Source organism: Myodes glareolus, chromosome 26 (genome assembly GCF_982192425.1).
Source record: "Myodes glareolus chromosome 26, mMyoGla1.1, whole genome shotgun sequence".
NCBI classification, from domain to species: domain Eukaryota; kingdom Metazoa; phylum Chordata; class Mammalia; order Rodentia; family Cricetidae; genus Myodes; species Myodes glareolus.
In genome coordinates, this window is record NC_142051.1 from 20,105,776 (window position 1) to 20,177,864 (window position 72,089).

The window sequence follows — 72,089 nt, forward strand, 5'->3', positions numbered from 1 at the left end:
GAAAGGGTCATTCAGCCCCCAAAGGGGTCATGACCCACAGGTTGAGAACTGCTGCTCTAATGGAAATAAAAGTTGCATACACACAAGGGGCTGGAGAGATGGCTCAATGATTACGAGGACCGAATATTCTTCCAGAGGACCCAGGTTCAATTCTCAGCACCCACATGGCAGCTCACACATGTCTATAACTCCAGTTCCAGTTGATCTGATGACACCTTCATACCAGTACACATAAAAAATAAAGTTAAGGCAGACAGGGAGATTTCTGACCAGCAAGTGGCACTGATCCTGTAGCAGAAGATACAATGGAGGGGTAAGTGTGTTCCTGACCCACCACACAAGCCTGGTAAGGGAACACACAATTTTCCTGCCATCCTTATCTCCCTGGGTATTCCGAAGGGGTGGCTTCCCCCAGCTAAACCCTCTCTTTTCCTACCCCATCCCCTCTTTCAGCCAGGAACCCCTTCCCTTCCTCTCTCCCTTTTTCAGGGCATGACATCCTCCAACCCAGTCTGTGTGGGCGCCACCGGGATGGGGCGGTGAGTGCAAATGGGCAGGAGGGAGTTCTTTTGTTTTAATAGCCTGCCTGCAGCAAGGTAGGACTACAGGCAAGGAGATTCCTGGCCAGCAAGGGGCACTGATCCTGTAGCAGAAGATCCAGCGGAGGGAAGAGCCATTGGAGAGCATCTGAAGGAAGAGATGGGCAGGTGCCAAGGCAAGAATTTCTCCAACAATCTGAAAAACAACATGAAAACACCAGATCCTACCGATCTTATGACAGAAGGACTTGAACACCCTATTCCGGAAGAAGTGGAAAACAGTGTCATTATGAAAGCAATAGAGTCTCTTAAACAGTGTATGAATAACTCACTTAAAGAAAGAGAAGAGAAATATAACAAAAGATGGAAGAAATGAGTAAAGAAATGGAAGAGAAATATAACAAAAAGTTTGAAGAAATGAGTAAATTCGTAAACGATACCCTGGGAAACCAAGAAAAAACAATCAAACAGGTAATGGAATCAGTTCAAGAATTGAAAACTGAAATGGAGACAATGAAGAAAACACAAAGCGAGGGCTGGCTGGATATGGAAAATCTAGGTAAACAAACAGAGACTTCAGGAACAAGCATAACCAATAGAATACAAGAGATAGAAGAACAAATCTCAGATTATGAAGACACCATAGAGAAAATAAACGCTCTGACCAAAGAAAACAGCAAATCCAACAAATTCTCATGACAAAACATTCAGGAAATCTGGGACATAATAAAAAAACCAAATCTATGTTCATAGCTGCAACATTTGTAATAGCTAGAACATGGAAACAACCTAGGTGCCCCTCAATAGAAGAATGGTTAAAAAAAGGTGTGGAACATATACACATTAGAGTTTTACTCAGCGGTAAAAAACAATGACATCTTGAATTTTGCATGCAAATGGATGGAAATAGAAAACGCTTTACTGAGTGAGGTAACCCAGACCCAAAAAGAGGAATATGGTATGTACTCACTCATAAGTGGATTCTAGCCATAGTTAAAGGTCTTTGAGTCTATAATTCGTGATCCTAGAGAAGCTAAATAAGAGGGTGAACCTGAAGAAAATAATATAGTTATCCTCCTGATATTAGAAGTAGACAAGATTGCCAGGCAAACTTGGGTGCAGGGGGGGTGGGGGGGTGGAAGTAAGGGGAGATGGTTAGGGAGAGGGGAGAGGGGGAGGATTGGAGATGGCTTGGGGGAATGGGAGGGGGAGGGAGGAAGGATGGTTAATGGGAGCAGGGAAGTATATATCTCAACTAAGGGAGCTGTTTTAGGGTTTGCAAGAGACTTGATTCTGAGGGGTTCCCAAGCCCAAGGAGAGGTCCCCAGATTGTTCCCTGGGCAGCAGAGGAGAGGGTACCTGAACTGGCCTTGGCCCATAACCATACTGATGAATATTTTGCATGTCACCACAGAACCTGCATCTGGCGAAGGATGGAGATAGAGACAGAGACACATATTGGAACACTGGACTTAACTCCCTAGGTCCAAATGAGAAGCAGAGGGAGGGAGAACGTGAGCAAGGAAGGCAGAACCGGAGAGAACCCTCATCCGACGATGGATGGAGATAGAGACAGAGACCCATATTGGAGCACTGGACTGAGCCCCCAAGGTCCAAATGAAGAGCAGAAGGAGGGAGAACATGAAAAAGGAAGTCAGGACTGCAAAGGGTGCGTTCACCCACTGATACAAGGGGACTGATCGAGTGAGAGCTCACCAAGGCCAGCTGGACTGGGACTGAACGAGCACGTGATCAAACCGGATTCTCTGAATGTGGCTGACATGGGGGCTGACTGAAAGCCATTGACAATGGCACTGGGTCTTGTTTTGTCTGCATTTACTGGCTTTTTGGGATCCTGGTCTGTTTGGATACTCACCTTCCTGGACCTGGAGGGAGGGGGGAGGAACTTGGACTTCCCACAGGGCAGGAAACCCTGACTGCTCTTGGGATTGGAGAGGGAGGAGGAGAGGGAGTGGGGGGAGCGGGAGGGTATTGGGAGGAGGGGAGGAAGTGGAAAATCTTATAAATAAATAAATAAATAAATAAGGAAAAAAAAGAATATATTTGAGGTTTTGGGAGGTCAGCGTATAGCTATGTGGTAGAAAGCTTGTCTAGCATGCATGAAGCCCTGGGTTCAAACAGGTTATAGTAATTCAGACTAAAATCACCTTTAAAAGAAACATTTTAAAGAAAATCAAGATGACAAATCGGCTTTGTCACAAGTCAGTTTGCTAGAAGGACAATGTAGTGTTAGTCTGTGACTGTGTCTTTTCTCCTGTCCTTGGTCGTTGTGGATAAAGGTTTGGGTTGATGTCTCTTCAAAGAATCTACTTTTGGTATTATTTACTTTCATCTATTGCTTCTCTGTTCTCAGTACAGTTGGTTGCTGCCATTGATGCTATTGTTTTTGCTTGCTTTAGTTTGATATTTCCTCTGCCTCTAAAGTAAGTAGTGACATCAGTTAGGGGAACCTTTGTATTTATGAATGAAAGAGTTTAATATGCTGATTTAGTTGCCTCCCACAAACTGGTGCCATATGCTTTTCTTATTCAAATAAAATGTTTTCTCATTGTTAAAAAAATAAAGTTAAATATGTTATTTTTTAAAGTTGCATACGCACAAATCCTATATATCTGTACTTGATTATGGAAACTGCACACTTCAATTTGGTCACGGGAATAATTCCACCTCTGATATCTCACTCTTGGAGACCTGTCTTTCACAAACATCTTAAGGGAAGCCCCCCCAGCCCTGCAAGCTGGAAATCTAGACTATAAGAAGCAGCTCTGCTGAATCAGAGTGCAGACCTCTCTTTAATATGAACATCTTCTTCGCATACGGCCATTTAGAGCTAAAATGGGAGACAGAAGAGAGAGCGTAGCAAGGATTCGTTTTGCTTCTTAGAGGAGAGAAAACAACAACAAATCTTGTTATTCTGGAAAATAACACATCTGAAATGGGAAACTGCAGGCTCAAAAACCTTGTTTAGCCATCAAGACTCCAAGAACAGAGTGACTCTATTGTGAATTCTTTCTCCCTCCCCAGCCAGATCTATAAATTAGGAATAATATTATGTGTTCTGGCTAGTCTCACTACAGCTGAATGAGATTATTTCTAGGAAATGCTTTGACTTCAAAACCCTGAGAAAAACACAAAGAACTTTTATTACAAAAGGTTCCAATCGGATTTTAAAATGCTCCATGACTTCTTTGTGATCCATGCAAATTTCCCCCTGACTTTCTGTGTCTCTCTATTATCATCATTAAATATTTATTTAAAAATCTATTGAAGTAAAAAAAATTATTCTCTCAGCTCTCAGCCCAAGGTGATTTCTAATGACTATTTAGTTTTATAATGACTTTTAAAATGCACATTAATAATAGAAGAATCTAATGTTAAATTGAAGGTTATTAACATTGGCCTCCTTTCAAGGTTTCTGAACGTTGAAAAGATCATTTTTTTCTTTTCTTTTATCACATCTTTCCTTTAATTGCCTGAGAATGAAATTACACTTAATTATTATTTAGAATTTCTACAGTACGTCTGTAAGGCAAGACTCGAAGTTGCAGCTTCATTGAAGTAGCTGATTCACTGTCATCTCCATGTCCTTCTGCTTGATGTCTAATAGGATCTCCAGTTCCACAAATCCAAAAGAACATGGGAGTTTGAATGCAGTTGGCTCCATAAGATCATAGGGAATAGCACTATTGGGAGGTGTGGCCTTATTGAAGTGGGGGTGCCTTTGTTGAAGGAAGTGTGTCCCTGTGGTGGCAGGATTTTGAGGTTTCTTTTGCTCAAGCTCCCGTCCCACCCTGGGACACTCGGTCCATTTCCTGTAGTCTTCTGATCAAGATATAACCAGCACCATGTCTGCCTGTACACCGCCATGCTCCCCACCATGATGACAATGGACTTAACCTCTGAAACTGTGACTGAGTCACCCCAATTAAATGTTTCCCTTTGTAAGAGTTGCTGTGGTCATGGTGTCTCTTCACAGCAATAGAAACCCTAACCAAGACATAGAACAACTGAAGTTTCTTCCCAACCTACAATCCCATCATCCTCACCTCAGGGAAAAGTGGTCACCTTTCTGTAGAAGGAGCGGTGGGCCGCTTCCCGCCGCCCGCCTCCCAGCTAGCTTTACCCCTGAATAATTACGCGGAAACTGTATTCATTTACTGCCTGGCCCATTATCTGTAGCCTCTTATTAGCTAACTCTTACATATTGATCTAACCCATTTTTAATAGTCTGTGTAGCACCACGAGGTGGTGGCTTACCGGGAGGATTCTAACCTGCAGAATGTCTCAAAGAGGAGAGTCATGGCGACTACCTCATTGTCTTCTTTTTCCCAGCATTCTGTTCTGTCTACTCCACCTATCTAAGCTGCTGTCCTGTCAAAAGCCAAGGCAGTTTCTTTATTAACCAATGGAAGTAACACATAGACAGTTAACCCTCCTCCATCACCTTTCGATGGTTTGTGTCAAAACCTTGGGGGGTCATCCTTCTTCCCCCTTTCTTTTCACACGTCACCTCAAATCTCTCAGTTGTACTCTGCAAATACATTAGAAAACATGCCCTCAGCCTAATGCCATTTGCGGTCATCCTTCACCTGATTCAGCTCAATGGTAGAGTCGATTTCCCTTCCTCCGCCTTTCGGTTCCTTCTCAGCATGACAGCAAAAATGGGTTCAAATCACTTAACTTACAAGATGCCTCCCTCCACTTCACCACCCCTGCCCCCAGGAAGATGCTAGAACACACAGGCCAAAAGTCTAAAGGCCAGACATGAGTACAAGAGCCGTCACAAATTCCTAGTCCGCCAGCCGCCAAACCTGCTCAGTTTTGGAGACTTGATACTCTTCTGCTCTGCGTGGCAGGTGTCCTCACTTCCCTACAGTTTTACTCAAATGCAACTGTCCAGTGTGGCCTTACTGTCACAAAACCCGGGTTTATCCCCAGCACCATACACACTGGGTGTGCTGGCACATGCCTGTAACCACGGCACTCTGGAGGGATCACTAGGATCCTAAGTTCCAGGTCATCCTCAGCTGCATATCAAGTTCAAGGTCAGTCTTCAAGACAAGAAACACGGCCTCAAGAAAATACATAAATGATTGATAGGTAGATGATACATACATACACATACATACATACATAAAAATAACAACACCCCACTCTTTACATGTCTTTTCCCCTTCCTATCTTCCAACCTTCCTTCAACATTCTACACAATCCCCTTGTATGCTTAAGGTCAACGAAAAAAATATTTATTGTCAGTCTTCTTTCCCAGAATATGAAGTATAGGGACACAGCGATATTTTTCCTCTTTTTTATTTACTGTTTTATCTTCGAGGTCCTGGGTAAAGGAAGAATTCAAATGGATAAATTGCCCAGAATAAGCATGAAAAGTTCTTTCATCCCCTCACAATAAAACATTCTTCTCAAATTCCCATGTGACCAGGCACAGCGCTTTTCTGCTAGGAGACATTTCAGACTATGAAAGCAAAGCAAATATAACCAAGGGGAGTGGGGTGGGGAAGTGGATGGTACTTTGGCTTCCTCATGATGCCTCTCATAGCTGTGTGTTACCCAAAGCTCACTATATCAGTTGTATGTAGAATTAGAACCATAGATCCCTAAACCAATAAAACTTTCCAGCAGTATCAATTTCAGAAGCAACTTAATTTTCTCATTGATTACTAACCCACCCCAGCCCACAAAGGATGAATCTACCAGAGTTTCAGCAACGGCACTGGTATTTCAGAGCAACAAGGCCCTAGTGGCATTGAGAAAGAAACATACAGCAGTAACATAGACAATGCATGATTTTGGCCATGGCTGACAACCAGATTGATTGCCCCCCCACACACCTAGCTTAGAAGCTAGATTGCTAAACCTGGCTTAGTAGTGTATGCCTTTAATCCTCACACTTGGAAGGCAGAGGCAGGAGGACCTCTATGAGTTTGAGGCCAGCCTGGTCTACATAGTGAGCTCTAGAACAGCGAAAGGTATACAATGAGAGCCTGTCTTGTGGGAGGAGGAGCGGGATCCAATGCCATCCCCACCTTCCCAGCTACATAGTGAATTCAAGGCCAGCCTGGAAGATGAGATACTATGTCAAGAAATAAGGTAATAAATAAGTGAGCTAAATGAAAGAAAAAGGAAGAGATGACATTAAAATCTAGTCTCCATAGTTTTTGAATCTCAAGAAGCAAGGGAAAGTATCCAGTCCCATGAACTGTCAATAAAACCAAGAGGATGATTAAATTTCTTTATAGCATTGTCTCACCTAGACATATATATATTTTTTAATCCAGCAATTTTGAGACAGGGTCTCTGTCTTAGTTAGGATTTCTATTCCTGTAAAGAGACACCATGACCATCACAACTCTTATAAAGGAAAACATTTCACTGGCGCTGGCCTGGCTTACAGTTCAGAGGTTTAGTCCATTATCACCATGGCAGGAAGCATGGCGGGACACAGGCGGACATGTTGTCTGGAGAGGTAGCTGAGAGTTCTACAGCCACATAGGCAGCAGGAAGAGAGTGAGCCACTGGGCCTGGCTTGAGCTCCTGAGACCTCAAAGCCCACCCCCAGTGACACACTTCCTCCAACAAGGCCACACCTCCTAATAGTGTCCCTCCCTGAGCTCCTCTGGGGCCATTTTCATTCAAACTACCACAGTCTCATTATGTAACTCTGGTTGGCCTGGAACTTGCTCTGTAGACCAGGCCATGCCTGCCTCAGCTTCACTGAGAACCTCCTGCCTCTGCCATCCACATGAGTGCTAGGACTCATGTGCCACCACTCCTGGCTTACCCAGTGATTTTACTGAGACTTTGAAAACTGTTGCTTGTTACATGAAAACTATGTAATTAAACGAACCATTTTCAAAAGAAATTTGAGGGTATTTATTTTTAATGTTTTGTGGCTAGGTTGGTAATATTTTCCTGCCTCACACCAACTCAAAAACCCAAGAGATTTGCCTGGGCTATAAGACATGAATATAATTACAGTATGGCTCTGTGGTGCAAAGCACATTCACAGCATACAAAATTTTGATTTGTGTGTAAATCAGAACACGCATAATCTTCTCTACTCCGGGAGTTTTTAAAATGCATTAGCAGACTCGGGTTTCATGTTTTGGATTTAGTGGGGTTATTGCTTGCTTGCTTTGTAATTTTTTTCTCTCTGCTTTTTGTCTCCTCCTTTTCCTCCCAAGGACTAAGATAAGTCCTTCCTGAGTCAGAAAGCACCATAGATGTGTTCCCACATAATCCTGGTCAATTTCACAGCGGGTCATAATCAAAAGAAAGGTAACCATAGCTCCCAGGGAACCGGAAGCTCACTGTGTGGACTGCATTATCAGGCTGGCCCTTGCCTTGTTTTTACAGCCCACATTCTTCACTTTCATCAGCCAGATAACGTCTTGGCACAAGTATATCGAAGAGGAAGAAAGAAGGCAAATGATCCAGGGATAGAATTGGCTCTTCCAAGATCCCGGGGGAGCCATACACCTTCTCCGGGTGTGCTGTGCAACACAGGGTTTCCAGTGTACATATGGAGATGACCAGGTCTCTAAGACACCATTCCACCCACCCCACGTTAATCACCACAGGACCATTCTTACATTTACAGCCAGATTTCCAGCTATTTTTTCATGGATACCGGGTTTCATAGCTTTATAATTCTGAAGAAAAATCTCTGTCCTTCCAAATTCTTGGTTTCTATGATTTTCTGTGACATCAGCCATGGCAACAGACTCAATGTCCTACAGCACATGTGTTCACTATTGCAGACCACTGTACAACACAGGAAAAGTTGCCCATAATGGTTTAATATAACTGCTTCCACCATCAAAAACGTGATTTTAGTAAAAATCTATTCATGGACAGTACTATAAGGATTGTTTTTAGCACAAGGGAATCACCCAAGTTTTTTTTTAAAGATTGAGTTCAAGAGTTTGCAAAAGTAAAATTCTAGCAATTCTTCCAATATAATATAACCATTAAACAGCATGGATATAGACAGGTTTGTTTTTCTTAATGCAAACTGAAGTCAATAAGTAATTAGACAACTCCACCTCTGACAACTGACACCAGAAGGCAATAACAGTTCCATCTAGAGCCAAGTAGGAAAGTATCCAGCTCTGTGGGAAATGGCTCTTCCTACGAAAAGGGAGGATCGTATCTAAACACCTACTATCTGTTATCCCTGACACAGGAAGAAACAGCAATTCCCCGGAACACAGAAAATAAACTCCAAAGAACAAGCAGTTGCCACAGTGAAGGTGAAATCTGAGTTCAGACTGGAATACAGACCTGCAGGGCTTCCCAGCCAGGCAGAACTCTCATTGGAGTGGGGAAGATACCAGGAAAAAGCTGGGCGGTGGTGGCACACACTTATAATCTCAGCACTCAGGAGGTAGAGGCAGGCGGATCTCTGTGAGTTCAAGACCAGCCTGGTCTACAGAACGAGTTCTAGGACAGCCAGAGATACACAGAGAAATCCTGTCTCAGGGGAGGGGGGAGATGCATTTAAAGAAATTCTTAAGTGGGTCAGAGAGATGGCTCAGTAGGTAAGGGGACTTGCTACCAAGTCTAATGACCTGAGTTCCATCCCTGGAACCCACAGGATAGAAGGAAAAGGACCAACTCTGATAGACTGCCCTATGACCTAAACACACACACACTCAAACTCTCTCTCTCTCTCTCTCTCTCTCTCTCTCTCTCTCTCTCTCTCCCTGTCTGTCTGTCTCTCTGTCTCTCACACACAAACACACACACAGTTTACATTTTTTTCTTAATTAAAAAAATATAAGCAAAAACTGAGAATAGCAAAGAAGTCCATCTAATCAGAAACTGACTTCCTGGTCTGGATAAAAAGGAATAATGAATAACAAGGAAGAAGTCTTCTGAGACAGAGACAGCCATGCAGGCAGGTGCTACCACGGCATCCTCTGTGGAGAGACACTGCAGACAGGTATTAGAACGAGAGCATTCTCCTTTCACGCTATTATCTGGCTGCCTGATGGCCAAGGCGGGGACACACTGTTAGAATCCAAGATGCCATCCATCACCCCCTTTTTTTCTCCTGTTCATATACTTGATGAGTCAGTCTGTCTTTCCGAGTCTGTCCATCTGTCTGACAAAGTGAGCAACTGAAGTCTCTCGAGTCTTTAGACTGAGTTTCTTCCTACGGGCATTTTCCAAAACAAAACTCCTAGATGCTTAAAAACCAGGATAAACTGGGAAAAGGTGCCAAAGAAAAACAACCCAAATATTCCAAAGGAGGGTGTGGTTTTGAATGTATTAACAGGCAAGTGGGTAATAATTCTGATAATTTTATATACAATTCAAAGTACAGGTGAATTTTTACTCAAATATCAAAGAAATTCCTTAAAAGGTCATCCTAGCTGACAATGGGACGTCAAGCATACTTATTCCAAGCACTCAGGCACTGATATTTTGTTTGTGATCTAACAAATAAAGCTTGCCTGAAGATCAGAGTGAAGAGCTAAGCCGCTAGTTAACTGTAGAGGCAGGCAGTGGTGGGACACACCTTTAATCCTAGAGGCAAATTGATCACTGTGAGTTCAAGGCCACTGTGGGCTCCCACCAGATTAAATCTGTCTAAAAGAGAAACAGAGTTCACAAAGGTGAGCCCAGCACTTGGAAGTCACACTTTTAATCCCAGCACTAGGGAGCTGGAAATGGGAGTGGCGTGGCTGGGTGGAGAGAGGAATAGAAAACCAGAGGAGACGGGAGCTCAGATGCAGTCTGAGGCTTTGTAGAGAGAGATGCAGTCTGAGGATTCAGTTTGAGGTGCAATCTGGGGATTCCTAAGGACAGGATCACCCCTTTGGTGTGAGCACTGGTAGAGGTATGAGCACTCTAGTGGCTGGCTGCTCTGCTTCTCTGATCCTTCAGCTTTCATCCTGATAGCTGACTCTGAGTTTTTATTGTTGAAATCAATTAGAATTCATGCTACACACTCAACGGGCAGAGGCGGATGTCTGAGTTCAAGGCCTGCCTGATTTACAAAGTGAGTTCCAGGACAGCCAGAGCTACACAAATAAACCCTGTCTCCGGAACAGAAACAAGTACAAAATGTACTAAATGTTCTATCTGACTTAGGAGTTAACTTTTTAATTTAAAAAAAAATTATTCATTGTGGTGGAGTTTAGGGAGAGTACGAAGGTTAGGGAACAACACACAGGAATACGCTCCCTCCTTTCACCATATAGGTGGCAGGATGGAACTCATCAGACATGGGAACAAGCATCTTTACCTAAGGAGTCACTTCCTCAGTTCCAAAGAGACCTGTTACGTGAGTTCCAAGGAGTCAATCTCACAATGCAGTGCTACCAAAGAAGACTGTGGGCTGCAGAGCCACGGCGTCAGACCACAGTCCGACTAGCCCACGACGGTTCTGCAGTTCCTGGAACCAATGGGGAACTAGCATAAATCCAGTCACATGTGATATGTATTAGTGCCATCTGCCAAATATTTCTACCGCTTGGTACTTCCAGGCAAAGGATAGAATTGTATTTTTCTGACCCCTTAACCGTTGTATAGAACCTGATGACTGGCTGGACAACAACTTTGAGCTGAAAGGAAATAGGTCACTTTCAAGATGAGATTCATGACAACTTTTACATTTTGTTCTGGTGGTTAAATATGGTGTCCAAAACAGCTTGTGCATGATTTTTAAGGTAGCTGCAAGATGTTTGAGATCATTCTTAGCTACTGTGGCACAGAGACCGTAGGTGTCAGTAATGAAGAGCGTTCCATCCTACCGATGTCCTAGAATGCATGTGCAAACAGAACCCATACCCCAGCTGTGGGCACGTGCAAAACGACACACAGCACACAAAAACAGTACAACTTTGTTCTTTAAGCTGCTAAAGGCCTTGGGTAGCTTGTTATTGTAGCTAACCTATCCTGACTAAAGGAATACAGAACTACCACAATAGACTCCAAGTGCTGACCTTCACTGGAAATCTCCTAAAAGTCAATTCTAGAACAGGCTCTCTGATACTTTTGGTCTAGCTGCCCTGGTTCTGAAGGCAAAGACCTTCAAAAGCTATGCCCTTTCAAGCGATGGCTCTCCTGACAACGATGCTTCCATATTACAGGTTCCTCCAGAATTTCCTTGTCCAAAATGTTTTGAACATCGTATTTAACTTCCAGGGCAAAATATAAAAACCATGGACGGGTGCCAGAGCCCCATGGTTAAGATCCCCTCTTGCTCTTTTGCATAGAAATGCTGCTGAATTCCCAAAACCCACAACCATCTGTACTTCAGTTCTAGGGAGATCCCATGCTCTCTTCCGACCTTCACAAACTCCGGACATGAAGGTGGGTACACGTTAACACATCCAGGCAGGCAAAGCACTCAGCCCCATAAAACAGAATAAAAGATCTAAAAATTTCTAATTTGAAAAGCATGCAAAGTACCTGGGCCTTTAACCTCAGTGTTCAGGTGGTGAAGGCAGGTGGATCTCTGGGTTGGAGACCACCTTGGTCTACAAGCAAATCCCAGGATAGCCCAGGCTACAGAAAAGCCCTGTCTTGAAAAGCCATAAATAACTAAATATCATGCAAAGTACACTGGGAATTTAATATCGCCTCACTTCTCTGTGAAGGAGGTTCCACAGACAGATGCATCCCCTATTCAATCTGAAGTACTAACTTACACAACACAGGGTGCTTTTCCTTGCAAAGCATCCATTTGGGGCTGTCTACAATTAGTCCATAATCACTTTGAACAGAAAGATTCCTTCAAGCCAGTTTCCTCTTCCTCCCAAGGAGATAGCTCCCTGTCCCTTTCCGCTCACCGCCACTGCTGGCTTAGCACAACTCTGGGTTGTCACGATCGTCACCTCTAAAAACGGCCTCCTCCTCATTTCACCACAGCCTCGAGGGCAGGACATTTTTTTTTTTAATCCAGTTTTCCAGTCTATGGTTTCAAATTATTTCACAAAGAACTGAAAGTTAAACAAATCTTTCAGGTGGGGGGAAATAAAAGGGAAGAAGTAAAACTCGAAACTGTTTTCAAAAACCGCCATTACCAAAGCAACAAGAAGAACAAAATAAAGACACCCCAGTTTCAATTTTTTTAAGTGCTGTCTCCCTTGTCATTCTTGTTTTGAGCTGACAGGGTCCACAGAAACGATTTGAGCAAGATAATGAAGTGAACTGTATCTTCAACAACCAAAAGCTCAGAAAACATCCCTGGGTAGCGTTTGGAATAAGCTTTTCTATTTTGCCATGATTTCCCTCTGGCCTCCTCCTCAGGCAAGGATGTGTCCGCAGATGCTTAAAACCTTTCCTTGTGCCTAAGAATTCCCCAGGATTTTTTTTGAATTCTTGCAAACAGGTCGTCATAAGTGCCACGAGGAATCGGTGACTCAAGAACCCATCTGTGCATGCAATTAGCTCCCTTAAACAAGTAATTGCCTGTTTTTTCAAGAGCCTGCTTGGAAACTCAATTTAAGCATGTATTTATTATTATCAACATCATCATCATCATCTAAGTAATTCTACATTAACACAGAGCAAAAAAAAAAAACTGACTAGTGTCCTGCTGGAGTACCTACAGATTTCTGAGCTTTATATGATTGTTTTAATTTGTTCATTTAACAAATATTATGTTTATTGAATGCAATATTTGCTGAAGACCTAGCAAATACAAAGGGTTTCTGTTCTCAGCCTCTTGAACAGTATAAAGTAAAACCTGGGGACGTAGCTCAGTGGTAAAAGATTTGCCTAGGATAGACAAGGTTCCAGGTTTGAGCCCCAGTCAAAGGAAAGAGAGAAAGAGGGGGAAGAAAGATGGAACAGATGGGAATGTAAGGGGAGGAGGAAGAAGGGAAAGAGAGAAAAAAATCTAATGTGGATTTTCTCTTAATACGATTGTAATATGAGACTAGAGAGATGGCTCAGTGGTTAAGAATATTGGCTATTCCTCAAGAGGACCCAGGTTCGATTCCCAGCATTCACACGGCAACTTAATGACTGTCTGTAACTCCAGTTCCAGGGATCCAACACCCAAAATACATACAGTTAAATACCAATGCACATAAAATAAATTAATTTTTTTTTTTTTTACAAAATGAGATGAAGAAGCTTGCAATAAGCCTGGTGTGGTGGCACATACCTTTAATCCCAGCAAGACAGAGACAGACAGACCTCTAAACTCTAAACCAGCCTGTAGAGAGCAAGTTCCAGGACAGCCAGGGCTGTACAGAGAAACTCTGTCTTGAAAAAAAAACAAAAAGGAAGGAAGGAAGGAAGGGGAAGGGAAGGAGGGAGGGAGTGAAAAGGAGAGAAAGAGAGAGGGGAGAGGGAGGGAGAAAGAGAAAAACAATCTTTGCAATAGTCTGAAAGCAGTGGTTCACACCTATAATCTCAGAACTCAGGGGGCTGAGACAGAATGGTTGCCCAGAATCAAGATCAGCTTATGTGTGTAGTGAGTTTGAGGCCATCCAAAGCTAACAAGACCTTGTCTCAAAAACTAAAAGAAGATGAAGCAGCCTGTGATGGATATAGCTGGAGCTGACCGCACAAACCACAAGAAGCTTGGTAGCTCAGAGCGGTGAAATTCACACCCTAATTATCCCCTAATCACTCCACGCCCACCTCCAAAAGCAGGCACATGTTTTGGAGAAAAATCAAGGTCTGAGCCTTCACAGGCTGTCCCAGATCACCTGATCCCCATATATGGGCCTGATTGACCCTCCTCATCTGTACTCTTTAGTCAGCAACTGCTGTTGACTTTGCTCCCCAACCGCAGATAGAAGCTTTAATCTACAGATACCAATCGACTGCTTCCTTGTGTTGTGAGGATTCCTTCCCTGAAGAGACTTAAACAGTGTCTGCCCGCTCCTTTCAAAGGCTCGGCAACAGCCAAGAGTATAATTCTATCCTGAGGAACCAATACGTTTATTAGGCTTACAACCTATGGCACACACGTGCGGAGATACTTACAGAAGCACAGTGGGCCCCAAAGCAGGGAAGCTTTCTTCCAGCGCGGACAATGAGGCCACCACAGCCACAGAGTTGGCGTTCCCTCCCTACGGTTAACCTAGCCCAGCTTATAAACCCTCCAGCTCCCGAGACCCTAGGGTCGTGTGCAATTAGAGCAGAATTGCTTGCAGATGGCTTGGAGGAGCAAGCAGGAAGAACTAGAATCTCAGCTGGGAGAAAGAACCTCCCCACCATCTTCTTCTCTGGAGGAACACCGATAGCCAACAGGCTGCCTCTCCATCGGCGGTTCTCAGCCTTCTTAATGCTGCGACCCTTTAATACAGTTCCTCACGTTGTGCTGACCCCAAACATAAGATTATTTCACTGCCACTTTGTTAACTGTAATTTTGCTACTACTGTGAATCGTAGTGGAAATATCTAACACGCAGGATATCTGATACCCACAAGTTGAGAATCGCTGCTCTGGGTGATCATTTATTAGCAGTCACAGGTGAAGCAATAAGATGGCTTCTTCAATCCCACCTTGCTATCGCAATGTGCCCTGGTCTCTCACCTCCACCCCTTAAACTATGCCCTACCCACTCCTTCCAAGGACCCAGCATTAGCCAAGAGTATAATTCCTGAGGAACCAATGAGTTTATTAGGTTGACAGCCTATAACCCATGTGTGTGGAAAGACTTACAGAAGCATAGGAGACCCCAAAGCAGCCAGACTGGAAATCGATTACCTAAGTGTGGCGACGATTTAACACAGCTCTCAAGTGAAGCTTGCCAGCCCCAGCATCTCCCCTGAAGTCCACACCGCTCTAGGCCTTATGAACACTGAATGGAAAATGAGGACATAGCTTTTCTTTACCTGCTGTTGACTTTGCTCCCCAACCGCAGACAGAACCTTTAATCTACAGGTACCAATCTACTGCTTCCTTGTGTTGAGAGAATTCCTTCCCTAAAGAGACTCAAACAGTGTTTGCCCCCTCCTTTCAAGGACCCGGCTCCTGGGAATGGTTGATGAAAAGGGTCTTATTGTAGCTAGGAGGTAGAGCACAGATAGATGGATCTGGAAGGGTCCAGACTGAACCAGGACAGCAGAGGGAAAGAGAGGAGGAGGCCAAGAGAGGAACCAGGAGTCAAGAGGTTGTATGGGAACCAAGAGGGCACATAGGCAAAATGGCTGAGGTTACAGAGGAAAGAACGTTTGGGGAGGGAAAGCTCAGGACTGTTTAGGGTAGGGGACAGGGCGGGCCAGTCAGGATGACTCTAGGAGGCACTCCTAAGTAGGGAGAGACTGGCAGCTAGTGTCTGCTTTGCTATGTTGAATAGTCACCTCAGTTAGCCGTTGGTCTGGATGTCTTTGAGGCCCAACAAGCGCCTGGTCTTCTGCTTGCTCCAAGTTATCACGTCAGACTTGTGTCCAAAGTTCAACCCAAATCTGCTCCTCTGAGCCTCTGGCCATCTCAGTGAGAGGCCATCTCAAACCCCATGGTCACCGTTATCCTTTCCTTCTCTCTCTCTCTCTCTCTCTCTCTCTCTCTCTCTCTCTCTCTCTTCTCCAGACATCTTAGTTCATCTGCCACTCTTCCGTTGTGTGTTCAGATGGAGGCAGACTTCCAGAACGTCTTCCATCTCTCCCATGACCACCCTGGTACAAGACTTTGTCACCCCTGGTCACATCAATGTGGTTGCCTCCCCACTGGGTACCCCTTCTCCCCGCCCCCAGCTTCTCCAAAGCTGTTCTCCCACTTAGTCATCAGAGGTGAGCCTTTCAAATGCCAAATTATGTCACTTGCTTTCGGATCAAAAGCCACAAATGGCTTTCTTTCTTACTCAGAGTCAACCAGAATTCCTTACAAGACTCTGCAAGACCCTTCCTGCTCCACCCCAGGGCTCTGTCATTCTTTCATCTTCCACTACACCATACCCTCCAGTCATTATGACTCAGCATAACCAGCGTTCTTCGGCTCCCCGGTAGAGCAAGCACACTCCCAGTCTCGTTCACGCAGATCCTCTCCCTGGTATCCATGCTGCACACCCATACTTCCTCGGGGTCATCTCTCCACAAAGAGCTGGCTAAGGGGCCTTTTGGCTGCATTTGTGAAGAAATCGCCAAGAGGCGAGGTACAGCTGTCTCGGGCTTGTCAGTTCTTGAACAACAAAGGCTCTGGGCTTGAGTGTTAAATCCAATCGCTAATAGCTCTCGGCCCTGAGAATTGATTGACGCCTGTGGCTCCAGGTTTTAAAAGCCAAAGACCTATAGCTCTGTAGGTGTTCAGCCCAGAGCATACTTTGGGTTTTCAAAATCAGAGGCTTATGGATTCTGGGCCCTGAGAACTGGAGGCGTATTGCTCAGAGTTTTAAAAGCAAAAGACCTAGCTCCAGAGGCTTCTGACCCAGGGCTTTGAGAGCCTGCAGCCCATCAGCCGTCAATCTTCCAGCAGGCAGGACTGCGGCTCCCAAGTTTCAGGTGTTAGAACCCGTTGCTACAAAACACAGCTCTCATAGTAAAGAGAATAAGAGATGGTTTATTCTGGAGTCATTCTGGGTGACCATGGCGCAAGAGCACAGACTTGGGTTACCCCAAATTCCATGCTCCAATGCGGAAGCGGTTTCATGAAGTGTTACAGTTTTACGGAGCAAAGGGAATCGAGGCAAGTCTAGAACACACTGATGGGTACATCAGAGAGGGGGTGACAGCAGGATGGGGGAAGCTTTTGCGAGGCCCACGATGCTATCTGATGATGCTATCTGATGATGCTATTGTGGGAACAAAGGGGTAATAGATTCCAAAAGCTTTTTACCTATTAGTCACAAGATGTTAGTTCTGACACAGAGATGAGCAAGAAATGGCCCTTTCGGAAGGCTAGAACTAGCCCCATATAAGGTCATTAGCCCCCGTACCTGAACTATGCTGCAGTTCTAGCCAGTCAATCCATCTCTGCAGGCACAGCTTCTTTGCGGGATTTCTCATCCACAGACCCACGGTTCTGAACCCACGGAAGCTCTGTGGGCCTCTTCCAGGGGCCAGGGGCTCCAGTTGCCGCCTCCAGCTGCTCCCTGGATCTCTTTGGTCGCCTTTGCTCTGTTGCTAGGTGAGTCTGGAGCTGGGGGAAAAAAAAGAAGAAGAAGAATGCTTAGGAGTAGGCTTTATTGGCTGGAGCACAAAGTGTAGGGTAGACTACCAGAGAGGCACCTTCAGCTGTTCCCAAGATAACCCTTCAAACACAGAAACGTAATCTACATATGTAACCAGCAGAGGGATGTATATTTACATAGTCTCCACTTCCATTCACCCACCAAGCATAGCCTCAACAGCCCAAGAAAGGAACTGCTTGACAGAAAGCTTCGTGTGTGTGTGTGTGTGTGTGTGTGTGTGTGTGTGTGTGAGAGAGAGAGAGAGAGAGAGAGAGAGAGAGAGAGAGAGAGAGAAAGAGAGAGAGAGAGAGAGAGAGACTGACAGCTGTTGATCAAAAGGCTTGGCCTGGCATTCAAAATCTTGGTGGATTCGGAGGAAAACTAAACCTGAAAGGGCTCAAACACTAAAGATCTCGATAATGTTAACATTCATACAGTTATTTATCAATGCTTGCATCCTAGCCTCAATCCAAAGAGAGAGCAGGGACCCTCTGCTATGTCTCACGCTTCTCTCGGCGTCTCTTTGTACAGCGTTATTGCCGTGCATACCCAGTAGCACCATTCTCCGCTTCTATTACGATTTTATCTCCAACCGTTCTTACCATGAGATCTGCTTGCTTTCTCCTTCCCTTACTAGGATGCAGGCTTTGGAAAGGCTGAAATTTCAGCCCACTGTTTCTCACATCTCAGACAATGCTCTGCATATCAATGAGCAAATGAATAAATGAATAAATAAATGGCCACTCCTGAGGTTAGCATATTTAATTCCTTTTTTGTTTATGAATTCGGAGTTCTAAGGAGGCTTACAATAGCCTCTTTTGCAAAAAAAAAAAAAAAAAAAAAAAAAACGAACTGGAATAACTTAAAAACTTACTATCACAGACAATAAATCAACCCCCTGAAGTACAGGCTGAGTCCCTCAAAGCCCCTATTCCAGCATGAGTCCCTCGCTTTCGAAGAATACTTCAGGAGGAGCTGAGGGAGCGCATTGCTTGCCTTAACCCCACTATTCAACTGCCCAACTTCCAGCCAGCATTCTCTTTCTGTTCTCTGCAAACCAACCATCAGCCCTGCGAGGTGATGAGCCCCCGCTGGCCAGATCTCCTATCTTTGGCCTCTCTGCAAGGAAAACTCATTGCACGGAGAAAACAAAGTGACAAAGAGGAACTTTGGCATCCTGACCTCACACTTGCCAATACATTCAAAATAACAGGACCGTGGTTAACTCTAAACTCAGAGTTTCAAGGCTCCCTTCTTCCTCACTAGAGAACAGAGCGACTAGGCTGGTGATTTGATTCAATCATCGCGACGCTTACAACACACACAAATCAGGGCACTGCCTAAAACCGTAAATGGTAGTACCTGTCCTGTGTCCCAAGTATTCAGGAGGTGGAGGCAGAAGGATCAGAAGTTCAAGGTCATTCTCAATGACAAAGTAAGAAAGTAAGATCAAGAATAGCCTGAGCTACAGGAGATCATTTCTAAAAAAAACAAACAAACAAAAAAAAAAACAGACTGGGAGAGGAGGAAGCAAGAGAGGAGCAGAAAGATCCTTTCCCAAATAATTAAAGAAGTTCTTGTGGAAGCTAGGGTGGTGGCGGTGCACACCTTTAATCCTAGTTCTCGGGAAAGAGAGACAGGCAGATTTTTGTGAGTTCAAGGCCAACGAGGTCTACAGAGTGAGTTCCAAGACAGGACGGGCAGGGTTACCCAAAGAAACGCTGTCTCAAAAAACAAAGAAAAAAAAAAAAAGCAAGCCATGATGGTAGATGGTACAGTGTTTGTCTAGGGTGTGCAAGGAATGAAGTTCCGTTCCAGCACCAACACAAACATAAAAAAGGAGTAAAACCATCAAACTCCAGCCACTTTATAAAAAGCACAATGAAAAGAAAACTCAAGCCAGGCAGCCAGTGGTGGCGCACGCCTTTAATTCCAGCACTCGGGAGGCAGAGGCAGGCGGATCTCTAAGTTTGAGGACAGTCTGGTCTGTAGAATGAGTTTCAGGACAGCCAGAACTACACAGAAAAACAACAACAATAACCAAAGAGAAGAAGAAGGAGGAGAAGAAAGAGGAGGAGAAGGGAAGGAAGAGAGAGAGAGAGCGCTCAGATGCTAAGAGGGATTTTAAAACATACTATGAAGGAACAGATGGAACAGATGCCCTGTGAAGGGTTAAGTTTTGCCAAAGCCAGAAAACTATTTTTAAGGCTCTGGTTTTTATTCTATCATTTTTAAAGTGGGAAAGTTGGGGATTGTCAGACCTCAGCAAATACTATCTGAGTATATGCCTTCAAAAAAAATACCTCTTACATCTAAATTAATCATCTTACTTATTGCATTATAGCTCAAAAATAAGATTATATAAGCATGCTACTGTATATTCCATACCTAGAGAGTAGATTTCATATCTATAGAATAGCCCTCTATATTTTGACATGCAACAGCTCACAGAGTACATTGTCCAACACTAAGATTTGAGAGGGATGGGAAGATAAGTAATTATTGAAACGGACAACAGTCCATGGCACAAAAGCTTTCTTTCTGCAGCTTAAATTCTGGTTGATTTTTTTTCATGATATTTTTCTTGTCATAAGATGTCCTCCAAATGGTAAAAGAAAACTAAATGCCCATCACGGAAACAATAGAAGGCACTCTTGCAATCAATAAAAACCCAATGGTTTCATGCTAGACAATCGGGTAGGTGCCATAAGAAAGGAACTGCATGGGCTTCCCTGAGCAGTTGAATCATAGTGGGTTTTTTTTTCCCTTCGAACATTTCTATCAAGAGGACAGTGAATCAATTGGCACATACTCATAGCTTTGTTTTTATTACCATTTTTTAAAACGCTTAGACTTTTAAGCCATGTGGGACTCATGTACACTTTTAATTACATACAGGTCAGTATTTTAAGTCATTAGGTTCAAATTACACCTTCCTGTAGTTCATATACTACTCCAGTTATATTTTATGTTACATATTTAAATAACCTTCCTAAAGCCATCTTACAAGTCACTAAAAGAAGAGAAAGGATGCTTGAGACGGCATTGCTTCCTATAGCAAAGCGCCCCTGGTTTGGACTCTAAACCCCAGGGCATCGACAAATTGAAAGTTGGAGCAGAGGAGGACAGCAGTTGCGGTCCTCCAGGCTCAGTCGATGGTCCCCTGCTCGTGACTTTGGGCTTGAGCCTTTATCTCTGTGCTGGGCTTGAAAGTAAGACTCAAAGTCCACCATTAGCTTTTCTGGTCTTCTGGACCAATGCAGATGTTTCTGTTATACCTGCCAGTCAAACGCCTTCAAGAGCTAAAATGGAGACTATTACACAGTTACAAAGAAAAGGCCTGAACTCTCAGACCCTTAGTCAAGGAACGGATCCACTTCTCTGGGTTCCAACATCCAAAGAAACCTTTGCTAGTCATAAAAAAAAAATAGTTCCCTCTATGTTCAAATTATCGGACAAGCAATAGTCCAGCGCTGGTCCCCATTCCGTATCTCAGCCATCTTCTTTTACCTCTCAGCTGTCACTGAACTAAGGGATGCTGAGTCTACTTGACTTTTCTTATTTACTTCTCTCTATTTTTTTTCTAAATTACCCATCTCTTAACAATTACAGCAACAGGATAGCCTGACCAGGATAGTATGATTTCTACATACAGTCTTACTCTTGCGTGTGAGAATGCTTTTTCTTAACCACAGTGTAAGAAACCATGGTTGTTCTGTCTGAAGCAGCTACACTAAGCCCTGTTACATCAGCTTCCTAGCGAAATACCCCCAACACCTCTGGTCGTTTTTCTCTATCGATTGTATCTATCTATAATCTATCTCATACCTCCATCCTCCTTGAAACACAAAATAACTGAAAGCCAATAAGGACCTTGTCGTCTTACGGGCTGAGTGACGGCCTCTTTAAGTTCGGATGCTGAAGCTGTGACAGTGTGTGAAGGGAAGACCTCTACTGAGGTAGCAAAAGTTAGATAAGGAACTAAAGTAGGTCCTAGCCAATAGGACCTGTATCTGTCACGAAGGAAGACCATGCAAAGACATTGTGGGAGAAAAAAAAAAGCCATCTCCAAGCTGGTCACAGATTTCTAAGCTTCCAGGACTGTGTGAAAATCAATTCCCATTGCCGTGAACACCTGGCTTTATGTACTTTCTTTTATAGCAACCCTGAAAAGCTAACACAAGTCTCTCTCCTCATTATGGGACTAGAGGAGGAACGACATTGCTGCACTCAGAGGCACTTGGAGAGCAAAATAGTGGCCACTGTACACACACAGTGTGCACATACACAGCTCGTGGATAACAGTGCTCTCCCCACACTCATCATGCATGCACACGCATGCACACACACTTGTGGGATATTTGTACACTGTGGAAAGGTATATTGATTTGACTTGTGTAATAAAAATGAATGTCCAATTGTTAGGCAGGAGGTACAGGCGGGATTTCCAAGGAAAGAAAGGAAGAAGAATCTAGGCACACAAGAGACACCAGCAGACACAGAGAGAAAACCCGAGGTGCAAGACGGAAGAAAGGTAACGCCACATGATAAAACATAGCTTAATATAAATGGGTTGATTTAAGTTATAAGAGCTAGTTAGGAACAAGTCTAAACTATAGGCCAAGCTTTCATAATTAATAAGAAGTCTCAGTGTCATTATTTGGGAGCTGGCTGGAGGGACAGAGAAAGGCTCATTACATACACTGCCACAATCACCATGCCCAAGTACACTGGCATGGAAGGACTCAGGGCTCTCAGAGAAAGCACTTTCAGTAGCGGCTAAAACTAGACCTTAGGTTTCCCTTTACTTTCTTCTTTATGCTCAAATAACTATTACCACAGGTAAGGAATCCTAGGAAGGTATCTAAAAAGCTGAACATTTGTACCCAAGAAAGAGCTGAATCAAATTTACTCTGGCTGTCTTCCCCCTACCCTTATTCCATGGGACTACCATCTTCCCAAAACTTATGGTTCCAGGTAGGGGTCCAGCTCCATTGTAGCCTAAGGAAAATCAGCCCACTTAGGAAAAAAAAAAAAGCCAAATCTGCTAGGCCCTCATCTCTGAGGGTTTTTCATCTACGAACGTAGCCAAGCATAAATTGAAAGTGAAAATAGAATCGCATCTGTAGTGAGCATGGCAGTTTTGCTTGTCATTGCTGCCTGCAAAATGAAATACAGCTACTACTCAAATAGCTTTCATACTTTAGGAATTAAAAGTCATCCGGATCATATCACAGCATGTGGACAGATAATGAGATACGGTGTGCAAATTATAATCGCGAGAAAATCTCTCTCCCTCTACTTCCCGACAAATGCGTGGCTCTATTTCTTTGCCACTTCTCCCAAACAAGGCATCACTTCTGCAGGCTACAACCAAGTCACCTTATACATGTTATTTCAATGTTCTGAATCTTCTGACCCCAGGTAACTCTTGTTACCTAGTCTGAACCAAGTTTCCATCAGGCAGAAGGAATCAACAAACTCTCTTGTCCAGGGGCTGTTAGCATTTTGCCCCTGTCTGGATAGAGGAGACCAGAGCTGGCTGTAGGGCACTGACGGCAGGACTCACTCCAGGGAACTGACCTGCTTTTTCACGCAGCACTGAGAGAATGGGTCAGTCCTGCTACAGGAAGAGGGAAGATCCTGAACCCACTCAAGGGAGTCCCAAGGACAGTGGCATTCTCTCTTAACATGCATGATCAGGAACAAAGGGATCTTTAGTCACCTCTTTCTGCTACACTTGTTTGCTTAACATCCCTTAGAAGTGGTTAAAAAAGACCGTGAGCAGCCCTTTCAATCAGCCGAGGAAGCAATGAAGGGTTACAATGGGAAGAGCTGTCATTTCTGGGAAAGGTTCATTCACGCTATAGCATAATCTTGAAAGGAAAGAATTGAGCAGGACTTATCTTTTAACTGCACAGAGATGGGTGCATCTGTGAACCATACCAGTCTCCCTTTGGCTTAAATGCTCTCCTTAAAAGCCAGATATATGGTAAACCATCACAAGCCAGGCAGTGGTGGTGCATGTCTTTAATTCCAGCACTTGGGAGGAAGAGGCAGGCGAATCTCTGTAAGTTTGCTACAGAGTGAGTTCCAGGACAGGCTCCAAAGGTACACAGAGAAACCCTGTCTAGAAAACAAACAAACAAACAAATAAATCTATCTCAATTTGGACATGACTTCTCTCTGTGTCTTCCAGTTACTCCCATTTTACTACCCACCCCCTGGATACACACCACAGGAGAAGGGAACCAATGACTTCATGTTGTCCCTGGGCCTCCACATTCCAACCATGTCGTGCATGAACCCATCATACACACACACACACACACACACACACACACACACACACACACACACAGCATGCTCTTGCACATCTCTGTGAGTTTGAGACCAGCCTGGTCTACAGAGTGAGTTCCAGAGCAGCCAGGGTTACACAGAGAAACCCTGTCTCAACAAACAAAAGCAACAACAGAAAAATGAATTTCTTCTTCTTTTTTTTGTTTCATTTTTGTTTTTGTTATTGTTGTTGTTGTTTTTCAAAACAGAGTTTCTCTGTGTAACCCTGGAATTAGCTCTGTAGACCAGGCTGGCCTCAAACTCAGAGATCCACCGGCCTTTACTGGGATTAAAGGGATGCGTCACCACACTCTGTTCTAAAATGTTTCTTTTCATCATACACCTGTATAGGCAACCTCCGCAGCAAACGACTGGTCTGGATTAGGCTAAGGCAGTTTACTCTCATCTTTATGTAGCGCATGATCGAGAGGCGAACGAATTAGAACCTGCTGACTCACACGAGGTCTCAACTTGGAAAACACGTGGTAGAGCTTAACATAGCGCAAGGACACGAAGTGACAGTGGTTATATTTCCGGGATGCATAATCCAGATGTTATTCTGGGCAGATAAACTCGGCTATTTTCAGCTCCGAGCGGCAGAAAATCCTGCCTTGGAATGGCTTCAATCACAAAGAACGTGCATCTCAGGTAGCAAGAAGTCCTGTAGCAGACTGACTTCCGGTGGTGAAGCCCATGGCTCGTCCTTACCAAAGACCCTGGCTATGTCCTTCCATCTGTGTCCTCTGTGCTGTCCAATTGGCCCCTCTCAGAAGTTAAGATCTGTGACAGACCAGGGCATTTACTGCTTGACTCATCTAGCGGAAGAAGCAGAGGCAGTTATTCGAAAGACCAATTTTCATCCGCAAGGAAATCATTCCGACAAACACGCCAGGCAAGCTTCTTTCACATCTCATTGGGTGGAACTGTGTCACGTGGACTTCTCTACACCAATCACCTTCGGGGAAATTAAAGCATCTTCGTTGGCTTAGACTTTTGAGATTTTTTTTTTTCATGGAGATGGAGATGGCAGCCAGGAGTAGAGAAATGTAAGGTTGACATAACCTGCTGTAGAGAGAAAAACAAACAAACAAATAAACAAAACTCTGCTCCGGGTGTGTCTCATAATTGATATTCATAATTCAGGCTTTGTGACTCTCCGACAAAAATTTGATCTTTCAATAAATTCCAATAAACATGCAAAGGAAAGTACCAAGAAGTTGTAATGAGGTCTGAATGAAATTGCTCCAGAATGAATCTGCTTCCAGACCTTCTCCAGTGGTATTTACACATTGCCCTTGACACTTGGCTAATATATTAACATATAGTATATGTGACAGTTTATGTACGTAGACCATGCTAGCTTTGAACTCACAGAGATCTACCTACCTCTGTCTCACAAGTGTTGGGATTAAAGGCGTACCGTCATATCCAGACTATGTATATTGTACCTTCATATCTTTCTACACACATTTCAAAGTCTGCAGTGAGACACTTCTTCTAACTACTTCCTTTCTTCTTTTTTAGATTTATTGTTTCATTCTTCAGTATGTGTACGCACGCATGTGTGTCTGAGTATGGGCATGCGCACATGAATGCAAGTGCTGGTCCTGATCAAGACCAGAGACTTTGGGTCCCCCTAGAGTTGAGTTTCAGGTGGTTGTGAGCAGCCCAGAGCGGGTGCAGGTAACAAAACTCCGGTCTTCTGCTAGATTAGTATATGCTCCTAGCCAGCAAGTCATCTCCCCAGCTCAACCCCACCCGCCCCCAGACTTCATTTTCTGGCTTCCCCTACTTCACTATTTTTTAACTGCTCCTCTCAAAACTTGTGAATTGATTTCAAGAACCAATATATAACCCACTGTTTACAATCTCCCTTTGAAATCCACAGTGTGGGAAACACTTCTCATTCACACTATCATCCTGTTTCATTTAATCATGAAATATTATTATTAGCTCCATTTTACAGCTTGAAAAAGAGTGGATAGAAGAGACTTGTGAGGATCACACTGCTGGTGAGTGTGTGTTGGAGAGTCGAGGATCACAACAAACGTCCAAGGTTGGACGTCAGATTTAAAATAGATGTTTTACAGGATGAAGAGATGGCTCAATTGATCTGATGGATGCTCTCTTCTGGATACAAACGTGCAAACAAAGCACTTAGGCACATAAATCAAAACTAAATTTTAAAATAAATAAAATTGTTTGGCTGTGGTGTGCATGCTTTTAATCCCAGCAGTCAGGAGGCTGAGACAGGTAGAGCTCTGTAAATTCAAAGCTAGCTGATCTGCACCCAGAAAGGGCTACATAGTGAGATCCTATCTCAAGGAAAGAAAGAAAGAAAGAAAGAAAGAAAGAAAGAAAGAGAGAGGGAGGGAGGGAGGGAGGGAGGGAGGGAGGGAGGGAGGGAGGGAGGGAGGGAGGGGAGGGACGGAGGGAAGCACATGTATAACCCCAGTGCTCAGAAGATATAGGCAGGTAGATGTGAAGCCAGTGTCAACCTGGACTAAAGAGTGAGTTGCAAGCCAGCCTGGGACACCTAGCAAAAGACTGTGCTGGGGGCTGCTATGGAACAATCCTTTTGTACACTTCGGAGATGTGTTGCTCTCATTGGTTTAATAAAGAGCTAACTAGCCAATAGCTAGGCAGGAAGAGGTTAGGTGGGGAGAGCCAGACAAAGAGAACTCTGGGAAGAAGAAGGGCAGAGTTGCCAGGAGACACAAAGAGAAGCAAGATGAGCATGCTCTACTGAGAAAAGGCCCTGAGTCATGTGGTAGAACTCAGATTTCTAAAAAATGGGTTGGTTTAAGATGTAAGAACTAGTTAGTAACACACATAAGTGTTGCAAGGAGGGGCTGCCTGTTCATCCTGGCTGCCCAGCTAGCTTAGCCCTGAAATAACCACATAGAAACTGTATTAATTAAATCACTGCTTGGCCCATTAGCTCTAGTTTCTTATTGGTTAATATTTACATCTTAATTTAACCCATTTCTATTAATCTGTGTATCACCACGTGGCAGTGGTTTACCAGCTAAAATTCTCAGCGTCTGTCTCCAGCGGATCCATGGCATCTCTCTGACTCCACCCTTCTATCTCCCAGCATTCAGTTCTGTCTTCCCTGCCTACTTAAGTTCTGCCCTATCAACAGGCCCAAAGCAGCTTCTTTATTAAGCAATGAAAGCAACAGAAAGACAGAAGAACCTCCTACACCACCTAAGTTATTGGCCGAGCTTTTATAAATAATAATAAGTTATTTGGGAGTCTATGTGGTTATTTGGGAGCTGGCTGGTGGGACAGAAAAAAAATCTACCTATAGGTGGCAACAAAAATAAAATAGATATTATTTAAAAGCAAAATGTGCCTGCTCAGCAAAAATCGTTTGTTTTCCTCCAATGGCCACTGCAAGCACGAAGCTGGTCTAATTAAAAATGGCCACATGCAATTGTTGCTGGCTAATGACATCTGCCAAGCCCAACAGATACTCATCAAGCAGCCCATGACACATAATTAAGGGACATTATTTTGAGACGACTACGAGCCCAAAGAGAAGGCTTTGTGTTCCAATTTCTGAGCTGCATGGGAGCTGATTCCATGCATGAACCATGGGAGATGTCACAAAGCTCAAGCTCTAATCTGGAGAAGCCGAGCCACTTGATGTGCCTGTCTCAGCCACTCATCCACTTTGGGGGGCTGGGCTTTGACTGGGACGGCTTCCTGTCCTTCAGTGGTGTCTTTTCTATACGACATTAAAGTTATGATTTGTACTATTAAGTGGCAGGTAGGAAAATTCGCTTGTGTTTCACATGTAACCCTTACTTTTCTAGGTGAAGGACAAGGCTAGCTAAAGAACCATGAGCCCAAATCCCAAAGAAAATGGACAACAAGCTCTCTGCTTCTCCACTGAGATGGGGCTATGTAAAACTTTGTCTCACATGCTCTCTCCAGCCTCCTTAAAAACATGAGCAAGGAAAGGGTTCTCGGAGTCTGCCTTTAACCTAGACAGGCACACAGTAATGCCTCATTCTGTCCCTGTACTATTCAGTTTTTGAAGTGGACCAGGTGAGGAGGTCGTCTAATCAGAGAGGAGAGGAGGGCACCAGAAGGCAGGACAGATGACTTCGGGGTCACATGAACTGCGTTATGGATCCTTCCTGACGAAAGGGAAAGACTGGCCAACAAACAGTTGGTGACACAGAGCTCACCATACAGCAAGTAGCAAAGAGCTGTCCTTACTTCAGCAAACGCCCACAGAGTCCTTGTAATTTTGACTTCTTTGTCTCAGTAATTCTTTTCCGGAACCTATGACTCCTAAAGAGCCTTGGATCCGTGAGGCCATTTTTCCAACATCAAATACCAAAGGTCTTTTTTATGTTCCAGGCTGGTGTGTGTTTCATTTGCACAAAAACCTATAGAGAAGGTGACCTGGTGAGAGATTTACTCACTCATTTCTGTTGAGTAGGATAAAACAGTGTGTCAGATGCTATTCCGGAAAATGGTAAAAAAAAAAAAAAAAAAAAAAAAAAAAAAAAAAAAAAAAAAAAAAATCACAGATTTTCTCAGAAAGGTTCAGAAGGTATTTTCCATTCCCCCACAACGACAGAACAATCACAATCCCCTGAAATATATTTAAAACAATATTTTTAATGTATATTTTTCCTGACTCCTCCATTAAAATAACATGAAATTCTATGGAAACCAATAAAATTTCTGCCTCTCTGATCATTTTCTCACAAGGTTTTTCTTCCTAGAACACAAGAGACTGCTGCTATCTGTGTTCATTCATTGTGACATTTGAAAAATGGCAGAATCTTTACCAGAGAGAGAACAAATTGTTCCAACAAGTTAAAGAGACTTGAGAATTTCCCCCCTGTGAAAAGGAAGATAGGGCCGCTGATGATTCTCTGAAACGTCCTTGTCGACATGTTAGTATAAACAGTTCTGTAGAGTCACATAGGAAAGATGGAAAGTCTTGGATCCCACACAAGATGACTCCAAGTCCCCTCCTATAGAAAGGATAGAGAAAGCATCAGTAAAATGGACTCTGGAATTACGGACCGGAAGAGAACTCTATGATCCCAGGAGAAACTTTGAGCTCAGCCTAGAAAGCAGCAAAGATTCTGGGGATTTATATGGGGCCTCTTCCTCACCAAACTTCAAGGAATCCACTAACACAGCGACCCCCGCGAGGACTCTACCTTCACAGACTCCTGAAGAGCTCCAAGAGCCCCACGACTTCATCAACAGGACATAATGACTTTGAGCCAATAAGGTCAGGGGAGTATCTGCCTCAGAAAAATCTATACTCAGAAAAAAAACATGAGATGCAACGGTGAACCTAGTTCTGGTGGCCTTATGGAACCTGTGAGAACTTCCCATCCTGGGGCTGGGACGGACAATCATCTGAGAATATCTCAGAAACATCTGACACTTAATACACCCAGCAAACATGTGCTGCCACCATTAATTAAGTCATTCAGTCAACACAGTGGCCCTACAAGAAAGGGAACTATTATGACACTCATTTTACAGATGAGAAAAAAAACATCAAGATCAAGTTAATGACTTGAGTTCACAAATCTATGGAGAGCCAGAAGCCTAACCATAGGAAGTTGTCCCATAGCCCCACCCTCTCATGCTTTTAATCACAACACGTGGATGCCTGTTTCTATGTCTATAGAGGGGGGAGGGGGGAGAGACTCCATTTATGTGTTTGCCATAGAAACTAAATTGTACATCACTTTAGCATTGCTTTAAAAAATGGGAAGGACCAACAAGAGTAAAGATCCTGGTGCTGATGGGGAGGAGCGAGCAGGATGAGCCAAATGAGGGCTAGGGAGCCTGCAGCCAGCAGCCAGCATGCTATAGCGCTTTTCCCTTTTGCAATCTGCTCTGCTCTCCTTCCCAGCTGTAAACAAAGCAATAGATAGGCCTAAGCCCCACTAGCTGATGCGGCCTCACACCTGCAAAAGATGAACAGCCTCTTGCTACATGTCTTGCATTTCCAGAGACAAAGCCCCCCTCTGGAGTGCCTCATCCAGGGCTTCATGGCATCATCATCAGGAAAGAAATTCTGTTTTTTGATTGGCCAGAGCACTTTGACTAAGTCTGTCTCCCCCAATGTTGCATGGTCACAGAGAACTGGTGTAGGAGAGTCTTCTGTCTATGTGTTACTTTCATTGGTCAAATAAAGAACCTGTCTTAGCCTTTTGATAGGACAGCAGCTTAGATAGGCAGAGTAGACTGAACAGAATCCTGGGAGAAAGAAAGCAGAGTCAGGCAGACGCCATGACTCTCTTCTCTGAGACAGACACTGCTTAGACTCATCCTGGTAAGCCACAGTCAAGTGGCGATACAGATTACTAGATATGGATTAAAGCAAGATGTGAGAGTTAGCCAAAACAAGGCTAGATATAAGGAGTCAGGCACTGCTTAAATGAATACAATTTGTGTGTTGTTATTTCGTGGTATAAGCTAGCTAGCCAGGCGGCTGGGAGCCAGGCACTGGGAAAGCGTCCCGCCGCTCCTTTTACTACAGACAACTACCTGCAACCTCCTCTGGGGAGGGCTTTTCACTGTGGACAAAGTTCCATCATTGCTCTGTCCATTTCTTTGCATATCGTCTTTTGTTATATATCTGTTTGGGGGAAACATCTTCAAGCTTCCTTTTACTCTTGTCATGTTAAAATATCATTTGAAAATCGTATTGGTTTTGTTTGTTTGTCTGTTTGTTTAAACAGGGTCTCACTTTGTAGCCTTGGCTGGCCTAGAACTTGATGCGTAGACCAGGTTGACTTGTAACACATAGAGACTCACCTTGAAAACTCTCATTTAGTAGCATGACTTTCAATAGCCAGATAATCGTCCACCATATTAGCCAATCTTGGTATTATCAATTGTATTGCAATAAACACTTTTGAAGCTAAAACTATCATCAATAATTTATTTTAAGAGGAGAAATGGTGCCAGGCGGTAGTGGTGCATGCCTTTAATTCCAGCATTTGGGAGGCAGAGGCAGGTGGATCTCTGTGAGTTCAAGACCAGCCTGGTCGACAACTAGTTCCAGGATAGACTCCAAAGCTACAGAGAAACCCTGTCTCAAAAGAACCAAAAAAAAAAAATAGGGAAATTGTAAAATAAAAATTGCTCCAAGAATATTCTCAAGTTAAAATTCTCTAATGTTAATTTGTGTTATGATATTATCCCATAGAAAGATGACATCATTCGGTCTCCTCTGAGTATGAACATGTGCCTCCCTTCAAGTGCAACCATATTTAAGCGTGTCCAATTTTATTATCCAAAATCAAATGTTAATATTTGAATCTTCTCCTTCTTAAGATCAAGGGAAAAAATTATTTGCAACACAGAGAAGTAGTTTATATGCTCAGAGCATAAAAAGATAATCAGACCCACCTAGGAAGCTTTGGGTTTTATTTTGCACCAAGATATAGTACTGATGACTGACATTAGAACCCCCTGGCTTCTTCAAACACTGGCATAATGACTTTTATGGCTACCACTCCCTAGTCCTTACTCTCACCCAAAGCCTAGTATTGAGTTTCCTATTTAATAGGATCACACTGGCTTCCTTAATATGGCATCACATAGCTACAACAGTATCCAGTCTTTTGACATGGTGACATGTTGGAATCTCTAAAGGTACACAAATGCGCATTTATATAACTATCCTGAGATGCATGCAGCCCACAGGTCATAAGTTGGACACACCCTAGAGGCTAAATGAGCTCCTCTTCAATGTTTCAGTCAAGATGTCAATAACCGATAGCCGTGATGGTTCACCTTGGTATAATCTCAGAACTGGGGAGGCTAAGGCAGGAGCATTGCCATGACTTTGAGGCCACCCTGAGCTACAGTATGAGACCTTTTCTCTCAACAAAATAAGTCAATAATTGCAAGAGTCATAAGACCACTTGACGTGTTCATCTAGAAGCTAGGCGGCTGGGAAGTCAGAAAAGTCTACTTTCTATCTTCCTAATTGAGGCTAGACTGTGAGCAAGAAGACTGAAGATGACAGAGACACAGATGAACAGAAAGGTTTTGCTATCACATATATAGAGACCAGCAAGCCATTTGTCCGTTAGCAATGCCACATCGTGGTACAAAATAAACTATGAGTCTTTAGACATCCTGGGTTAAACCCGGTGGCTTCCTTCGCTGTTTGTATAACCTTTGGCCAGTACCTTGATGTGGCTAAGTTACAGCACACACAAAGAAGACTTCCAAGTCCTTGCTTGGTGAGTGAGCTCGGAGTCTGCCTTCAAGATGCTTGTAGGGAAACAGCAATGTTCCTGCTACATATGTGCTTCATTCTCTACTAGTTTTTATGTTTGCTGTTGTCACAGCAAATACACTTCCCAAAGAGAACTTAAAGAAGGATAGAATCCATCGTTGTAAAAAGTCATGGCTGCAGGAGTCTGGGGCATCTAGTCCCCATTGCATCCATGGCCAGGAAGGGGAGAGAGAAGGAGAGAGAGAGAGAGCGAGAGAGGTGCTTAACTCCCTTTCTCCTCTATACTCGGTCCAGGACCCCAGCCCACGCAAGGGTGCCACCCACACTTAAGGTATATTTTCCCTGATCTCAACCTAGGAACTCTCTCACAGATACATCCAGAGGTTTATTTAAGTGATTCCAGATTTTGTGAAATTGACAATTCGTGCTTGTTACTTTTTATTGTCAACTTGCCACAGCATGGAGTCTCCTTGGAAGAAGAACCCTCATCTGAGGAACTGCCTATATCAAAATGGCCAGTAAGCAAGTCTACGGGGCTTCATTGTTAACTGATGTAGGAGGACCCTGCCCTCTCACTGTGAGCAGCACCATCAGCAGGCAGTCTTAGGCTGTTCGAGGAAGCTAGATAAGGAGGTGCCTAGGAGCAGGTAGGAGAGCAAGCCATAAGCAGAAGCCCTTCCTAGTTTCTCCATGAAGCTTCAGCCTCGAATGCCTTTCCTGACTTCCGTCCGAAAGGAACTGAGATCTGGAACTATAAGCCAAATAAGCTGTTTCATCCCCAAGTTAGAGTTTTGTTTTGTTTTGCCCACAACAACAGGATGAAACTAGAAGAGAACCCAGATACTCACCATCACAGCAACGCAGTGCAGTGACTCCGTGCCGCCCACCCAGCCTCTCTTCTCCCCATCTCTTGCTTCACCACGTGACACAGGACATACTTGTTTGTCTACTATTCATCTTAGCCCTCTCTAGCAAAGCAGAGGCAAGATGTTTCCATTATATTGTTGTATTGCCCTGGCTACTCAGGAATCAACCAATAAAGACAATGAGGAATCAAATGAGTCAATGCTCCCGCAGTAGGAGCAGTGTCCCAGGGCCGCCAGGACAAAGTTCCACCCATGGAGTGGCTTAAACACAGAAATGTATTACTCCACGGTGTGGTGCTTTAAAAGAAAATGCCCCCCCCTTTGTCAGGCGGTGGTGGCACACACCTTTAATCCCAGCACTCAGGAGGCAGAGGCAGGTGGATATCTGTGAGTTCAAGGCCAGCCTGGTCTACAAGAGCTAGTTCCAGGACAGGCTCCAAAACTACAAAGAAACCAAAAATAAATAAATAAATAAAATAAAAAAGGAAAAAAAAAAAAAGAAAATGGCTTCCAAAGGGAGTGGCACTATTAGGAGGTGTGGTCTTGTTGGAGGAAGTGTGTCACTGTGGAGGTGGACTTTGCGGTCTCATATATGCCCAAGCCACGCCCAGTGAGACTGACCACTTCCTGCTGTCTATGAGTCAAGATGTAAGACCTCCCGGCTCCTTCTCCAGCACCATTTCTGCCTGCATCCTGCCTTGCTTCCCGCCATGATGACAAAAGACTAAGACACGGGGCAGTATCCTGAGCATGGGAAGCTTCAAGGTCCACCCCCATAGTAACGCACTTCCCCTAACAAGGCCACACCCTACTCCAACAAAGCCACACCTCTTAATAGAGCCACTCCCTAGGAGATTATGGGGGCCAATTACACTCAAACTACCACATGAACTCAACCTCTGAACTGTAAGCTACTACCCCAATCAAATGTTTTCCTTTATAAGAGTTGTGGTGGTCATGGTGTCTCTTCACAGCAACAGAAACCCTAACTAATGAAGACACATGGCCCTGGAGGCTGGGAACCTAAGGTCTCACCAGGAGGCAAGCGGCTCCTTCTGAAGGCTGAGAGGAAGCATCCACCGTTTGCTCACCTGGCTTCTGTGGTTTGGGGGCAATCGATGGTGTTCCTTGGCACAGACAATCAAAACTCAGCCTTCACGTCCACCCAGCCCTTTCTTGTGCATTTGTCTGTCTCTGTGCCCAGATTTCCCCTTTTCTAACAATATAATAACACTGCATTAAGGTCCACTCTAATGTCATTTTAACTAGATCATCTTTAAAGTCCTTGTTGTCAAAGGTCACGGGTACTGAAGACTTTGACCTTTTGGGAAGGGACACAGTTCGGGTCACAGCACACGACAGCAGAGGGCCACATGGCGACTCTCAGTTCTTCTTGTTCATGCATGTTCTGAGACCATCGGTTCACAGAGGACCGTGAGCTAAGCCATGGTGACAAGTTCTCAGGGATCCTTATGACATAACTGCTCTCTGAGGAGGTCCAACCCTGGCTCTGACTAAATAACAGTTCACAGGGGTGGAAAGAAAACCTATGCCTTGCCCAGTAACCCACTCCCCCACCATTTTATAGGAGAAAAGAAAGGTCGCAGTCACAAACAGGTTACCTACCCAAGGTCTTACAGTCACCTGGAGCCAAAGTCGGACCAGAGGCCAGGCTGCCCAATCCTGCTCCTTTCCATCTTTGTGGAAATCTACCCCACATATTTCAAATCATTATCTGTAGTACGAGGGCCGGCTTGCTGGGGTATCTGTTCCTGCCCAGTACCCCACAGCCGGCAAGTCCCAGAGAAAAATCACAGACGGTACTCCATAAGATTATCAACTGATTGGCCCATTAGGTCAGGCTACTTATTAGTCCTTGTAACTTATATTAATCCATTATCATTATCTATGTTAGCCACACGGCTCAGTACCTTTCTCAGTGTGACAGTTTACATGTTGCCTCTTCAGTGGTCTGCGCAGGAGTGATGGAGGGAGCTTCCTGTGTCCCAGAATACTCCCAGTCTCTTTGCTTCACCCCTACTTCCTATCTGGCTTTCCCGCCTATACTGCCTGCCTGGCCAATCAGCGTTTTATTAAAATATGATTGACAGAATACAGACAATTCTCCCACACCAATTATCAACATGATTAGGTACACATTTCAAAATAAGTTGATTATAGGAGCGCTTTTCTCAGGCTGGGGAAATAGTTCGGTGAGTCAAGCCATCTGTCTTCACCTTTGAGAACCTGAGTTCAATCCCTGGAACCTACATGGCGGAAGGAAAGAATCAACTCCTGCAAGTTGCCCCATGACTTCTACACATGCACACTTTCTGCACACACACCAAAAAAAAAAATGGAATTTTAAAAACATTAAAGAAAAACTTTTCTCATAGATTCATCTGCATGGTCAATACCAAGCACCTCCCACCCTGCAACCCCTAAAATAAAGCACTAAAATCAAAACCCTGGGGAAATAAATGGAGATATTTTCTGTATTTCATCAAACCTAATATTGCATCTACTGGAAGAAATTGTTATTCTGCCCACTACCAAAAAAGAAAAACCAGAGTAAGGATGTGGCTTATTGGCTTAGCAGGCATGGGGTTCTGGGTTATACCCACCATCTCTGAGTTATCCACTATGCATCCAAGGTCATCTTCAACTAGTTCATGAGTTTGGAGCCAACCTGGGCTACATGAGACACTCCGAGAGAGAGAGATTGAGAATGACAGAGAAACCACAGGCACACACACAGATGGGTGTGGTAACATGCCCGTAATCCCAGCACTTGGGAGGCTGAAGAGGGGTCCTGAGTTTGAAGCCAGCCTTAGCTATGTAGCAAAACTTTTTCTCAAGGAAAAAAAAAGTCTATCGATACATACCGTCATGGATTATAAGAAAAACACTTACCTCTTCAATATGGAGTAAGTTCTGAAAACACAGACATCGCCAAAGCAGGGCAACACAGTGACACCCCTCTATGTCACTGCCCCAAGTTTCTAATTCCTGCCAGAGATTTTAAGACAGACAACTCAGTTCATCTAGACCCCCATTAAGTAACCTAACACAGCCTCCAGGTATTTCTTCCAAAGCAAGCATGTATTCTGCACCTCCAGGGACAAGAAGAAAGCAGCGGGAAAGAAGAATGGAATCAAAGACTGGGAGCAGAGGAGAGAGGAGGGAGCACCTGGAGCTTGCCAAAGCAAACACACAGGCAAAGGGAATGGAGTCGGCACTGCCTACGAAGCTCCTCTGAGGAACATGACAAAGAAGGGAACAACCCTGGTCTGGGGCCGCCACAGCTGTGAGTTGGGAAGAGCTCCATGTGAGGGCTGAGAACCTGAGACGTGCCCCTACGGTTCCCCCCCAGCCCCCGGCCTGGCAGGCGACCAACGCTGCCTCTGGCTGGTATTCACAAAGACCTGGTGTGGGGCCAGCTGGCTGCTGGAGGCATGTTTCTGTGTCATTCATCACTCCCAAAGCTCTCTGCAGCTGGAAGAAAGGCACATCGGCCACAGCCAGGAACCCTGAGCCTGGCCTTCCTCCTTCATTCCTCTCCTTGCCCCTTCCTCAAGAGAAAATCCCCAGTTGCGCTTGATGAGAAAGGGACCTAAAAGGGTCAGAATGTCCCTAGAGGTAACTTGCTGTGTGCATCCTCCAATAAAGATCTACTTAATGCGCACTGTGTCTAGGTCCTGAAAACACAGGGGTTAAAGACATCAAGTTAGTCTTCATTGGGAATTATTTTGTTTCCTTGGTTCTTTGTGTCAATTCCCAGTCGTATGAAAAGGAACCCGTTATGGATGCTCACTCTACCCAGTCCCCTTTTGCCACCTGCTCTGATCCTGCCTTCCAGGGCCCAGCCACAGAAAGGCTGACTCAGAACATCCCAGGAAAACACAAGGGAAGGGGTTGGCACTTCAGCACAGCCTTGAAAAGTGGGAAGTGTTCACAGCAGAAAAGGGAAGGAAGACAGATAAGAGGGGCGTCACTTCAATTGATACAAATCAGACTCCCCACCTGTGCTGGATGGGTCAATGCAATGAACTTGGAGGGGGGGGGGGAGGCGGATAAACAATAAAGGCCATTCAAGCCAGCAGCGGGAGCCGGGAAGTTGACATTTACAACAATGTACCCTGCAAATCCAGAATCTCGCCCCACCCCTCCCAGAAATGGGATTTCATAGATGTATCTTTTGAAAGAGCATTCTCCTGACAAGCCAGGTCAACAGCTAAACTGAAAGAGAAATATTTCTATTACTTGGCAGAGTCACGCCCCCACCTCAAGCTAGTGATCCAGTCATCGAGAGAGACCTTCAAAAAGTCAGATCTCATATAATACGTGCACAAGCAGAATAAGAAATTATCCAGGAATATTTCCAGAAAGGATTCGACAAATGCTTCCCCTGATGTCCCTGGTAATCCCAGGAGGGAGAGGAGGGCCACAGGGGACCTCACAATGCAGGTGTGCTGGCCCTGCTCCAGGACAGCTGCTGCCAATCCAGAAAACTCCAGGGGCTTGCCTTTGAACGAGGGGAATGTGCGAGGCCACTCCCATCTGCAGTTCCAAGGAGATGGCTCCAAACCCAGAGCCCCTGCTCCCAAAATGGGTGAGCTAGAAAATCCAGCAAGCGCTCAGTCAAGTTTCTGTAGTTTATGTCTAGTTCCCCCAACCATTGTCACAACACCCCGCCAGTCAATGCCAGTCAACGCCCCCCGCCCCGCCACTCAACGCCAGTCAATGCCCCCCACCCTGCCACTCAATGTAGCCCACCCCGCCAGTCAACACCCTACACCCTGCCAGTCAACGCCAGTCAACTCCCCCCAACCCCATCAGTGTTCACCTTCCATAGTACACTTAATGCAATGACATCACTACATGTTTGCTTGCTTATCACAGTTTCCTGACATCACTAGTGGAGGCTACACCTGCCTGGTTCAATTGTTCTTATGTCTGGCACTTGAAACAATGCCTCATCAGAAGGCAACCTTGGCTACCCGACAGGGGACCAACTGGGACAGTTCTGCCCCAGGAGGACTCCTGCCTCCACCGCAGGAGCTGCAGAGATGGCCTGCACACCCCTATTGCTCACCTTCCTGTAAAATGATGTGCAAGCTCTAAAGGCTCCGGGCTCACAGCGCAGAATCTGGGTATTGTCAATGGCTTCCTTAGGACCTCTGGCTCAACACAAACCTTGCCATGTTAGCAACTGAAAGACCCAAATTGTCGCCTACTTTCCCCTTTCCCACTCTTGACAAACCGGATCTACACACATCTCTGACTGAGATCCACCAGAGCTCCTGTCTTGCAAAGATCGTGCCCCCCCACCCCCCGTGAAGATCTGCTGAGCAGGACTGGTCCCCAGTGAACTACACTTTCCTTTTTACATATAATTTATTTACTTTTTATTTCATTTGCATTAGTATTTTGCCTCCATGCATATCTGTGTGAGGGTGTCAGATCTTGGCGTTAGAGGCAGTCGTTAGCTGCCCTGTGGGTGCTGAGAATTGAACCCAAGTCTTCTGGACGAGCAGTAAGTGTTCTTAACCACTGAACCATTTCTCCAGCCCCCATTGACCTTTCCTTTAACTGTTAGGTGAGCAGAATCGCTTGAAGGCTGGACCACTGCAGAGGTCCATCCCTAAGTCACCTTCCACTTCCTAAATATTCTAGCTTCACCCCTAAGGCCACATGCAACTTGGGGGCAGGAGACAGGGAACTGGGCTCTCCAGCAAGTGCCTAATGAACCTCCCCTTAGCCGTTCAATGATAGCAGCCCTGACTGAGAACTGTGTTTCATGGTGGCCAACCATGAGGCTAGACACCACAACAGGGTTGCTGGGGGTAGAGGGCGGCTGAAGGGGATGCCGCCTCTGATCAGACCATTATCTAGAGAATCAAGCCTGTCTAGCCTTTCAAGGCAGGTCTTTCTCTCAGCTACAGCACAACCCCCCATCACACGGCGGCTTCTCAACAGCTGCCTCAAAGCACCATTTTGGCAAAAGGGCTATTTTGAGTTGATTACAATGCGGACTCAAAATATGTAGGAAAAAGGAAGGGGAAATATTTAGGACACATCTTAGCTTCCTCCTCATCTGCCTGAAAATCGCACTGAAGATGGGAGCTGACAGAAAGTCGACCTCAGTGAACAGCTGTTCTTGTCCCGTGGTCCCTGCTCACAGCATCTAGTTCATTTTCCTACAGTGTGTCCTTCCTTTCACCTCAAACCCTCTTCTTTCCCTCATATAAATCCCAACCACTGCTTTGAATTTCTCCTCTTCTCTATGAACTGCCATGCAAAAAAAAAAAAAAAAAAAAAAAAAATGTACTGCACGCCCTTTCCCCTAGTAACTGATCTTTTGTTAGTTTAATTCACACGCCCCTAACACCTGAACTTAAAACAATAATATTTCCCTTTACAAACAACTCACTGGGGCTCGAGAATTTTCTAATGTTATTTTATACTTCTGGCATTTGTGTGTGTGTGTGTGTGTGTGCGTGTGTGTGTGTGCGTGCGTGCGTGTGTGTGTGTGTGTGTGTATACATTCATATTCTTTTTTAAACGTAGCTTGTCAGGGACAAAAATTTTTAAATAATTTAAGTTGAAGTATAGCTAGCTAACAGTTATTTAGTTTTTAGTTAGCTACCAGTTTATTGTCCTATATATCCAACAATCCACTGAAGTCCATTCTAAATTGAAAGAAAAAAATAAAGAAAGGAGGAGGCCATGACTGCTCCTAGGTTTATTGTAGATAAAAGGAGAGCATAGCCAGGCCTCCGGAAGGGTCAGGACTGAACGTGACCTGCCAACTGAACCAGCCACGTGACGAGAGGAGGGAGGGGAGGGAGCAGGAAAGAGGAGAATCAGAGGCAGCAGCCAAGAGGGCAAGGGGCCAAAAGAGGGCCAGAAGGACCTTGTGGCCAAAATGGCTGAGTTATATAGGGAAGAGCAGGAAGGACAGCCAAGCCTACTTCCCTGGACTGGAGAAGCTTAGGGTAGGGGGCAAGGTACTGGCTGTGCCAGGAAGACAGACAGCAGTGAGGCAGAGAGCAGCCAGTCCCTTTGATATGCTAATAGTACCTCAGTTAGCTATTTGTCCTGGTATTGAGACCTAGCATAAATATAATAAAGTTTTGTTAGAAAAAAAATACATAATATATTTACCACTATAAAGGCAAAAAACAAAAACAGAACAAAACAAAAACTTCCCTCTGGAAAGCATTAAGCAATTTCAAACAAATTGAACAATAGTGTGATGTGACCGGGTGGTGAATGAATAGGGATTTCCCTAGCATCTCCACCATCCGCGTGGTTGCTACTTCCAGGGCCCAATTCTGGAGCCTGAACAACTTTTCGACTAAGAAGTGGGCAAAATTATAAGTAGGCATGCAATGAACTCTCAGCTACCCTCAGCAACTGAGGGGTCCGGAAATGCTTAGCCGCTCACGGGCTCTGAGAAGTCAGTTGGCTGCCGCTGAGCGGCAGGCAGGACGCGGGCAGCTGGCAGTGAGCCCCTCCGTTTATCAAGTGAGGACATTATCCTGTCAAACCATGCCTGTCTACTCTCCCGGGGACACACTCCCTTGTTTCGGTCCTGTCTCCTTGCCCTGCCAGCTCCTGGGCCGCTGGGTTAATGATTAAATAGAAAGATGACAGGAAATGAAGAGACTGAGACATTCCATCAGGTTAGCAGCTGAGACATCACAGAGGCAGCCCTCCTCCCTCGCCAGCTACTGCATCTGGAAAAAAACGGGGGGGGGGGGGGGGAGATGGGCCCATCTACCTCACGTGACCGGCTCCTTTTTTCTTTCTTGCTCATTCCTGTTCACCAACACTGAGAGCTCAAAGGTCACGAGCTGTCTCTGAGTTGCTAGGAGAAGAAGGCAGGACGCACCCACGGGCACTCATTTCCTCCCCTGACGACGGGCACTCATTCCCTGAGAGTCCAACGTTAGATAAATTCCTCCCTCCAGTTGTGACTGTCACCTTATGGCCCTTCTCAGATCTGCACGTGACAGAGAAACCGGGAGGGCAGATGGTATAGTCAAAGAGTCTCGAATAAATGTACGGAGGTATCCCAGGCTTGCTGGAGGTGGACGAGGTCAACGAGAAGCTGTGCCCTTCCTTCCAGCACTTCTTTGTCCCTGTCACGTCAAATAATAAATTGGGAAGAGAGAAACAGAGGCGACAAGGACAAAAACAAACAAACAAAGTCAGTTCCCAAATGGGACAACCATGTATCTTCCTCGACCGTATGCTGATTCCTGAATCTGGGGAGCCATGGTGCAGTCAGAGAAAGCAAACGACCTTGACCGGAACAAAATTAAAAGCTAGCTTTACCCATTGACCTATGGGGGGGTCCTTGAGTTATAAGGGAGATTTCTAAATCTCAGACTCCTTACAAATAACATTTCTGGGCAAAATCAGCTTCACATAGGGGTGGGAGGGCGTGTAGCTTAATGTCTTGGGGGTTCTCATTTTTGCTTTGTTTTGAGCTCTTAAAAAAGGGTCTACGAAACATTGATTTCCTTGACATTTTACCTTAGACTAACTAGCCATCAAATCAGGGCTTGGTGTGCTTGAAGGCCAAACGGGACAATGGAGCTCTTACAACCTTGCAGAAGAAGCCTGAGGAAGCTTCTTGGCCCAGCCAGGCACTTTCACACCCTCCCTCTCTGGCTGCAGGTGGCAGCCGAGCAGGCGTTCCCTATGACACAACCCCACTCCACAGATTCTAGGAGCTCCGGAGGGACCCCATGGAGATAACCAGGCTCCAGATAAGCCTGTCCAGTAATCAGCCAGCCTGTGCCCTGCATCACGCCAGCTGAGTGGCTGAGAAGAGCGAGCAGAGGAAACGGCCAGCGGGCCTGCACTATGCTTTCAAATGTATGCTGGGGAGAAGCAAGAACACCTCCCCTCTGCTTTGAACTCCATAAAGAGTCTCAGGAAAGAACTGATCATATATTTATCAACAAGAGAAGTACACGTTTATTATACATGGAGGGGTGTCGCCTGCTCACTCTTGGGTAACTGGAGAGGTTTAGGAGCAATGAAGATACAATTTTAAAGATAAAGTAAATCATGTTTATGGGGAGATAAATGAACCCAAAAGACATTTAGGCTGGGACAAACGTCGTATGGTCTCCGGCTGTGATGTCAGCTCTGGTCTTCTTCCTGATATGTGTTTCCGTATCCTCTGGTAGGTAGAATGTCTGAGGAAGGGTTCCAACTAAGTGTTCTGGAGAACTGGGAATTTTAAAAAAGAAGGTGAGATCAGAGGAAACCTTGTCCTGTGTTGGCTGTTCCCCAGGTGCCCTCACTGACATCCGAGGTAGCATCTTCTAGGGGAATCACGCACAAATCTGTGCATCCCAACATGCTGATCCATAGAAGACCTTGTTTGCTCTAGAGATGTCTTGGCTGTGTAAAAAGTCCCTTCTAACGCCATCAATAATTTTAGAATGTTCCCACCCCTTTCTGATGTATGCCTAAAGGATTTTCAAAATAATCTGGGGACAGCTACAGAAAACGATGGACTAAGAGATGGTTTGGAGAAGTGGAGAGTTTATTGTATAATCAAGTATATTGCTGCCTCGATTTTAGTACAGCCAGAGCAAATATTTATTTGAACTCCTAATTTCTATTCCAGTACAATAGTCTCCACAGAAATGGAGACTAACCAAAAGGGTAACTGAGTGAGTAAAGACAGCATATGGCATTTAAATGGAACCACGAAAGCATGAGGCATTACACCAATATCTTCAAACTCTTTGAGCATAGTAAAAAAAATGCATTTCACATCACACCCAAATACACACTCATAGAGATAGGCAACTCAAAAATTTTACAAAACACACCCATCTTTCCTATTTTCTGTCCAAATGTTCCTTAAAAAAAAATGCTGCTAAAAGTTGAACCCTAATATACTGATGTGATGACTCACTAGAGGGTTGACAATATAAGGGTAGTTTCAAAATCCTGCTTTAAATTATACCTATTTTAAAAAGAAAGGAAGAAAAAAATAAGGAAAGGAAGAAAGGTAAAATAAACCCAAAACCTAGGCCAGAGAGTGGCTCAGAGATTAAGAGCACTTGCTGCTCCTGCAGAGAACCTGGGTTCAGTTCCCAGTGCCCACATGGCAGCTCACAATTGTCTACAACTCCAGTTCCAGGGCATCACAAACCCTTATCTAACCTCCATGGGCACCAAGCATGCACATGGCACACATACATGCATGTAGGAAAACACTTCTACACATAACAAATAAAAAAATTTAAAACACATAAAACTCTCTCTTTAGTATCTAACAATGCCTCTCACTAGAATATAAACATCATATAGTATACCAGAAATGTATACGATAAGCTCAGAATATAGCTCAGCAGGGGAGTTCTAGCTGGCATGCACTGGACCATACCAAGGAAGGAAGAAAGGAAGGAAGGAAGGAAGGAAGGAAGGGAGGGAGGGAGGGAGGGAGGGAGGGAGGGAGGGAGGGAGGGAGGGAAGGAAAAGAAGGAAGGAAGGAAGGAAGGAGGGAGGGAAGGAGGGAAGGAGGGAGGGAGGGAGGGAAGGAAAAGAAGGAAGGAAGGAAGGAAGGAGGGAGGGAGGGAAGGAAAAGAAGGAAGGAAGGAAGGAGGGAGGGAAGGAGGGAAGGAGGGAGGGAGGGAGGGAAAGGAAGGAAGGAAGGAAGGAGGGAGGGAGGGAGGGAGGGAGGGAGGGAAGGAAAGAAAGGGAGGGAGGAAGGAAGGAAGGAAGGAAAGAAGAGAGGAAGGAAGGAAAGAAGGAAGAAAGAAAAAAGAAGGAAAGAAGAAAGAAGGAAGGGGAGGAGGGAGGGAAGGAGGGAGGGAAAGAGGGAAGGAGAGACTGAGGGAAGGGAAAACAGTGGAAGGAAAGGGAGGAGGAATGAGAATGAAAGCAAGAGAAAAGGGAAAAGGAAGAAAACAGGAGGAAGAGAGAAAGCTCTAAGTCTGGAACTCATCAGACTCTGATTCACTTAAACTTAGATACTTTCTCCTTACAGCTTTTCAAATACTCTTTCAAGTCTACATAATGCATTAAGGGCGGAGGTATTGAGCTAGGGAGGAAGAAGCAGGTTCATCAGCCATCCCAAGGATTAAGTGGTGCTCGGTAGGTCTGTGATCACTTACTAAACAAGGAAGGAAAGGGCAGGTCAGCGACATCCCAACGCCTGCAGCCTGTGACTCCTCCCAAGTCAAACTGGGGGAGGGTTGCGTGTGGGGCAGGCAGGGAGTGTGTGTGAAATCTCTGCACTTCTTACTTAATTTCCCTGTAAACCTAAAACTGACCTAACTAAAGATTTTGGTTTTTTGTTTTTTTAAAGTATACCCTCTTCTAGTTTCCTGTCAGCACTGTGGAGGTTTAAGTAATAATGACCCCAATAGTGTCACAGATTTGAATGCTTGGTCACTAGGGAAGAGCACTATTTGAAAGAATCACAAGGTGTGGCCTTGGAGGAAGTGTGTCACCGAGGGTGGGCTTTGAGACTTTCAAAAGCTCAAGTCAAGCCCAGTGGCTCTCTCTTCCTGCTGCCTGCAGATCCAGATGTAGAGTTCTCAGCTCCTTCTCGAGCACCATGCCTGCCTGTGTGCTGCCATGTTCCCTGCCATGATTAAAATGGACTGAACCAGCCCCAAATGAATGCTTTCTTTTATAAGAGCTGCTATGGTCACAGTGTCTCTCCATAGCAATAGAACACCAAGAAAAGCACCTAGTGTTCTCTAGTTTCGTAGACATAGAAACTTGTGAAGAAAACTAGCTGAAACCCCTTTACCATGAGGAGTATGCTGCACATTATTTTCCTCTTCCTCCCCAGCACCTCTCACCTGTTTGTAGAGCTGCTGGGTTTAAAATCTGTTGCCATCTCTTTGAAATCCTCCACAGTTCGAGACCATGTCTGGATACAGCAGATGCTCAGTCAACTCTATTTACTTCATCCTTCCCAGCCCAATCTTTCCATCCTTCACGACACAGAGGGAAAAAACATGTCCCAGACTGCTGTTGATAGCCTGGGAATCAGAGAGTAACCACTGAGACTCACATCAGAAGGAGAAAGTGAGGTCAAGAGATGGCTCAGCGGTTAAGAGCATATATCGTCCTTGCAGAGGACCTGAGTTCAGTTCCTAGCACCGACATCAGGAGGCTCACAACCTCCTGCAACTCCAATTCCACATAATTAAATACACTCCCATGCATGCACATAATTAAAACTAAAAACAAATCTCTAAAAGGGAGGATAAAAGCATGTCTGAATCCGTGGTTACATGTAAGCATTCTTCTCCTTTACAATGTTATGCTTGTGCGTACACACACACACACACACACACACACACACACACACACACACACTGTAAGATCTTCATTGGCCAGGAGATTGAGACCATCTTCTAAGAATCCTTTTAGGCCCTTACAAATCCTAAGTTTGTCATGACTCCCGGGTGAAACACGCAACGTTATAAAGTCTTCGAAAGGCATCTTCTCAAAGGCCACAGGATTCCTGTCACCTAAACCACAGGAGACAAACTCAGACACGTATAGGGTTATCTGTGTCATCTTCTCTCCTTGAGAATCACTGCTTTGAGAAAGTAGAGATGCTAAACGGGGCTATGGCAGGGGAATGACAGGTGAAGAATATCTACGTCAGATAACTATGGAAAGAGAGAACTAAATTTATTATCAGTATCTCTGTCATGGCTTATATTGGAAATGTCCCCCAAAGACCATGTGTTTTTTATCGTCTCTGACTTTTCAAGAAAATTGGGTTTCTATTGAGTCTTACTCAGAAAACTAATTATCTACCGTCTCTGGTCGATGGCTGAAAGCAAGCTTTAGGCATTACTGTCCAGCAGGACCGGATGTGGGGCAGTGGTTCTGGCGAGATAGGCAGTGGGCAATGGTGTTTGCTGCCAATCCCGATGACCTGAGTTGAATCCTGGGGTGTACGTGGTGGAAGAAGACAACTAATTTGCCCAAATTTTCCTCTGATTTTCACACATATGCTATAACATACGCATGCACAAATGAATGACAGTAAATATTGAAAATGGGATGAAGGAGCAGGGGCAAGAAGCAAAAGGAGAAAGTTCAGGATCTGTGCAATCATCCCTGTGTCCATGTCTGCTTGACCCTAGAGTTTGGAACGTTTTCTTGTACTTCATAGAAAACTGTCTACATCTTTCTCAAAGATAAATCTCTAACGGGACTTGGGGAAGGAAGACACTGTTAAACCATTTAGCATAGATAGCCGTTCATTCCCCCTAAGCTGGCCAAGGTCAGGAAGGACCAGTCCAGAGCTCTGTACTAGATGAGGATTCTGGGTCAGGCTCAGCCAACCAACACTGACAATGATCTTAGCTCTAGGCTTTGGTTCTGTGTTTTGATTTGTTGTTTTGAGGCAGGGTCTCACCTAGCTCAGGCTGGCTTGGAAATCACTAATGAAGCAAAGAGTGACCTTGAACTTTTCAGGCCTTCCTTCCAAGTGCTGGAGTTTGAATGTGCCCACCACTCCTGGTTTATGCTGTGTTAGAGATAGTACCCAGGGTCTTCTGCATGCTTGACAAATACTCTGCCAACTGAGCTACAACCCTGGCCCTGAAATTGTCTCATTTTAGTTAGCTTTAACCATCAAGTTATTATAGACTAGGGCCATCTGAGAAGAAAGCCCTGTTTCAGGAGTTACCTTTATCAGATTGGCCTGTGGGTATATCTGTGGAGGGCTGTCTTGATTATTAATTGATGCAGAATGGACCAGCTCATTGTGAGCAGTACCATCCTCAAGTAGGCGGTCCTGGGATGCTTAGGAAGGCTATCTTAAGCTTGAGCAAAGCAGCCAGAGAGCAAGTCAGAAAGCAGCATCCCTCCATGCTTCCTGTTCCAGGTCCCGACCTCCAGGTTCCTGCCTCGACTTCCATCAAAAATAGGGTGTGACCTGGAAGTGTAAATCAAACAGACACTATCTTCTCTGTGCTGGTTTTGGTCAGAGTTGTTTTGTTATTGTTGTTGTTTTGGTTTGGTTTTTTTGTGGTGGTGGTGGTGGTGGTGGTGGTGGAGCTGGAGGGGGTGGTGGAGGTGATGGTGCTGGTGATGGTGGTGGTGGAGGTGATGGTGGTGGTGGTGGTGGAGGTGGTGGTGGTGGAGGTGGAGCTGGAGGTGGTGGTGGAGGTGATGGTGCTGGTGATGGTGGTGGTGGTGGTGGTGGTGGTAGTTTTCTTCCACAGCAACAAAAAAGCAAACTAAAACTTACCTTAACTTTCAACATACACACAGCTACTTACTGAATCTTCTTCGAGTCTTTATCCAAACACAGATTTTACAGTTGCCCATTGTATGGGGCACTGTATGAGGACATGACTGCTCCAAAGTAGGGTTGAAGGGAAGATCTTTATCATAGATATGAGAGAGAACCGTCAGAGGCATCTGGGAGAGTCCAGAGCAGGGAGAGAAAGCAGTAGGCTGAGCGACCGGCCAGCAGACTGGACTTGGCCATGGGGGTGGGGTGTAAAAGAGGAAGACAAAGAAAGGACCAAAAGAGAGGAGACCAAGACAGGAAGCCAAAAGAAATGACCAAGAAAGGGGGACCAAGAAAGCTCGTGGTTGAAATGGCAGGGTCGTATAGGAATGAGAAGTTGCAGGAAGGGAAGCCCTGAGCTGGAAAACTTTAGGATAGGGGTGGGGTGAGAAGAGCTGAGAAGAAGCACAGGTACTGAGGAGGCCTGGAGGCCAGCATATGTTTCCAGAAGCTGGTAGGCACCCCAGAGAGTCATTTGTCCCTTCTGACAGAAATGAGGAAATGGCTCTTTCAGTAGTGGGGAAACCTGCATGCCAGAATTTGGAGGCGTGAAGTTTCCTTTGAACCTAACACACCCAGGTAGTAAGTAGTACAAACCAGCATGCAGCATGAAATTCTGAAATCAGCTTTGAATAGAGGCAACCAAGAGTTGGTTTAGCTCACACAATTTCTAACTGCAGTGCTACCTTTGAAATCGGCCATGTAGTTTCTATAAAGCATCAGATGAATTACTTCTTTTGAAAACTGAAAACGCCGTAACATGAAGCCCACAGAGCAACATGAAGCTAGAACTAAGGACAAATGACTTGATTAGATGGAGAAATGGCCTCTCTTGGCCTGCTTCAACCTTCAGCATCGCACACGCACACACACACACACACACACACACATACACACACACACACACACAGTCCAACATAGCTTTACTCACTACCTGGCCATAAGTTGCACCTCTAGTCTTTGCTCCTCTTGAACTCTGATCCCTAGTTCATCACCTGCCAGTTTTTTTACCTGGAGTCAATTGTCGATGGTCATCCTGGCTCCTCAGAATCCACCTTTCCTTGACGAGATCCTAGTCAAGTGAGTCCCAGATGAGTGAGTGCTTATCTTATCTCCAGTGCGTCAGTGTTCCAATAAAGAGCAAGATCGTCTAAAACAGTGTTTCTCGACCTTTCTAAAGCCGTGACCCTTTAACACAGTTCCTCATGATGCTCTGAACCCCAACTGTAAAATTATTTTCATTGCTGCTTCATAACTGTCATGTTACTATTGTCTTCATGACTCATAACGTAAATGTCTGATATGCGGACGGTCACACGACCCCTGTGAAAGGGTCAGTTGACCCCAAGGGGTCATGATTTAGAGGCTGAGAGTCGCTGGTCTAAAAGCTGACACGGGACAGGAGGCTGCAAGATTCCCAGGAAGTCAAACTCAAGCGTACCAACTGAGCTCAACCAAACCCTCCTTTTCAGCAGGCTACTGAGCTATAGGTATGGCGTCTCAGAAGTGAAAGCTCCTGAGCTATTCCTAAGAATATTTCCAGTGTGAAAACTGTCTTGGGTAAAACTGGTTTCTGGTCACTTAGACCAACTCTAAATTCCTACACAATCGGACCCTGAGCTATGTAGGTGTCAGTTGAGTTTTTGTCCTTAAAAACCGGGACTAACCGGAGGTCAAGGCCGTTTACCACAAGTTACCACCGCTAACCTGCTTGGGACAGTCCCACCGGTGGTTAATAAAAACTTCATTCTACTTATTCAGACACCTTGGAGTTTCTCTCTTCAGGTACCCCCACAAAATTTTCCCACCCCCTACCTCCATTGCCCGTTTATCAGCCAGTTTGCAACCTCCACATGCAGGAAATGGAGGCTGAAGTGCAGAAGAAAAATCCATAGAATGCCTGTTCCTCCCAAAATATAAGATACAAAACATTTTTAAATATCCCCTCACTACATAGTATATGTGTGTATGTGTGTGTGTGTATATGTGTGTTTGGGTGCATTCGGACATGGCATAAATGTTTATGTATCGATTAAAATTTGTTTTATTTCATTCTGTTTTGAGACAGTGTTTTTGCTAAGTGAACCTGGCTGGCCTGGAACACGCTGCGCTGAACGGGATGTTCTCAAATGTATGCTGATCCTGTTGGCTCTGCAGCCAGGTGCAGCGATTACAACGGCATGCCAGCATGCCCCGTGATAAATATTGGATCCCTGGCTACTGGATATCCTCCACTGATACTGTAAGTCAAATCAGACCAAATTAATAAATCCAGATTTAATAAACAGAGTGAAGTAACTCCCGGGTGACTCTCAGGAAGGCAGGAGGGACAGCATGGGGCAGGTCAGGAGACCAGGTGCTAAATACCCTGGTCTTGATCAACTGGGGGGGGGGGGGGGAGGCTGACCCTTGACGGGCTTTCTGAGGGGCAGGGTCTGGAATGGGAGGAGCAAGACCGAGCAGAGATTTCTAACACCTAGTTTTAATTTTTTTTTTTTTTTAAAAAAAGGCAACGTTCACTGAAGGCCTCTACTCAGGGGGATGATCTAGAAATCTACAGAGAAGGTTAGGGTCCAAAAAGTAACCTATGCAGAAGTTTCCAAAAGCGCAATTTATGCACAATGACACGCCTGTATAAAATCTTAAGTGACAAGTAAAATGATCGTAGCTGAATTCTAATTAGGTATAACTTCAAAGAAACCCAAGAAAAGCTATCATTGAGAAGTCTGAAAAAGGACAGAACTGTTTGTTCCTAACTAGGTACGGTGACGTGTGCCTGTAATCCCCACACTCAGGATGGAGAGGCAGGAGGATCACTTCAAGCTGGGGCTACAGAGCAAGCACAGGACTAGGCCCGCTACAATGTAGCAAGACTCCCGTCTCAGGAAAACAAATGACCCAGAAGAAGTGCTTCTTTCTAAGTACAAGGATGTAACCTCCCACATAATCCTTTAAGTAAATCCGTTCTCTAGCTGGTATGTCTCAATCTGTTTTACAGGAATTTGGTTCATAAACTAGTAATGGTCTGAACATTGTAACACGGGTTTAGTCATATATACACCAACTCACTCGAAGTCGTTAGGAGGCCTAGAAGACTCAAACCTAGGAGTCACACTGACGTATGTGAGAGAGCCCTCTCATACTTTCCCCCTTAGCCCTTTTCTATTGCATCTGACTAACGGGATTGCCTAGTTTAAGGCTGCTGACTCATTTGTTGCAAACAGGCCCCATGCTGAATCAAGTTCTTACGAAAAGCGAGCCCTGGAGACCCAGGGTCTCCCAGGGGCCCCAAAGTCTTCCCAAGTCTCTGCTGTTCCTCATAAAACGCTGTGCCTGCCTCCCTTCCTCCTGCACTAACCGCTGCCAGTGGGTGGGAGGAGGGTGCCTGCAATTAGCTTTCTCCGTGGCAGTTTGGTCAACAATATAAAAGGGACTAAATGAATCCCGAATTTGTCAGTAGATTAAAAAAAAAATTGGAACTTGTCAAATGTTTAAAATACTCGTTTCACAGAAATGCAAATGAACATGGGTCTGCTAAATAAGAATTCGGGAGGAGACGGAGAGCAGGATTAGGAGCAAGGCCAGCCAAACTCTCAGATGGTATGAAAGCCTTTGGGAATTCATGAAACAGATTCAACTATGACACAAGGCTTTATCTACCACTATCCGAGCAGGGTGGGGTTGGAAATGAAGAAAGATCAGGAGTCCACAGATAAGGATGAAAGAAATGGCGTGCAGGGTTTGAAATTTGCCCAAGGCAGTAGGCAGCGCCGCTAATCTGCGTAAGGTATCAGGACCGCGGCTGACTTTGAATCCGGGTACTGCCCCGATTCTGTTTCAAGAGAGTTTGCTTAGAGTGCCACTGTGAGCCACAGGAGCTGGCAAGACTGGAGGCAAAATTCCCTCTAATATTTTGGCTCCGGTTAGAACAGAAATAGCCCTTCTCTTTAAATAAACTGATGCCGCAGAGACTCGATGATGTTCTAGGAAATGATATGAGATAATGTTTTCAAAATAGCCCCGTGATAATGTCAATCAGTAATTTCGGTTCTTATCACGGCTTCGTGGGCTCCGTGAGCTGTACCAACACTGAAGCAAGGAGAGGTGTCGGGACATTTAAAAAAAAAGAAAAAGGGAAAGCAATCCCCCCCCCCCCCCCCCCCCCCCCCCCCGCTAAAGAAAGTAGCACAGAACTGACCACTGCCAATGGATGAAAACCTAACGCCACTCAGCCACGGTGGGGGATGTCTAAAAATGAGTTTTGTCGCTTCTTTGCAAATGCTGAAGGAAGATATTGGTCGGACATCCATCCATACACAAACTTCATAGTCAGGGAGGAAACCGGATCTTAGGTCATTTGAGCCACCAGAGGTTTTAAAAGTCGCCTGGCTCAGGTTCAAACTGGCAGCCACCCAGAGGCATTAAATAACATCCGTCAGTTAGTTTCAAGGTGCATGAATCGCCCCTTTGGATCCACGGAGTCGGGCCTGCTCCTGGTCTGTTCTATTTCTCGTCCTCCTTGACTTATCTCTGTAAAACTGTAAGGATCCATGGACAAAATACTGCAGATGCCCAGTTGCAAATCTGCAAAATTACAAAAGCCACCTTCCCTTGCTCGACTGTATTACCTGCCACTCTCCCATAGAAGCCCTCTCTGTCTCCAGGACACCGTGTGCCCCGGTCCCTCTGAAGCTGTCATACTTTCTTTGATGGTTCGCTCGATGCCAAGCCAAAGGTTAGGTCTTCCTGGGACATTCCTGTTTTCTCATCTGCCTGCTATTTGCTACCTTGTCCTCTCATCTTTATGACCTTACCACACCTGTGACACTGATTTCTCGGAAGCGACGGATGATCTGACTGATTGTCCTACATGCTACGACACACAGACAGCCCTGAGATTCCATCACGGTGTGCTGAAAAAGAGAATTGTGTCCAAACTTCCGGTTCTCTGAATGGTAGGAAATAGCAGCCGGTAAAAGCAACACGGTGTCACGGGATAATGTGTCTGTGCCATAGAAATGCCTTTGCCAGTGCAAAACATCTGTGAGTTGATATTGTGCGGTTTCTGGAATTTACAAACTGCCTCGGAAAAGGCCTGCTAACTGACAAGTATTTATGCTCCGGGTTTTCAATTTAAAGTCTCCGCCTTCCTCTCGCGGGCCACTCTGCCCCATACACCCTTGCTCCATATCTATTCACTGCCCTCCAAAGTTCAAGGCTGAACTCACACGTTAGTCCTTCCTGGGACATTCCTTGCCCCCATTGGTGGCACCAGAGCCCTTCATCAAGCCCTCATCTGAAGTCTCACAGAGTTTATTCCCAGCCTCTCTTGTGCTACCAACTGCTTCTTTGTTGACTGTTTCCTAGTTATTTAGACAGGTATCCAATTTCCTCCACCTCCCTAGTTAACAGGGGGATGGGTTCCCTTTTTACCGGAAGACGCCTCAACAGTGTCTCTTGCTTGCCAGTCTATGGTAGGCAGTGTTTTGCATTGCTAAACAGGAAGCTGCACGCAAATCTTCACCTGCAAGATGAAAAGGCAGCGTGCCCTTCCAGCTGGTGTCTCCATGACCTGGGGAGTCATGGCTCAGGTTATCTCGGATCAGCAGTAAAAGGAGCATGGCCTATTGTGAAGAATGTGTGTGGCCCATTGTGTGTGAGGGGGTGGGGTGGGTGCCTAATGGGCTGGAGGTCAGAAGACTTCCTAGAAGAGGTGACCCTGACCTGAGGCTCACGTCTTGACTTGAAGAGAAAGAAAGAAGGATATTCTCATTGAAAAGAACAGCATCTACATACATTTAGAGGTTTGAAAAACACTTTCTTTAAAAATTGAAATACTAGGCATTAGAGAGTGGAGTGTGAGGTAGGAATAGCAGAAAGAAGAAGCTGGGAAGGCAGGACCCCTCCCCAACACAGATGTCTCCATTAGCACCAAGTTCGTTTATTTTCCTGGAGGAACAGAGTTAGGCCAAGTTACAACTGTGGTTGGCAGTGTGAGGAAGACTCAGTGGGTGCCGGATGAGGGACAGAATGCCCTGTGTGGCTATGGCAGTTCCTGAGTTCGCCAGAGATGACCACTCACACACAGTGTAGGGCTAATTGAAAGTCTTTATTCCAGCCAGCTGGGACCACACTCAAGTGTTGTGACCCAGAGTGTCAAGAACGTAGGGGTTTTAAAGGCAGAGACCTCATCTAGGCATCTCAATGGCCACTGTTGGGGGTCAGGAGGCTTCACAGAGTAAGCAGTTTCAAGCAAGCAGTTTGTACAGAAACTGATAAGTGGTTAACCAGTCAGCAGAGAACATTCCCAGTTGAAACACACAGCTAAGACAAAGGGTTGGCTGGAGGGGTTCCGCACAAACAAATGGTTTTAACAAAGGCAATGATAAGTTAGCTAGGACATCCTGACCTTGGTTCCTAGACTAGAGCTGGGTAGTTGGAATTCTCCATGAAGGAGATCAGATTCTAGTTAAACCTGGAATGGCCTTAGCAAAAATACAAGATGGAGGGACATCTGACCTGTCTAGCCCCTGTCACAGCAACATTGTAGTTATGCCCCGTAAAACATGAAGAACTCAGGGTGGGAAGGTGCCTATCACTTGGTCATTTGTTAGAGGAAAGGGAACAGGGAAGGAAGGGAAGGTACCAAGTATGCCCCAGCCATGCAGGAAGAGATGGTCACAGAGATAGAGGGCGTGGAAAGCACAGGATGTGTTTACATGCCGAGATGTCCATCAAGTACAACATCTGAGGAGCAAAGCACCCGTGTGATAGGTGTTCAGTTAGCACTGGTCCAGATCTCAGAAGAGAGGTTTCAGAGCCAGAGATGGTTAAAAACAGATGAGATCATCCGGGGAGGTCTGCAGAACTCCCCAGGGATTTAAAGGTAAAAGCGAGGACTTAGAGAGATGGCTGGGCGTTGACCCTTGATGTTCTCAAAGAAGACGTGAGTTTGCTTCCCAGCACCCCCATGGGGCTCACAATTGTCTGTCATGGCAGTTCCGTGGGGATCCAACTCCATCTTCTGAATTCTGAGGGTGTGAGGCATTAAAATGCATGCAGGCAAACATTCATATACACAAAGTAAAAACAAAATACTTCAAAAATAAATAATTAAAGACAAAGAAGTTGAAGTTCCAGTTAAAAAGAAAGATGGAAAACTAGGAAAAGACCAACTCATAAAAGCTGGAGAAGGTCCCAAAGCAGCAGGAACCCTGGGAGTGTATCTCAGTGGCAGAGGGCTCACCTCCTGCCTCCTGGCCCTGGGCTTACCACCACTCTGTGTGCCAAGGCGATAGGAAATGAGATAAAGGCTTCAACAACATCCTTGGCATTTAGAGAGGGGTGGGGGTGGGGGAGTAGGGAGGATTGACCTTGGAAACGAAACACTGGGGAGGGAAAGAAACTGGGGCCAGTCGTGGGTTAAAGGAGTGGGGGGTGGAAGGGGAGAAGGAAGGTAGAGGACGTCCCAGAAGCTGAACTTTGAAAGGAACATGGGAGATGAAAGCAAAACGGAACACTGGCCTGAAAGAAGTCTGGAAGCTGGTATGTGTTATTTGGCTGCTTGGTTTGTTTTTACAGTTGACGGAGCCTTGAACATGTTTATATGCCGAGAGGAAAACAGTCGGGGAGAAACTATGGACACTGGAAAAGGATGGCAAACAGGGGGCCCTTCAGTGAGGAGGGAACCAAGGAGGGACTGATGAGGAATTACCTCAGGAGGGAGAAGAGACGGTGTTGCTAGGAGACCTGCAGGGGAGGGAGTGATGGTTATTGATACTAATGGCTTTAAACGATGAGAGGGCAGATGGACAACAGGACTCCTCCCCCAAATCCTGCTTCTCTGGCTGGACCCAGAGAAGCTGGCTGTACTAAGGCAAAAGGAAGGGGAATATTTCCATCCGAGGAGGTTTACTAAACATGTCAGCCGATCACCGTACATGGATCTGATTCAAGCAAAAAGCCAAAAGGCAGCGTAAGCTACCTGTCTAATGGTAGTGGGAGAGGATTACTAACCTCTTGCTCCACTAAGCATTGCTATCATTCACGCAGCACATAACGTTGACAGGTAAAATAATACAATGCACTGGGTTTGCTTTTAACATAATTGGTGGGGAGCAAAAATTACAGCTGAAGCAAGATAAGACACAGGCTAAGGCTAGACGAGGACGTTTACGAACCTATTCCCTGCGGTGTTATGTATGTTTGAATTTTTCCAGACTAAAAAAAATTTTAAGACCCTTCCCCCCCACACACACACACAAAAGTTGATCGTAGAAAGTGAAAGGGGTTTATCTCCGGTTCTGTGAAAGATGACTAGGTAGTACTGAAAGGCTAGCTGACACCAAAGCCGATAAAGTAGTGACAAAGTTGAACGACCTTTTATCTAGCAGCACTTAGGGAAAAGCTTTGACGTGGCAGTGCTGGGAAGCCACCCTGGGGCAAAGGTAAGAATCTGGGGGCTATGGCAGCCGAGGGGCAAGGGATTTGGACGGAAACTGGAGAGAAACTGAAACTTTAGATGCCCAGAATAGGTAGAAAGGTGGGGTGGGGGAACAAAGAAGCTGCCCACGGATAGACACAGACGAAAAGATATGGAAGTCTCGAAGGAAATGCAGGACCAGAAAGTAAGAGTGAGAAATCTGGAAGGGGGCGAAGCAGGAGTTAGAAAGAACAAAAAACAGTCTCTGGTGTTGAGTCTTTCGGCTCTGCAAGATGGCAAGGTCGGGTAGAGTTGTTTTAGCGTTGCTGAGTTCCCTGCTGATTATGGCTACCCGTGATGTATCAGGAACGGAAATAAAAGTCAACTGGGAAGAGGAAAGCCATGGTGCTGGAGAGGTGACTCAGCAATAAGAAGCATGTGCTGCTCTTCGGTTCAATTCCCAGCGCCCATGTCAGACAGCTGAGCTGCCTGGAACTATGGCTCCAGAGGATCCAGCACCTCTAGGCTCCATGGGCACCCACTGACATCTCACACACACACACACACACACACACACACACACAGAGGCAGCTTCCAAACACAGTCAGCTGCCAAGCAAGATGCCAGGACATGATTTTTTCATTCAAAAACACCACGTTTGGACACTCAGTGATACCCTTGGGTCCCCAAAAACCTGAGTGTAGTCCCAGCTGGCTGGGATAAAGATTTGCTTTTTTTTTTCTTTTCTTTTCTTTTCCTTTTTTTTTTTTTTCTTCAAGATAACTGATTTCTCTGTGTAGCCCTGACTGTCCTAGAACTCACTCTGCTGACTAGAGATCTGCTGGGATTAAAGGTGTTACCACCATGCCCAGTTTTGAAATGAAGGCTTTCAGGCCTTCAATTAGCTAAAAGCTATGTGCGAATGGTCATCTCTGGTGGGTTCCCCATAACACTGTGAGAACAGATCATTGGTCCCATAAAGATAAATGTGAATGCACGCACGCACACATGCACACACGCACACACATGCACACACGTGCACGCACACGCACACACACACACATGCACTAGTTAACAGACATCTTCCACCTAGTACTGCATTCTGTACAGACATCCTTTCCAGGTAACTTCTGAATGCATAACTGTTGTTTTTTTCTGCGGAAGACGAAATAGACCACGAGGTACAAACAAACCCACATGTAGCTTTATTATAGGAAAGGGGCATGAGGGCGGTGCAGGCTGGAAGCGGGAAGGGGGGAAAAGAGGAGGGGGAACCGCGGTTCTGCCTTTTTAAAGAACAATCCAGCGTAAGCGTGCATCTGACGCTGCGTTCTGCGTCCCTGTTGGATTGTGGGTACCAGTAATTTTGGGAAATGAAGTCTTTTGAGTCAGGCGGACCACGCTTCACTCTGCGCCTGCATATAGGGGCCTTCTGGGGAATGCAGTTCTTCAGGAGAATAACAATAACTTTCATGAAAAGACATGGTGCTGATTCTTTACCATCTAGCCTTTATGTTTCCACTCATTACAAGTTAGTGGGTTAGGCGAGAGCGGCAGGGGGTGGGTGGAGAGGGGAGGGAGCCAGAAAGCACATGCATGGTCGTGTGGCAAAGTAGGATTCAGAAAGCAAAAGAAAAGAATACAAGAAAAATCTATTTTAAAAAAAAAAAAGAGTCCTCAAAGGGCTTCATTCAATAGTCTTTGGGACCTAAACTAATGTACAAGCCTGACTGGGTTAGTGACTTGCATTGAGTGTCTGAGAGATCCTCAAAGGGCTGGGAGAATTAGAGACTGTTTGTGGAGGGTGGCAGTGGCGCACACGTTTGACCCAGCACTCTGGAGACAGAGACAGGAGGATCTCTGAGTTCGAGGCCAGCCTGGTCTACAGAGCAAGTTCCAGGACGGCCACGGCTACTGTGTCTCGACAAAACGAAAAAAATAAAATAAAATAAAATAAAATAAAATAAAATAAAATAAAATAAAATAAAGGAGACTGTTTGCTTAGCATTCTACCTGGGTGGTGTTTTTTCTGAAAAGATTGGCCAGGTCTGAGTGGAGGACATTTTAAATGGCATCGGCCTCTGGCTGTCTCTGGTGCAGAAGCCAGTGGGCAGGGCAGGAAACCCTGACTGAAGGAGCCCAGTTAGAGGCAATTAAACAGAATGAACTCCTCCCTCTGTCACTGGCCTCGACAAAACTGAAAAAAATTGGCCTTTTGAGAAGAGTAGGATCCTGCTGCAAGAAACATAAATCATTGTTGGTCTTTGCTGTTTCCTTTATTTGACAAATACCCCTCCCATCTAGCAAATCGAACGCCACCATCTACCTAGATGCGCTTCCCACGACTCAGTAAATTATCATGTAAGTTCAAAAAACAATTAGAAAGGCCAGAAAGGGGATTCTAAAAACCAAAGAAGACCCACTAGGTCACTTTACAAATAAACATTTTGTTAATGATAATCTCAGATCTCAAGCAAGTTTATCACTGGACAGATACTGGGCTATATGTGCTACAGCAGGGCCCCAGACCTTAGCACAACCGACGCCATGGTAGAAGGTACCATTCAGGCTGCAGAACTCCGCATGGAGACAACACCACCTGCCAAAGGAAAACAAAGACCTAATCCATCAAAATCCGCAATGCTAAGAAAGCCTCCAAAAGTACTAACCTTGATTTTTTTAGCTTCTGTGTCTCTGCTTCTGGCTAACCCTTCTTGTTAACTGAAGTATGTCAACTCAGAACATGGCTTTGTGCTTTAAAAGAATTCACCCTGAGGAAGACTCGGTGCTATACTGGGATCCCGAACACCCAGTTTAGTCGCTGGCCAGCTAACAAAGACTTTCTGTTGGCTTAAACCCATGTCTGAGCAGTGTTCCCCGGCGAATACCCCACAACATATACATTGCATAAACTGTCTCGTCTCTATCCAGCAGCCCCGAGGTCTTCATATTATCGCGATTCCCAATTACAATGTAGAATAGTGAAGGAAATTGCCTCTCTGTCATTCAAGGCTTAACTTGAATAAACCGACAAAGACAAATTAGTTGGAGAAAAGACACACACGTAACACAATTAACCTCTGGCGGAACAGGCCTTAGAAATTTCAACAGGCTACCTCTTAAGGGAAAAACAGAGACTGTAGGTAACTTTTAGAGGAATGGTACATGGTTTTTAGGTGACTTCGGGAACTCGGAAGGAACATGCTGGAATGAGGCTGGGCCTGCAGTGAAGCATAAATCTCTTTGGAATATCGAGCGGGACTAAATATAGATGGCAATTGTGTGTGGCAAAGTCCGTCCAGGTGTGTTGACAGACGGCCTCGCTTCCTGAGATACGAGTGAATGAAAACCCAGGGAGGGACGAGTGGTAATTGCTTTCTTCCTTAGTGGGTGGGACTTGACAGAGCGGAGAAAGCAAGCCCCTGCAGCACCTGCTCCCGAATCCCTTTAGCTCAGACTAAAGGGCGGGCGAGGGTGTCCTGTCTGAGGTGCCAGTCTCCTGAGTCCTTGATGGGCACGAAGGCGGGTGAAGAGGGTAACAGAGAGACCACATTGCTCATGAGAGCAGGAGCCAGGGCTGGTTGACACTGAGTCACCGTCCCCTAACCTCTATACCACAATGCTTCACCAAACCCTCTGAGGAGCCGGCAGTGAGTGAACAAGCCCCACCCAGACACACCCGAAAGCTGTAGATAGAGCCAAGCTGACAGAGGCTCTGGGAGAAAGGAGTTAGAAGTGGAAGGGGCAGAGGGGTGTCTGTTGTTAGTCACAGAGCTCCAGTTTTTAGTCGGAGGAGAAGCTGGGGTAGGGGAGGCTCCTGTTAGGCAGAGACATTCCTGCCAGGGATCAGGGTGACCACGGCCTATCAAAGAAGTGAAATAAATGAGAAGTAGAGAGTCAAAGTCCTTGAGTAACCATTTCCTCCTGAATGAGAGGCCCGGTATGTAAATAAGGACTTTGCATAAGTCAGACGGTCTTTCAAGTCCAGTTTATCTGCAGTGTGAGTCACTTCCTCTCTAAAGCAAGAATTAAAAGAGATCAAGTCCCATAATTATTACACAGCGTGTACCTTCCTCATGGACCTGCCTCAAGATAGCCAGCCAGCTAGCTCTTCCTCTCGAGAAAACAGCCAACAGAGCTTTGCCATTTTTTCCACAGGAGACCTGAGTGGGGAGGCACGGGCAGATGAGGAGTTAGAAGGGAAAATTCAGGTACAGTTGGCGTGAGCCAGAGAGGAACGGGAATAGCATGAACCTCTTGAACAACTTGGGGCAGCTTTATGTGTTTTTGGAGAACCCAGAACCCACTCCCTCTGGAAGGCAACAAGAGTTAGAAACCTTTGGAGAAAGGCAGTTTCTCGAGACCCGGAAATGGGAAAAAAAAGAAACAAGTCACAGGCTCTTCTACAGAGGAGGGCTTTGCTCAGGGACTTGACCTTCTAGTTCAACCAAAAATACAAAAATTCTGGGATGGTGTGCCAGTACAAACACACACACACACACACACACACACACACACACCAACAAAGTAAGGAACCAATTCCTCCCAATGTCTTCTTGCCTGGACCCCACACAAGAGGCTTGACTGATCTTTCAGGAGTTAAAGAGCAAGGTGAAGAGGGTCCTGCTTGCAGCAAGGAGGGAGAACACTGGGAGCACCGGAGTTGATCGGCGGAGTGCACTATGCTCCCTTCGATACCCCACCCCCACCCCACAGATTTGGAGACAGGGTCTCATTATATAGCCAAGTTGTACTCGAACTCAAGATCCTCCGGCTTTGTCCTCCTAAAAACTGGAACCATCAGTGTGAGCCACTATATCCAGCTTGCAATGTCTTCTTGAACAGAGAACATGGGAGCTTTCACTGGGAAAATGCCAACAGGCTCATACACAGAAGTCTAGCTATCACTTGTGAAGTGGGCACATTGGTGAGCGTGCTCAACTATGGGTCAGAATCATATGCACCACCTCTCAAACAAACAAACAAAAACCAACCAAACAAAAAAAAAAATGGCTGGTACAAACAACCCTGGGCAGAGATTTCAGCATAAAAAAGAGTGAAGTTTTCTGTAGGTCGAGAGAGGTGCTTTTGTTACACGGGTTGGTTTCTTGTAAGTTTCTCCAAAGAGACTTTACTGAAATAAAAAGACTTTAGTTGGGGCCAGTGAGGTTCCCCCGTGGATAGAGTCTTTACCTAACAGGCACAAAGTCCTGGTTTGAGCAACCAAACGACATAGAACCTCAAGTGGTGGCACCCGCCTATATTCTAAAGCCCTCCGCAGGAAGAGACAGGAGGGTTGGAGGTTCAAGGTCATCCCCACCTACCTGAGGACTTTGAGGCCAGCTTGGGCTACACGAGATCCTGTCTCCAAAAGAAAATGGGAAAAAAGAGGGAAGGAAGGAAGAGGGAAAGATTTGAAAATACATTTGTTAATCTTTTAAGGGATTGGTAGCTGTCCTTCTTTGTGTATAGAGTTTGTCCCTCAAAGTCTCCATCCAGCCTCCAGCCTCCAGCAATATCTCACTTAGCATGTGTTAGGTGGGCACCCCGGATACAGGAATCAGCACAGTTAATGCTTTATCTGTCCTCCTGGGGTTGTGGTCCAGTGAAGGAGACTAACAAGGTGGCCGAGTCTGGCCAAGGGTTAGTGCTGTCATTGGTGGTTGGGAGTCAGGAACAGGTTGTCATTCGGCATTGTAAAAAGGGAGTATGGGTTAGTCTTCTCAGAAGAAATGATGTCTGAGGTTAATACCCCAGGGTGGGAACAAAAGGGAAGGCCACAAAGAAGAGCAGACTACAGAGGAAGCAGAAATCCTTCAACCCTTCTTCTGAAAAGTATAAAACCCATAGCTCCGAAGAACAGGGTGCCTTTCCTGTCTCTGTGCTGTATCAACCCTCATGTGTCACGAGGAAAACTATTCTGTAAATGGGAACATCTCCATTCTGCTTCTCAGGTCATTTGTGAACCTAAAGCAGACGGCATTTTGTGATGAGATTCTGAGTACTAGGAAGACCCTCTGTTCTTAGAAGTCTTCTCCATCCATTAGCCATGGCGTAAGTGTGCTGCGAAGACCCCGTGTATGATTACCGCATGCAAAAGACATCCACCTGCAGGCACGCACATAGGGGAAATGCTCAGGAAAGACAGAAAGAAATATAAAAATGAGCCTGGGAACACGAGAAAAAGAGTCATGGAAAACTCTAACAGCTATATGACTGGAGACTGACCCTGCATCGATAATCCTTTTCCTAATCTTTATGTGCTCTAGATCAGTTCATTCAAGGTATTAAGTTCTCCTGACAGTTCAACATAATGAGCGAGCTCTCCGCGATCTGTCTGACCAGCCCTCTGCAGAGCTCCTGGAGGCAGAGAGTAGTGTTTCCTGGATAATAGAAAGAAGAACCTAGCCGCTGGAGTGAGCGTTCTCAGACCTCTCACTCCGTTTATTCATCCACAAACATATGGCTGCTGTAATTTTTCTTTCAAGCTGACAGCTGTAAAAAAAAAAAAATTAATACCCCATTAATTCCTGTTCCCACTTCTGACTAGATCAAAGCTGCCTGTGAAGCCCTCAGTAAAGGACTACGCAAACACTGCCTGTTTAAAGGGATCCAGCCTCCCCGATAACATTGAACACCCTAGCATCCCGATAAGCAGCTGCGAAAGCCCGGGGAGAGGTTGGACAATTGTCTATTATCAATTGGTCGCACGGCCTGTGTTTTCTGAAGACGAGGAGGACTCGGAAGCTGGGCATAGGTGTGCTGGAAACCAGCTTCCGTGATTTTACAGCCACCTCTGTTTGCTGACTTGATGGTCTTTTATTAAGAGCAAAGGCTTTTCATATCACTTGTGTAGAAATCCTTGGTAGTCTAAAGAAAAACAAAAGTATCTTTCAGGGACTTCTGACAAATATCAAAGACACTTCACTGGGGAGGGCTGGAGAGATGGCTCGGTGGTTGAGAGCACTGGCTGCCCTTCCAGACACATGGCTGCTCAGACTTGCTTGTAGCAACCCACTGCCGAGCCTGGAGGCCTGAATTGGATCCTCAGAGCCCACATGATGGAAAGAAAGAAAGAGCCAACTCCCAAAAGTTACCCTCCAACCACTTCACTCTAGCCATAAAACCCAGGCACCCACTGTAATGGATAAAGTAAAAAATTCTGTGGATCCCCGAGTGGCTGCAGCAGGTAGCGGGCCATGAGACCACGCCGCAGGTCTCCGAGCAGGGGCAGGTAGCGGGCAGTGGGTCCCAAGAGCAGCCAGTCTCAGGCAGGGATGGTGCAGTTCCCCATGAGGCTGCAGTGGACCATGAGGGGCAGCAAGTCCCATAAGGAGAGACAGACAGATGGGCACGCCATGAACCCATGCATCAGGTCTACAATGGTGACTGGTCCCTGGCAGGAAGCCATGCGGCAGGCAAGAGACAGAGGCATGGATAGCATGCCATGCAAAGTGAGGTTGGATATTTATTTAGTGGGTTATGGAAGGGAAGGGGAGAGGGGATAAGAGGAAAAGAGGGAAGAACAGCAAAAAACAGAGAGAGAGAGAGAGAGAGAGAGAGAGAAAGAGAGAAAGGGAGAGAGAGAGAGAGAGAAACAGAGGGGGAAAGGGGAGAAGTGGAGAGAGATAGAAGCTGCCTCTTTGAGAGGGAGAGGGAAAAGGAAGGGACTCAGGCTGGAAGCTGAAGATCAGCTTGCCTCGATAGATGGGGGAGGGAGTGAGCGTGGCTTGTCTCTTAAAAAAACAGAGCAGACCATTACACCCACATACAAGCACACACATAAAAATCAATCAAGGGTTTTCTTTTAGCTTTTGTAAAGACACGTTTGTAAATCTGAACTTACATATTTAGCTATTTTAAGTTGCTACAAATTATAATTCAGGCGACTGTAAATAGATACGATATGAGAAACTCTTAACAGTTAAGACTCAGTCCCTTTCTCACTGATCAGTAAAATCACGTTTTACATTTTTGGCCTGAATTCTAACCCACTATTCTCTAAACAACTCTGGTTGCGTAGGTTTTCCCCAGAGACCACTGTGCTAAAGGCTTAGTCCTTGGTTTGACATTTTAGAAGGTAGTGACAACCTCTAGCGGGTGGGGCCTAAGAAAAGTTTAGGTCATGGGGGAGTGTCCGTGAAGAAGCTAGTGTCTCTTTCTCTATGTTTTCCAGCTGCTACTGTCACTGTGACCATAAAAGCCCATAAAAGAAACCATTTCCTTCTGGTCAAGAGAACGAAAGAAATCTCTGGCATGGGCGGAGACCGTTATAACACTACAGTTCCACAGGTCAATGATGTGGCTTAGGGACCATCCTTCAGGAGGGTGGGTTCATCCAGAGGAGGAAGGCAGGCTCGCCTTAAACCACGCTAATGGGATAGGAGGAATAATGGCTCCTTACTGAGATATTATGCAGTCCCTTGGCAGAACGCGTTTCCAGTGCAATCCTACTAGGTCCCATGAAGTCCTGAGTCAGAAAGATGTAGTGTTTCCTTTTTTTTTTTTTTTTTTCTGTCTCTTTCTTTAGGATGCGTCTTTTCTGGTCTCTTGGGCTTCCTTGATCTTTCTCTGAAGCTCCCCTTTTCTGCCACGTGGCTGACCTCCATGCCAGCCTGACTCTAAAGGCATGGGTATTTTTTTTTTTTTTTGCCTTGCCCATTCTCCTGTTCTGGGTAGCAGCAGATTTACAGTTTGCCTGCCCTGGGTGTTTTTCTTTTAAAGTATAATTGCCCCTAAGCTTCTATTTCAGTCTGCTCTTACATTCTCTTATTAATGAGACTAAGGACCCTAACAGGAGATCCTAGTTTCCCCGTATCATATGACAACTCCCCTGGGACTCCCCCAGATTTCTGGCAACACCATGAAGCAAGTCACATCCTCTCCCATGTCTCTGACCCTGATGTCCTACCTCAATCGTTGGTTCAAAAGCAGCAAGGTCCAATAATGGACCAAAACCATGAGCCAAGAGGAACTTTTTGTTTATAATTTTTATTTATCTACCTCAGGTATTCGTTATAGAAACAGGAAGTTGACTAACACAATGGGCAAATAGAATGTCTCTCTTGATCTTGGATTTTTAAAGTAGATTTATTTTTATGTGATGTATGCATGCATGTGTGCACACGTGTGTATGTGTGTGTGTGTGCGTGCGTGTGAGTGTGTGAGTGCCATAGTGTACATACGTGTGTGTGTGTGTGAATGTATGTGTGTGTGTGTGAGTGAGTGCCATTTTGACTGTTGAGCCATCTCTCCAGCCCTAATCTTTGATTTCTAACATTTTCCCTGTTAGTGTAGATGTGTGTGTATGACTGGGGAGTAGTATGTGTGCTATGGCGCTTTTGTAGATGACAAGGGACATTTTCTGCAGTTACTTCTGTTCTTCTATCTTTATGTGGTTTCCAGGGACCAAACTGAGGTCAACAAACATGGACCACATGCTCTTTTTACTCACTGGGCCATCTTGCTGGCCCAATCTTGGATTTTCAATACATTAACTTAGCATTTTAAGAGTTCTCTCTTCTGCCACACACAGGTCAATGTTCCATCTTAGAAACAGGCTGCTGATGAAATCACTACAGCCACGAAAACAGTTTTCAAACAAAGATAATGCTACATTTGTGAACCAGCAGATGTAGAGAACAGGAAGTGACAGGTACCACCTTCAAATGCAAACCCCACTTCTCCTCTCGTGACTGTCTACTTCCCTCAACCATCCTATTGATGGTCCCTGACCACATAACTAAACTATTAGACAGTCTTGCAAAAAGATTCAATATATCTGCACTTATAAAGATCATTTGCACTGTTAATCTGATTAAAATACTCTGGTTGGAAATATGGAAACATTCAGGTCATCATTTGGAAGTCTTCTGTCATGAGTTTAATGTGCAACTAACTACCAGGTAGAAATAATGTAAGACTAGCCAGTCCTTGCTCAGGTTCTAAGTCACAAGGTCCTGGGTTCAAACCCAGGGCCACCATGAGAAAGAGTGAGAGAAAGCAAGAAGGAAAAGAAGGGAGGGAGGGAGGGTTTTTGAGTAGCAATTGTTTGGCGGCGGCAGCGGTGAGGAATGAGACACAGAACACAACAAATGCGCATGGGAGTTTATTAGAAAGGCTATGAAAAGGTGCTTGTGGCCACCGACTGAGAAAGAAAGGAAAATAAGGAACTGGGTGGACAGAGCTTGCTGAAAAGAGGAACTCTGCATGTGCACACAGAGCCTTACGCAGGCACGCAATGAGTGATGTAGTCACGTGAGTACAACATAGCCACACAAAATATGATGTAGTGGCACACAGCTGTAGGGCCCCTGGGCTAAGTATTTGCCTTAATGCGGGTGGATGCATCCTACTGGGGTGGGGGGGGGGTGAGGGGGAAGTGTCAGCCTAATGCCAGGATGCTAACAACAATGCATAAAAATCCTTGGTTGTTGAAGAAATATCAGGCTAACTTCCTTTAAGAAAAGGGACTGCTTAGCATATTAATTTGCATCAGAAAGGGGTTTTATTTGATTACAAATGTTTTTTAGTACATAGATAGAATTCTGCATGAGGCTTCCACAGGCATAAATGGTAAAGTCATGACTCTCCCCAGCGTCCATCAGGGGAAAGTCAGTCAGGGAAAAGTTAATGGGAGAAATTGTCTCAGCAAAGATTGTATTTGCTGTGGAAGAACAGCAGCTACAAACACAACTCATATGGATGCAGAACGTCTCCTTAGCTCCCACTAAACCTGTTGATGGGGAGGCAGCAATAGTCTGGCTGGTCAAAGGGCAACTGGGATGTGGGTATTTACAGATATTCGTAAAGGAGAGTGTGTGGCGAACATTACTCAGGTCAAATGCAAGCTAGTGGGCGTGGGGCCTGGCTCAGTGCAGGAGGAGGTGTCGACAGAAGTTTCTTGTCCAGCCTGTCAATCCCCAATGAACACTCAGAGTCTTAATATTAATTGTAAATGCTCAGCCAATAGCTCAGGCTTCTTATTAGCTAACTCTTACATTTAAATTAATCAATATTTCTCATCTATGCTTTACTTCAAGGCTTGGTACCTCTTCTCAGTATGGCATGTCATCTTGTTTCTCCCTGTTTCTGATGGAGACTTCAGACTCTGCCCTTCTTCTTCCCAGAATTCTCCTTGTTTGGCTTTCCTGCCCAATCTCTTCCTGTCCAGCTATCAGCCAATAAGCTTCTTATTAACAAAGAGAGCAACACATTTTCACAATATACAGAAGGATTATTCCACAGCAAGGAGGCACTAAGCATGCGTTAGATTCTGAGTGTTATCTGAATCGTGAAATCTAAACCAGCTGATCAACTTCCCACAGGGCAATAAAATCAAAATCTTTAGAGCCATCTTTTTTTGGTTTTGTTTCATTGTTGGTTTTGTTTTTTTTGTTTTGTTTTGTTTTGTTTTTGTTTTTTGGTTTTGTTTGTTTGTTTGTTTCAAGACAGGGTCTCACTACATAGCACTGACTCTACTGGAACTCGCTCTTTAGATCAGGCTGGCCTATATCTCCCGGAGATCCACCTGCCTCTGCCTCCTAAATGCTGGTACTTAAAGCATGTGCTATAACACCTAGTTCTTTAGTACTATCTTTTAAGTCAGATCTAAATTTACAAATTAATATGTAACATCACAAGGTCTAGACCTTATCAATAGCAAATCATACATGAAACTATCAAATAATTATATAATTCCTGGTGACCTTTTAAATATTTTTCCAGTGTGATACTGATAAGATAGGTTGTCCCTCCCCTCCTTTTTTGTGACAAGGTCAGTCCAGGCTGACCTTGAAACTCCAACAATCCTCCTGCCTCAGCCTCCCACATGTTGATACTACAGGCATGCATCACCATGCCCCAATATTCTTCCCATATTTAAAATTTTGGGTTTACTTGTCTGGATACCCCTGAAGCTGAGTTTAGAAAAAATAGAAATGAGAGGTTAGGAAATGGCTCAATTGGGTTCAAGCACCGGGTACTCAAGCCTAATAACCTAAACTCAGTCCCTGGAAATGAAATAAAATGCATTTTATTTGATTCATGCAGCAATAGGCACCTGTAATCCTTGTGCTTCTGTGTTGAGATGAAAGCAGAGGCAGGAGGATGGAGCACAGGCAACAGGAACAAGAAATCCTCTACCTGCACAAGGTGAAAGGCAAGAGCCAACTCCCAAAGGTTTTCTGACTTCCGCATAGACACGTCCCTGAACTCGCACAAGACAATGAATAAACAGCTTCTTTTTAAAAGTATGATTAAAGGTATGGTGGCAATACTTTAATCCCAGCACTCAGAAGGCAAGAGACAGACAGATCTCTGTGAGTTTGAGGCCACCGTGGTCTACCAAGTGAGTTAAAAGACTGGTGTACAAACAGAAGTTTCTGTCCTGCCCAGTCTTCTAGCCATTCATTCCCAAAGAAATGCACAGAAGCTAATATTAATTATAAACTGCTTGGCCTATTAGCTCAGCCTTATTAGTAACTAGCTCTTACAACTTAAATTAACCCATAGTTTTTATCGATGTATAACCGCATGACTTGGTACCTTTTATCAGTGCAGCATTCTCATCTTGCTTTCTCTGCATCTGGCTGGCAACTGCAACTAGGCCTTTCCTCTTCCCAGAATTCTCCCAGTCTGGACGACTCACCTATACTTCCTGCCTGGTTACTGGCCAATCAGCATTTTATTAAAACGAAACAAGTGACAAATCTTTGCAGTTGGACAAGAGCATTATCCCACAGCACTTCCCCTTTTTCTCTTTTCAAAACAAGACTGGCACACAGAAAAGCCCTGTCTTGTAAAACAAAAACAAAAAAATTCAATTAACTCATTAAATTAAACTTTTAAAAATGAGATTGTGGTATTATACATCAGAGGAGCAGCTACTGACATCAGGCTGACCTGGGAGTGTAGCAGCAACCCTTAGCTTAGATTTTTCTAAGTGCTGATTTGAAAAATATATTATATTTCCATTTGGGAGCCTCTAAGCTTGCCTCTCCTTTGTCTCCCTGTACTACGGCAGAAACTGAGGATTCTGGCAAAGCCATCTAGTGCTTTCCTCTCCATCACACACAAATTACTTTCCTATTTGTATGACACACCATACTCTCCCAGTTTGAACAACTATTTGCTCAGGCTATATCTGAGCAAAGAATGTTCTTTTCAGCCCATATAAGGCCTTACTTTTTATTCCTTTCTGATCACTACTCCTTCTCCATAGCTACTCCCTTATCATTGGAAAGCCAATGCTGTATTCTCCTAGCAAATGACTCTACCTACAACTGACTTCCTCAGATGTCATCTGGGCCTCCCCACATGTGCTGTGACATTCTGCACACACACAAACGTGCATACGTTAAAAAAATGTAATTTTGAAACCCTAAAATTAAATAAGTAATATGGTTACTTTCACAGCTCATATGAAATTGTTCACCGTCTAAAAAGGAAATCAATAATGCAAGAGCCAACAAGTAATTGGGGCTGACGATTGGGAGGATGTGTTTGGTTTTTAGTGTTTTGATCCTGGGCACTGCCTGGAGTACATACTCAACCCACTCAAGAGTGAGTCCTTGAGGACTAAACAGAAAGAAATAGGCCTGGCTTGTAAATGTCTCATTAGCCTGCACTGGGCTTCCTGCCCAACTCTGATTGGGTTCCCAGTGACCTCTTTTCAGGCTTGAGGCCAGAACTTATTTTGGTTCGATCTGGAAGCGATTTACTCCGTTCCCACAAATCCCACGGTATGATGAAAACTGCAGGTGAAGCAGTGTCAGTGTCAAACGAGTGTAAGCGGAATAACCAGGAGGAAAGACAAAGACACTTAACGAGGTGCGGAGCCCTTCTCCCTCTTTCAGAACCATCCAAGTTTGATCGACCAGTCTCTCAAGCTAAATTCCCACACCAGCTGATATAATTAGCAGCCAGTCTCCAAGGGAAAACCTCCAGCGCAGCAAGCAAGCCTCGGGGGAACGGAGAATGCAGACACAGAAGGCCATTTGCTGATCACTGGCGTGTTCCTGATCCTCCACCGGTTGTCAGCTGACTTATCCTTCAGAAAAGTCCATGAGGAATGATAGGGAAAGGAGAAGCAACCTCGCCTTAACTGAATGGACAAAGCCAGGTTATGTACAAAACTTGGGAAGCCAACAATAGTGACAGAAGTGATTACGTCATTAAATAATGCTGCACTCAGTGCTACCTTTGCATATGACTTCCATTTCTGGCTCACTGGGAAGGACAGCATTTTACCCCCAAATCAGTTGTCGTTCTTGAGGATGATGTGGTTTGAAAGAAAATGGCTCCCAAAGAGAGTGGCACTAGTAGGAGGTGTGGCCTTGGTGGAGTGGGCGTGGTCTTGTTGGAGGAAGTGTGCCATTGTGGAGGCAGGCTTTGAGGTCTCAGATATGCTCAAGCCATGCCCAGTGAGGCAGTTCACTTCCTGTTGCCTTTGGATCGAGGTGTAAGGACTCTCAGCTCCAGCACCATGCCTGCCTGCGTGTTGCCACCAAGCTTCCTGCCATGACGATAATAGACTAAACCTCTGAACTATAAGTGAGCCACCCCAATTAAATGTCTTCCTTTGTAAGATGTGTCATGGTCATGTTGTCTCTTTACAGCAATAGAAAACGTAACTAAAATAGAAATATACCAGTATTCCCCCAGCTACCTAGACAGATGCCCTCATAGACAGGTATGGCACCTGGAAGGATTCCACACTCTCCACACTTTGTCAGACGTGGGATGACTACCAGAGGCCAGTCTTCTGGCCACATTCATGATGACCTCACGCTGTGGGGCAACGGTCTGTACCCTGTCACATATTTTAAATAAATGCTGATTGGCCAGTAGCCAGGCAGGAAGTATAGGCAGGGTGACCAGGCAGGAAGTAGAGGCAGGACAATGAGAATTCTGGGAAGAGGGAAGCGCATTCTGCAGTAGTGACCCAGCCACAGAAGAAGCAAGATGTGACGGCCTCGCTAAATAAGGTACCAAGCCATGTGGCTAACATAGACAAGAATAATGGGCTAATATAAATTATAAGAGTTAATAAAAAGCCTGAGCTAGTGGGACAATCAGTTTATAATCAATGTAGATCTCTGTGTGATTTCTTTGGGCCTAAACAGCTGGGGGACCTGCTGGGACAGAAAACCTCAGACATCTACCTCACCCTCCCAGGAAAGACTGACAGAATGTTTTGGTTACTTTCCTCACGGCTGAGACAAAATGCCTAACAAAGGCAACTCAAGGAGGGAAGAATTTGTTTGGGCTCACAGTTTGAGAGCACAGGCCATCCTGGCAGAGAAGGCATAATGCCAGGAGCCTAGGGCAGTTGGGCACACTGCATCTGCAGTCAGGAAGCAGGAAGTTGAATGCTGCAGCTTGGCTTGCCCCGCCTTGAGTAAATGGGAGATTCCAGGTCATTCAAGGTGGGCCTTGCATCCCAACCTAAACCTTTCCGGACGTACACTTATAGACATGCCTAAAGGTATATTTCTACAGAGATTCTAAGGCCATTCAAAATGGCAACGAAGATTAGCTCTTATACTAGGCTAGCCAGCCAGCCAGCCATCATGAGTGTCTACTTAGGGTTACTATTGCTCTGATGGAACACCATGACCAAAAGGCGTGTTGGGGAACAACGTGTTTGTTTGGCTTACACTTCCACACTGAAGTTCATCACTGAAGGGAGTCAGGACAGGAATTCAACCAGGGCAGGAACCTGGAGGCAGGAGCTGATGCAGAGGCCATGGAGGGGTGCTGCTTACTGGCTTGCTCCTCATGGCTTACTCAGCCTGCCTTCTTATAGAATCCAGGACCACCAGCCTAGGGGTGGCACCATACACAATGGGCTGGGCCCTTTCCCATCAATCACTAATTAAGAAAATGCCCTACAGGCTTGCCTACAGCTCGACCTTATGAAGGTATTTTCTCAACTGAAGTTCCTTCCTCAGATGACTCTAGCTTGCGTCAAGTTGACACAGAACAAGCCAGGACAATGAGCCTACAGAAACAAACTCTGGGACCCCAAAAATCTTTCTTTGGCATATTTCAAGTTAGTTGTTCCAACAGGCTACGACAAAATCAACTCCCAAAGGCTGCTCATTCGCAGAACCAATTTTCATCTTTCATATTAGTGAATGAATAGACACCGGGGCAAGAAGACATTTCTAACCGAAAACACTTTCTACCTAGGAAAGATCCTTGCACAGAAAAAAAAAAAAAAAGAAGTCGGGAGCTCTGAGAGTTGG

At 45.1% G+C, this 72,089-nt stretch overlaps 1 long non-coding RNA gene and 1 pseudogene across 1 annotated transcript; both read right to left on the reverse strand.

The window, feature by feature from the left end:
* The window catches only part of LOC146889793 (developmental pluripotency-associated protein 2 pseudogene), a 1,944-nt pseudogene extending 1,224 nt beyond the window's left edge, over nucleotides 1–720 (reverse strand).
* Nucleotides 721–42,101: 41,381 nt separating this feature from the next.
* LOC148117767 (uncharacterized) lies at nucleotides 42,102–48,594 on the reverse strand. Its single transcript, XR_015736784.1, has 3 exons — nucleotides 48,429–48,594; nucleotides 44,956–45,138; nucleotides 42,102–42,358 (listed from the first exon to the last, which is right to left on the reverse strand). It is a non-coding gene; the product is annotated as an uncharacterized LOC148117767 (long non-coding RNA).
* Nucleotides 48,595–72,089: the final 23,495 nt, after the last annotated feature.